The sequence below is a fragment of the Brachypodium distachyon genome, chromosome 5 (genome assembly GCF_000005505.3).
Source record: "Brachypodium distachyon strain Bd21 chromosome 5, Brachypodium_distachyon_v3.0, whole genome shotgun sequence".
Classification (NCBI taxonomy): domain Eukaryota; kingdom Viridiplantae; phylum Streptophyta; class Magnoliopsida; order Poales; family Poaceae; genus Brachypodium; species Brachypodium distachyon.
Window position 1 is genome coordinate 6,522,621 of NC_016135.3, and position 71,898 is coordinate 6,594,518.

Consider the following 71,898-nt stretch of genomic DNA (forward strand, 5'->3'; position numbering starts at 1 on the left):
GTACCAGATGGAGCCCCGATGGCATAGGGATGATGGTTCCCAACGGCAAAACAATCGCATGACTCCTCCACGACGGGGACTGGAAGAACAGGCTAATCGCCGCCGCAACACCCTCGTGCTAGGAGATGCTCGTGATATTATTACTCAGCAGAGAATCGATCGCGAGCGGTCAGCCCGTGCTGACCGCATCACAGAAGAAGAGGATGAACCTTGCGGCGCGGCCTGCTTTAGTCGTCGCGTTCGCAATTCGCAGATGCCCCATAATTTTTCAGTTTCGTCGAGCGCAATCAAGTTTGACATATCTCAGGAGCCACGAGCTTGGTTAGAAGATTACCTCACAATCGTGCAACTGCAGGGAGGAACGAAGAACACGGCCATGCAATGCTTGCAGTTGCAGCTCAAGGGGCACGCTCGCACATGGCTAGCTAGTCTGCCAGAGGGCGAAATCGGCTCGTGGGACAAGCTCTATCAAGTCTTCACCCGCACATTTCGGGCAACATATAAAAGGCCAGTTTCGTTGGAGGAACTCCGAGCGAAGGTCGAGTGAGTCCATTCGTTCATACATACAACGATGGACATTCCTAAAAAATGCAGCAGAAGAAATATCGGACGAAAGTGCAGTCGACGCCTTCGAACGTGGGTTGAAACGCTTCACTTTTAAGGAAGAACTGGGACGGAGCAGGCCAAAAACAGTGGCATATCTGATGGAGATAGCAAATAAATGGGCGGATGGAGAAAATTCAATTCGAAATGAGCACAATGCACTACCCGATGATGAAGAAGCCGAGAGAGGACACGGCCGTAGCACCGAGCAACGAAAGAAGTGAAAGGAGCGGGAGCCTAACGCTCCCGAATTCGTAGCGGCAGAGTTCGACCGTAACGGCAGTGGGCGAGGTGAAGGAAATAATGAAGGGCAGCAGGATAGAAACTACCGTGGCAACTACCGGGATAGCAGCAAGAATCAGCAGTGGCAGCCTCGGAGGTTGCGGCGAGATGGGCAACCTGCTTTATCGTTGGCGCAGCAGTTGTCATCTCCCTGCACCTTCCATGGTACCAGGGATGTCGATGGAAATATAAGGTGCGGTCACACACTATTCGAGTGTCTCCATTTTCACGAGTTGCAGGACACATGCAGCCAGTTTCAAAATTCAACGGCAAGCAGGGATTACCCTCGAAGGCCAGGTCAGCAATCAACGAGGAATAATCCCAATCCTTTGGCTCTGCCACACGCCACTCGAGCTGGGATGGTCGCGCACAATGCACCACCTCCCCCTCCATTGCCACCAAATTTCGCTGGATCCGTGCAACATGTGTAGCCTGCGCCACGGCCATCAGAAGCACCAGCAGCAGCTAACGCGTATCCAGCGCCTCTAGGAAATATCTTCATGATACAAAAAGGAAGGCCGTCCAACCGACATCAAAAAGTCATCACTCGACAAGTTCATCTGGCTGTAGCTGCACCACCCGCCACCCCAGAATACCTCGACTGGTCCGAAGTCACCTTTTCATTCTTGCGGGCAGATCACCCACCTCAGATCCCGAGGCCAGGACAGTCAGCACTAGTCCTAGAAGCTCAGGTGGGAGGCTATGAGATGAGCAAGGTCTTCATAGATGGAGGCAGTGGCATTAACATCATATTTGCGGATACACTACGGGCGATGAACAGATCTTTAACAAATCTTCAAGCTACAGACACATATTTTCACGGAATTGTTTCGGGAAAACAGGCAGTACCGTTGGGCCGGGTCAGCCTCGACGTCATCTTTGGCAACCCCGCTAATTTTCGCAAGGAATGGATCGATTTTGAAGTACTCGACTGGAATTCACAATACCATGTGCTTCTAGGCCGGCTGGCACTCGCCAGGTTTATGGCCATCCCCCACTATGCATATCTCATGATGAAAATGCCTGGACCCTACGGCATCATCACCGTCCGAGGAAGCTTTACAAGATCGGACAATTGTGACACAGAATTCATAAACTTGCTGAGTCATTCGGCATGCAGACAGAACTCGCCTCTTTGAAGGAAACGACGGACAACGACGTACTTCCCATGACGAAGAAAGCGCCACAACAAATGGAGTTCAGCACGAAGAGCGACACGACGGAGCATCAGGTACACCCGACGAATCCCAGTAAAACAGTGCTGGTGTCCTCGAGTCTTCCTCCCGCATAGGAAAGCGCGCTCTTCGAGTTCCTGCGCGAGAATTGGAAATTTTTCGCCTGGGTACCATCCGATATGCCGGGTATTCCCAGGGAACTTGCTGAGCACTCTTTGCATGTGGACGAGCATGCCAAACCCATCAGGCAACCGATGAGGCGTTTTTCAGAACCAATGCGAAAGGCCATTGGTGAGGAGGTCAATCGTTTGCTTGAAGCAAAGTTTATCCAGGAAATAAAACAAGCTACCTGGGTGGCGAACCCCGTGCTTGTCCCGAAGAAGAATACGAAAGTTTTACGCATGTGCATGGACTTCACCTCGTTGAACAAGCACTGCCCGAAAGATCATTTTCCTCTGCCTCGAATTGACCAGATTGTCGATTCGACTGCGGGATGTGCCCGGTTGTCATTCCTTGATGCATATTTGGGATACAATCAGATTCGATTGAAGAAGGAGGACGAAGACAAGACAGCATTCATAACGCCTTATGGAGTTTTCTGCTACACAACTATGCCTTTCGGACTGAAAAACACAGGCATTACGTATCAACGCTGCATGCAGGCGTGTCTTGGGGCACAGCTTGGCAGAAATGTTCAAGTCTACATCGATGATATCATTATCCAGACAAAGACTGAAGATACCTTATTAGAGGATATTCAGGAGACATTCTAGAATCTTGATAAGTATCGGATCAAGCTTAACCCGACGAAATGCGTCTTCGGAGTACCTGTAGGGCAGCTTTTGGGCTATTTTCTTTCTGCAAGGGGAATTGAAGCCAATCCAGAGAAGATCAGAGCAATAGTAACAATGAAGGAACCAGCAAACATCCATACAGTACAACAGCTTACAGGACGAGTGGCAGCCCTCAGCCGTTTCATTAGTAGATTGGGAGAAAAAGCCCTACCATTCTACCAGCTACTCAAGAAGGGGGACAAATTCACGTGGACACCCGAAGCCAACAGTGCATTCGCCGATCTAAAACGCATGCTATCAACTCCACCGGTCCTTGTAGCCCCACTAGAGAATGAGCCTCTCTTGCTATACCTTGCCGCCACAAATCAAGTGGTCAGCACGGCTTTGGTAGTAGAAAGAGCAGAAGAAGGGAAAGCGCAGCCAGTCCAAAGGCCGGTATACTATGTTAGTGAGGTACTGTCTCTCACAAAGCAGCGTTATCCACATTATCAGAAGCTGGCATACGGATTATTCATGACGACTCGGAAGTTGGAACATTATTTTCAGCAACACCCGATGATCGTAGTAAGTGAAGCTCCACTCGCCAACATTCTCAACAACCCGGAGGCAACAGGACGGGTCACCCAATGGGGAATCGAGCTTTCGCCCAGGAATATCACATACGAGCGCCGGAAAGCAATCAAGTCGCAGGTGCTGCCAGATTTCATCGCCGAGTGGACTGAGATGCAGACTCCAAGCCCCCCCGATTTGTCGAGTGCTTGGACCATGTATTTTGATGGGTCCAAACGGGCAGAAGGTGCCGGGGCAGGAGTAATATTGATCTCACCAAAAGGAGACACGATGCGCTATGTTTTTCAGATGCACTTCCGCAATGCCTCCAACAATGAAGCCGAGTGCGAAGCTGTGTTGCAGGGCATGCGGATGGCAAAAGCGTGCGGTGCCACTCGCCTAATGATCTATGGTGACTCTAACTTGGTTGTGCAGCAAACAATGAAGACCTGCGACGCAGTATCAGACACCATGATTGCCTACCGTGATATGTACAACACACTGGAGGGTAATTTTGACGGTTGTGAGCTCGCGCATGTCAGCCAAGCCAGTAATAAAGAGGCTGATCATTTGGCCAACCTGAGATCCACGCGGACAGCAGTTTCGCCCGGCATTTTTCTGGAGATCATCCATCAGCGAAGCATCAAAGAGAAGAGCGCGACAATTTCAGTCAACAAGTCGCCCCATAGCCGATTCAGCAGTTTCACCTGACAACCCCGCAAATGAGCAAGCAGCAGCCGGCGCAGTCGAAGTCCTGGCAATTGAACCAACATGGATGAAGCCTTTACTCGCATACATGCTCCGGCAGGAGTTGCCAGAGGATACAACCGAAGCTAGAAGGGTTATGCGGCGATCGAAAGCTTTCACAATAATCAATGGCGAATTGTACAAACGCAGCGCCTCCGGTATTTTTCAGAGATGTATCTCACTAGAAGAGGGACATGATATCCTCCTAGATATCCATCAGCGCACGTGCGGGCACCACGCGAGAAGCAAAACAATCGCCGCCAAAGCCTTCAAAGCTGGATTCTACTGGCCCACGGCCCTACTCGACGCCCAGGCTATCGTCAGCAAATGTGAGGCATGTCAGATGTTCGCCACGAAGCCGCATGCCCCAGCATCCGAACTCAAGACAATTCCCATCGCCTGGCCTTTTGCGCAACAGGGACTCGACATGGTAGGCCCGTTGAGGAAGTCGCGTCATGGAGGACACCGCTTTCTGCTAGTCGCGGTAGACAAATTTTCGAAGTGGATCGAAGCCATGCCAATTGCAAGTGCCACACCTGCAACGGCTATTCAATTTTCAGGTCTATCGTTTTCCGTTTTGGCGTTCCTCACAGTATCATCACGGACAATGGAAGCAACTTCAAAGCAGCCGACTTTCAAGACTTCTGCGCGCAGATGGGGATCCAAATCAACTATGCTACAGTCGCGCACCCGCAGACAAATGGCCAAGTCGAAAAGGCCAACAGTCTGCTCACCGAAGGCATGCGGAAAAGGTTGATGATACCCTTGCGGAGAGCAGCTGGCGCATGGGTCGAAGAACTCCCTTCGGTACTCTGGAGCCTGAGGACTACACCCAATTCTTCAACGCAGTTCACCCCTTTCTTCATGGTGTACGAAGCAGAAGCAATGCTGCCATCCGAAGTAAGGTACAACGCACCTCGGGTCACAGCATACGCTGGACCAGATTGCACAGAAGGTATGGAAGATGCACTCGACGCAGCAGATAAGGCACGCGACATCTCCCTTGCTCGGTCAGCAGTCTACCAACAGAGTCCCCGCAATTATCACGACCGTCGGTTCATTCGTTGAAGGCGACCTAGTCCTTCGGCTGAAACAGAAGGGTCATTACAAATTGGCATCACCTTGGGAAGGACCCTACATCATATCCAAAGTGATCCCCGGCGGGGCCTACATCCTGAACGATCTAGCCACCAGCGTCAATTTCGGCACGCCGTGGAACGCCCGCACAGCTAAGGCGTTTCTACGCTAGTTTTTTTCTACAAACAGACTCAGTTTATCTTTTTATCGTCTTCAGTTTCTATTCAGTCATATTATTTTCATCAGTACGTCATTGAATAAAGATTAGTTTTTCCCTCGCACATGAGTTGAATTACTACACTAAACACCTCCGTCTTTTCAAAGACCTGAGGGATGTATCTATATGATATCGCTCGAGTATGGCAACTCCAGCGTCGCAGTTAAAACTCCGCGGGTGGCACTCACCCAACAGTCAATCAGGAGTCGGGGGCTGCACGAAACACCCGCGAAAACAAGCATCGTACAAATCATAATTACACCAGTCCCGGAGGGAACTCCAAACCACAGGCTCGACACCTTCATCAACGGACGGCACTCAGGCGCAAGTCTATCACACTTCGTCACGTATTCAAAATATTTAACTAACAAAGTTTTGGTTGCAGAACACGACAAAAGAAGAGGAAACACAAGCTGTTCAACACCTAATGACAAGAAAAGACTCGGGGGCTATTTCCCCCAAAAAACAAGTGCTAAAACTCAGCAAGGCAGTAGAAGTCTATATCATCTCGACAAGGCTGACCAGTTCTCGAGCATGCCACTCGACGGTGTCATAGTAATACTCCATGTTGATCTCGGCATCTTCAAAAAACGGCACCACACGCAGTCCACCCAGATCGAGGCCGGGATATCGAAGCCTAACAAAAGCCAGGCCCACAGTGGCACCAGTTACAAGCTGCTCATGTATATAACTCTTGATGACAGCCGAATCTGTGAACAAATGGACCAAACCCCGAAGACCGTCAAGAACCGGCATATTTGGGAACAGAGCTCGGTGAATGTCAGTCATAATCTGGCGGCACAAGATCAAACAAGCTTTGGCTCGGGCAGCTCGATCCTGCAGAAGTGCCAGTACATACCCCCTATCGGAATCAAACCAGAAGGAAGGAACGGTCGGCCCTGCCCGTTGAAGCGTGTTCAGACGATGGCGAACGCGTCCAGCCTCTTCATGGGACTCGGGGATAATTTCTGCAAACACAAAACAGCTTGTTCAAGATGGAAAGCAATACAGAACATGCAGTCACCACGGACAATGCTTACCGCGCAGATCAGAGCTTATCGAAACAAGCTCCTCCAGGAGAAATTCTTCTCGGGTGGCAGCGGCGCGAGCCTTCAACTTCCACGCAGCAACCTCCCCGCGAAGCGCCAAGAGCTGACGTTTAGCACCCCTCACGCGATCGCAAAGATACACAATCTCATCAGAGCAACTCATCTCGGCGAAACCAATGAAGCCGCTAATCTCGCGGGATATGCCAAATAACGAGTCCAAACCCGACTATAAATAGTTGACCATGGACTCGGGGGCTACTTGTAAGACCTCGGGACCGGAATTATGCAATTTAGCCCCAAATTGCTAACCTTTGCATAATTCAAGTCTTATGTTCTTAACCTACGATAAACACTTCAATACATACATGCATTAATGTGCTCATCGCAGGGTTTTGCAACATGAATATCATTACCAAAACTCTACAGAAGAGAGTAATTACAAAGCTCATACAAGGAGCAGAATAACAAATATTACAAAGAGAGAACACATGTCCCAACATTACATCATTACATCAGGGGAAGTCGAACTATGCCCGAGTATGGACAAGAATACAGCATGGCCTGAAGAGGCTGGAAGCTGGAAGGAAACCGCCACGAGTCTCAGAACCCTGATCTGGATCTCCTGGCTAAACATCGAATCCAACATCGTGCTCCACGAAGAAGCTAGCGGCTCACCTGCTCTGCTGGAACCTCTGAAGAAAACAACGTTGCAAAGCAACTGAGTACAAAGTACTCGCAAGACTTACAGGGAGAACTAAACAAAATATGCAACAAGTCTCAAAAGATGGATAAATATGATGGGGTTATGCAGCAGCAATATATCTGGACAGACACACTAATGACATCGCCTAAGTAGAGGATAAGAAGCGTCTACGAAGTGAGGTGATCTTCTAATAACTAACACCAACCAAACACAACCTCTTATCACCCCCTCAACCCCTTGTGAGGAAATAATCCAAAGGCACTCACACTTAAGCAGTTTTAAGCATATCCATGATTAAGGCTAATTACTACTCAAGTTTTTGAGATTAAGTTGGTTAAGTTCTCTATGATCAAGTAATGACCTCCAAGTCGTCCATAACCGCGGACACGGCTTTCCGAAAGATTTATCCCTGCAGGGTGCACCAATTTACCCATACATGTTCGACCAACCCACGAATACCAAGCGTGCTCACACTCAAATGTGCGCTGGCTGGATTGAGCGACACGACATTTCCAAGTTCCACAACTAATCGGGGGGGACCACCCAACTGAGTCTATCCGAAACGAGAGCCCGGCCGAAGCGTTGTACGGACTCAAGAGTTGCGAGGACAGCTGACAGTGGTTCAGAGCCCGCAGGATGACCACTCCAGACTAGTGCCGCAATCCTATATGAATGCAAAGTCACCAACAAGTCTCCACAAATCTCTGTGTGCATGCAATGCAAATGCCGAATGAAACACCCGAACTATGTGGCCCCTGGAAGAGCTGAGGATCAAGTACTAAGTCGAGGGGGAAGCATATCTTCTCCCACGAGCGGTTAGCGCGAAGTTTCTTGGATCGGCGAAAACGAGAACTCAGTCCTTAGGTCGGCGCAAATGGAACAAATCACCAATGCGTTAGCATGGCCTCCCATCATTGCCTTGTTACAATTTAATATCATATCACAGTTTTAAGAATGTAATTTAAAACATAAAGTAGCATGTGGATGTCGCAATTGTGGAACCCCTAAGTAAGGACACTAGACTAACAGTCTAAGCAAGACTTCTAATGACCAAGTAGGGCAACAAACAAACAGGTGACATGGTATTGGGACAAGTAACAAGACATATGGCAATAAGTAGAGCTGACCAATAAGCTATGCAACCTAGAGGCATTGTGACAAGACTAAGTCGTAACTTAATGCAAGATTGAGGGAGAAGCAATAGGTAGAATCAACATGGTTAAGGAAGGGCTGCTTGCCCGGAGTACTCAATTGCCCGGAACTGAGTAAGAATCCCGAAAGGAACACAAGTGTAGTCGTCGTCGTAGGAATCGAAGACTAGCGAGGAAGAAGCAAATACATCACATAAAAGGAAAGTATAAGCATACAGGATACACAAGTTAATTGATATGCACAATCAAAGAATGATCTGTGGCATATAGGGATGATGCATGTCATATTAAGGATTTCGAAAGTAAATCCGATATATAATTCACCAAGTTAAATGGAGTCCGAAAATACTACACATAACATTTATATAACTCCATATGCAAGGAATAGAGTTTAATGGATTAACTACACTCAACATTATAGTTGTATTATCATGGATGAGAATGACATGGATAGGTGCAACACATGCTTTAACAAGAACAACACACCAAACAAACGAGTCGAACGGGGTTGCACACGCCGGTGGCAACGAAGTACCTGCAACTAACACTATCGATACATACACGACATCTCATACATCACATGCATTTGAAATCTCGCAACCTACGAGTCTACAACAAAGAACGGTTGGCTTCACGGGACGGTCGCACGTTATACCTAGGACACGGGGCAGCGTCACGATGTAGACGAAGTAGTCGACGTAGAGGAAGTAGTTGTACATGTAGGCGAAGTAGGCGGGGGCGGCTTCGGCTCCAAAGCGATGTAGGTCTTCGCGGGCATCGACGAAGTGCAGCAGCAGCACGACATGCAACACCAAGGCGGCTCGACGTGGAGCAGCGGCAGCGGCAACAGCAGCACATCAGCGAGCACACGGAGGCGCTGACCATCAGGGCCCACACGTTAGGATTTAGCAATTTAAATAGGAAAAGACCAAAAGGGGCACGGGCCTGCTTTTTGGGCTTGGAGATGGGCCGAGCGGGGCGGGCGGACGAGGAGCAAGGGCGGGCGCCGGCGAGGCAGCAGATGAGGGGGTGGCTTGGTGGCGTGACCGACAAGGTAGGGGAGCAGGTCGACGACGGCAGAGCTTGGGAGGAGGTAGGCCCGTGAGGTGGTGGCGGTCGACGGCGGCAGAGCTGCGCTGGGAGAGGCGGAGGACGGCAAGGGAAGGCGGCAAGGCGCTAGAGGAGCTTGGCGGTGTGGTGGATGGCGAGCCAGCGAGCTCGGCGGCGCGGCTAGGTGGTGGCGATGAGCAGCACAGGAAGAGGAGCAGCGGCTCATGGGAGAGAAAGAAGGAGCCACGAGGAGAGAGAGCTGCAGGGTGAGAGAGGCCACGGGAGAGAGGAAGGCCATGGGGAGCTACGGCCATGGGAGGAGATCGAGCCGGGGAAGGAAGAAGAGAAGGGAGGAAGAAGAAGGGGATCGGGAGGAGGAAGGTGAGGCGGCGGCCAGGAGGGAGAAGGGATTAGGGGGTAGTTTTATAGGCTAGGAGCTAGGGTTTGGCTAGATGGGCTGGCTTTAGGCCCAACGAACAACTGCACATAAATTTAATTAATTTGTGTTTGAAATAAAATAAGAAGAGAGAGTGTGTAGGTTTAACTAGACCTGGAATTAATTTGTCAAACTCAAATTAGTATTTGTACAAAAATAGTTTTAGGCTTTCGTGAACACACGAAAAGGCAAGCACATGAAACGACAGCTTTTATGCAAATGAATGTAGTTTCATGTGACATGATGCTAATGGCATTGCAAAATAAATATGATGACATGAGCATGACAAGATGATGACAATAACTAAATTACAAAACAGTCCAAAAGGGCTTAAAAGGAAAAAGGGCTTAAAAGGAAAAGGGGTGCTTTCGAGCTGTTACACTACTCCCATCGGGAGCGCTGATCGCGCACCCGACGAAATTTTACCAACTCAAGATCTGTTCGACTCCGTGCCTAACTACAAGCAGTTGGACACGCACACGGAGGCTACTCCCATCGGGAGCGCTGATCGCGCACCCGATATCTTTTCCCCTAGGTACCTACGGTACGACTTGACTTGCGACCCGGTTCGCCTCAAGCTGTGTTTGCTCCGCCTCTTCATGAAGGAAGATGATCCATCGAGCCGGTTGCAGAGTCTGATCCATCTGGGGTCGAATATCAATCGTCTTCCCGGGCATCACAGGCAGCTCATGGATATGATCAAGATCCAAACTGGGATGCTTCACCAGGGCAAACGCCAAAGCATGTTGAGCGCCCCTGATCATCAAACTCCGAGCAAAATCTTGTATTCCCGTGCCGCCACGAAATTTTTGCATCAAAACTTCAAGTCCAGCAGGCGGTCGACGCAGAGGAAACAAGGCTTGGTATACGTGCTCCAGCGTCGATCGACAGGACTCGGCAAAACCCCATATCTGGTCAACACGGTCTGGCATCCATGCCAAAGCTCGTCCCCTATCTCTGTCATACCAAAAGGATGATCTGTTCGACGTGTTCAGCCTGCTCATTTGGGAGTTCACCCGCTCGGCCTCCGATTGGGGGTCAATTTGAAGACCTGGAGCATCAGAATCAGTAGCGACCACAGTTGCAAATGCGATAGTCAATCGAAGGAAAGAAATTCAGTTACCCGCCAATTTCTCGCACATCGTCGACAACTCCTTCATCAGAAATTCCTCGCGGTCAGTGGCGGCTTTGGCTTTGGTTCGCTGCACGGCCACCTCCCCCGTAACAGCCCGAAGCTTTTGCTCGAGACCCTTTAGTTGGTCCCTCAATATCGTCAGGTCCAGAAGAGAGGCGGGGGAAGGCGTCGGAGTCGCCATGGTAGCAGGCACTGGCTGCGACTGCACGGGAATGGCTTGGGCAACTGGTGTTTCGCGCGTTTCGTCGTCATCACTCTACAGCGCCAAGAAAGATAGAAAAGAAAATACATCTTCAAAAGACGGCCAAGAGACATACATATTGCATCAAAAGAAGACATTTCAGGCACCATAGTACGGATTCATCTTAAGGGAAATCATGGCGGAGTCAATACTACAAACTATTATAGTAAAGAAAGAACGAAGTTCACGACGAAGGACAAGCTCCCACCTCATCCGTAGCCTCCTGCGCAGAATAGACAGTCGCCGCATTCAGTTGCTCGATCACCGTGGTGAACTTCTTCGCCAGCTTGCGTCCCCGCTTAACAAAGCACTTCAACTCGACGACTTGCTCGTCAGAAGTTGTGGGAGCGCCATCAGCAACCTTCTGCAGCAGCGCTTGGTTGAGTCCATGCGCGAGCGAGAGGATGAAGGCAGCCTCAGCACCTGTCTGGGTCTGCGCCCGAGTGAAGTCTTCGAGTGGATCTTCACCTTCGAAGAAGCTCAGCAAGCCGTCGAGTGAGTTTGGCACCTCGACGTCTGGATACATGCTCGTAAATAATGACCTCAGCGAGGAAGTCACCTTCGCGAGCATGTCACCCGCATGATTGCACAACTCCCCAACGGAGCCCACCACACCACTCAATTCAGTGAGTTGGTGTTTGCCACGAAGAGAAGACAATGAGCCGAGGGAATCTGCGGCAAAATCATATCAGTCGAAGAAATCAAAGGGGAAAGGAAACAACATCAGTTATGATTAAACTCACCAGAGAGCGCGTCGATGGCAGCCGACAATCGCGTCTTCAACTCGTCATCTCGAGAGGCAATCTCCTTCCTCTCAAGTGCCAAGCTCTCCTGCGCTTCCAGCTTGGCCTGCTTGACAGCCGCGTCCACCTCGGTGCGCGCAGCAGCCAATTCCTTGGCAGAATCAGCAACCAGCTGCTTGTACTTCAACCGCCACTCTTGACTATTACCAAGCGCCACGTCACGTAGTCGGTTGGCCTGTTCAGTCAACCCTGCAAAAACAGGCAAGGTTAACAGCCACCAAGTCCGTGCAGACATTATGGACAGGGATTAAGTACAGTCCAAGCTCATACCATGGGCGTTAGCAGCGGCCTCTTTCGCTTGGGTCAGTTCAGGCATAGCTGCTGGTTTTCCTCCTCCAGTACTAGGTAGCGGTCGGCAAGATCCACCAACTTTTCAACGAAAGGCTGCAATTGACAGGAACACGAGTAAAAGATATTAGCATGAAAAATTGTTTCACTCAACACTCCCATCGGGAGAACACTCACATGGTTTTCCAGGGCCAAAGCCCCAATACAAAGCTGGGATGCCGAAGTCGACGGTTGCGCAATAGTCGGAGTCGGTGCCGTCTCGGGAAGCCTGGCGGGTGAGTTCCTCGCCGGCGAAGAATCTCGCACCTCGCACCGAGCCAAAGAGGCACTCGGTTTTGAAGGACTTTGGGCTGGAGAAACGGCGCGAGAGTTCTTGGCCACGGCGTCCCCATCACTGTGGATTTCGGCTACTCGTTAACTCGGAAAGAAGAATTCTGAACCGACAAAGGAACTGGTTTTAAATGAAACATACCTGGAGGAGCCACTCGATGACACATCGAATATGCGAAGACGTCCCTTCGGCTTGACAGTGACCTTGGCTTTCTTGGTCAGGGGAGCCGACGGGGACGGCGACTGGGGCCTTGGTTCATCTGATGCGGCTGTGGCACTCGACGGAATTGTCTCCTCAGGCACCTCGTGCTGATGAGAGTCTCCAGTCGATTGCGCCGCTTCACTCGACCGACCACGCTTGCGTGATTGATGGTCATCTTCCTCCTCATCCACGTCATCCTCGTAAAGGGCGTCGGAGTTGGAGCAGTCGACTGGTTCGTCATCATCGACTGGCACCCCTACGTCCAAGGGAGGCTGGCTCATAAGCTCCTGGTGGCCCTACAACAACACTTCTCAATAAAACCTAACTTGGAAGTTGCAGAATAGTAAATGGCGAGTGCGTAAGGAAAAGTCACCTCTTCACGCGATCGGTCGGGTCCGTAAGGCGGTAGAGGAGATTTCAGATCTTCCAAGGTGATCTCTTTTCGAGTGACCACTCTTACTCGAGTAAGAAGGTCCTCGTCCGATAGATCCTGCGCACAGACTCGAGTGGAGTCTGATGGCCCCGAGTACTCCCACATTTGGATCGGCTGAATCCGCCTCTTCATGAAAAGGGCGATGAGCTGCAGACCACTCACTTCTTTTTCTGGAGTTTGTTGAAGCTCGACCACTTGCTTCAACAGAACAGTAGCCTCTGCATCCTGTTCAGCTGTTAGCTTGTGATTCCAAGATTTCAACTTTCTCACTTGAGCGGAGGCGAAGAACTCGGGCAGGCTGAAGTCCTTGCCGTCAACTGGCTTATCTTGGAGGTAAAACCATCGACTCCTCCACTGCTGCACCGACTCGATTTGATGAAGGGAGAAGTATTGGACATCTCCGCGGAATTGGATGTTGGTGCCGCCGGTCTTGTAGATCCAGTCGCCCTTGCCCTGCCGCTTGATGATGAACAACTTCTTCCACAAACCCCAGTGCGGTTTCACGCTCAAATAGCACTCACAGAGCGTGATGAAGTACGCAATGTGAAGGTAGCTATTGGGCGTCAGATCGTGCATCTGAAGCCCGTATGCCAGCAGCAGCGCAAGGAAGAAGAAATGGGCGGGAAGAGAAAGGCCGCGAATAACAAAGTCATAGAAAACAACTCGCTCCCCAGGCCTGGGACGGGGAGTTACCTCGTTGCCCGGGACGCGGACCTTGCCGGAATCCTCGCCGGGAATGAGCCCGTGCTTCCGCATCATCGAGAAATGACGCGCCATGATCCCAGAACGGTTCCATTCCCCGGTCTTCTTGTCACCGCCGGGCACGGCGTCAGCAGCCTTCTTGGATTTCTTGTCCAAGGCGCGGGGAGCATCGCGAGATGCCCTCTTGCTGTCAGCAGCGGCGCTAGCACCGGCGGTGGTGGAGATTTTCTTCCTGCCCATGGTGGGGATTGCGCGATGGCAGTGGTGGAGGAAGTGGGGAGCAAGTGCGACGGAGAGGAGGCTTGGTTTTGGGCAAGGGAGCTGAGCACAGAAGGAAGATAGAGTGAAATGTGGGAGACAAGGGGGTGAAATGAGGAAGGAAGAAGACGATTGGTAACGGGAAGGAGCGGAATCACCGCCGCATGATTTAGGCTGGTGCCACGTGTATCGCATCCATGTATGACGCGTGGCCCCAGCGGAAACGAACCGGTTCTCCTTCCGTCGGTTCAGGAACCCACGACAGCTATTATTGCGCCTAAAATCTTGCACGCGTCGTATGGTCAAATCAAACTTACCACATCCACAATACTCAATTCAGTCCGTGCATAAAGCGTAAGGTATGTCCCATCGACTGCCCATACCATTTCTTTAATCAAAACATCAGCTGAGATGTCACGTCAAGCCCTAGAAAACTCTGGGTTGCCACCTGACGATACAGGAACTCGAAGTGTACCTCACTCGAGGGCACTCGACAGTAATATCTGGGTCGCACAGACTGCGAAACAAGCCCGAAGCCACATTCATAACGTGAAGGTAAGACCCGATGGTTTTCATTGGGCTTGGAAATCAACATCATCAGGCGATTCCAGATTATCCATGTGTTTGCATGAAGAAAAGATCCCAACGAACGCGTTGGTTGATCGCCTTACAGTACTGGATTTCGAGTCTGTAAAACCCCCGACAGGTTTGACTCGAATACCGCCAGTTATCCAGGCTCGAGCCTGAGGACTCGAGTGCGGATGTATGCTAACAGAGTTTTTGCCCCGGTGCAATTAACTGGACTCAACCGATCGAGTATTCCAGGCACGTTAAGCAACCATCCCACACAATATCAGTACAAATCACAGAAACGCTCTGTGGCTTCCGAGTCACAGATCAGGAATTCTCTTAATTCAGGTCTGATAAACATTCGAGTCAATCGAATGGTGAATAGTTAAGACAAGAAGACTATCTGCGTCTTGACATACAATTGAGTAACTGAGATAAGAAAACTCTTGAGTCCCTACCCGAGGTTGCACCTCGAACAGGGACTCGGGGGCTAACTGACGAGGGAATAACCCTTCGAGTCCTCAACCTTCATATACCCGATACAGCCCAGCAGGGGGTCCACTCGAAGGCCCATCAAGTATATGCAGGTCGAGTTCCTCGAAGTGTGGCTCAAGCCGAGGAATATGATCTTTGCGTACCAGAATAAACTGATTTGATTGTAACCTTCCCGATTATCACGCCCGAGACCTAACCGCCAGTATATAAGGCTAGGAGGGGGAGTCAGGAAGGGGTAACTCTACACATACACGCCAGATCCATCTATGCATCACAGCTTCTTTGTAATCTCGATCAATACAATACACCAAAAGCAGGGCGTAGGGGTTTTACCTTCCGAGGGCCCTGAACCTGGATAAACCTTGCGACTCCCCTAGTCTTTGTTAGTCGACAAGATCGCTGGTGCACCCCCTGCTCTCCTTCAGTCAAAAACCCTTGAGTCAGGGTATTGCCGAGGTAGCCCCTCGTCACGGTGTGTTTCAGCAAATGACCTGCAAATTGTAATGGTACTGAGCAAATCCACAATCTGGCAGTGTGTTCGGGCAAAGACCGCAGAATAACGATGTACCCTAGCCAATTTCCCCTTGTTATAACGTATAGTTATTATTAGTTTAGTTTGTTGTTGTTGTTGTTGTTGTTGTTGGTGGTGGTGGTGGTGGTGTTGCCGCCGCCGCCGCCTTACGTTATTGTGATTGACAACCACTGTGTGGTGTTTGTTGGGGCACAAAGCAAATACTTGTGTTTTACAGGTTGCCTGAAAGGAACTTAGAACTTAAAAAAAAATTTGTATACATCTTCCTGGGAGTTTGATATAAACCCTCGAATCATCTTTATGGGAAAAATTAGCTTGCTACATCACTCTGCGCTTGTAGTTCCAACAAATTGTTACACACATGTGTGCCATCAGCAACCACCAAATGAAGAATGTTGTCATAGTGCGGTCTTTCAACATAGTCACATATCCTCCATGCATCTAATGTGTGATATAGCTTGTAGTAGTGGCTACTTCTTGGATGACGCTCCAGAATGTGTAAGAGTGCTAAATGCAGTGTAAACAATATTTCCTTTTTATTGAAAGATCACGGCAATGTTGAAACGCTAAAGTAACCACATACTGTTGAAGTCAACAATTTTAGGAAGAAGTGACCCCCAGCCGGTGATCCATATCCATAGGCCTGAGAGAAAATAATAAACGTGATGGGCAAAAGATGCTTGTGGTGGCACTCGATCAAACGAGAGGAAAATAGGACAATTCCGTAATTAATACTATTGGAAAAATAATACTATCCGGTACATAATAAATGTCAGGAATTTATTATAAAATTGTATCAACTCTATAATAAATTTTAGACAATTATTATGAATCGGTGGGAGTAATTCTTACTCGTTGGCAATGCGTAAGATAAGATTATCAAATGAAGTTGAATAACTAGGTTTCCGTGGTTTAAATACAATCTTCGATTGAATAGAACGACGGCGGTACACAAATTTATCCAACGAACAAACTAATCACTAGCTTCAAGTCAACCACAAAACCATACGAGATCCGTGAACTGCTAGAATGCTGTCAAAAAAAAAATTGAGCTGCTAGAAATTGTGTACCACTCGCGTGCTCCCTTCCCTCAATCTGATCAGATCAACTCTGTCAGATCGCCAAGAAACACAAAAGTCAGAAAGTAGGAACCAGGGAAAAAAAATACCGTCATAAAAAAGCTGCAAAATAGAAACGAGGGATGAGAATTGAGAGAGCATGATAGGCTCTGCAGCGAGGGAGAGTCAAGAGGAACAAGAACACCTAGACCGAGACGGAACGGAGAACCTTGCACCAACACAGACAGAGCCCGACCAAACACAGCACAGCAGCCAGCAAAGCCTCAAACCTTGCACCATCACTTCCAGCTCCACCGGGGCAGCAGCAAGCCACCAGCCGCCGCCGCCGCACCAGCAGCAGCACGGCACTCGAATCTCCTTGCTGCGGCAAGCGAAGCAGCATCCCACGGCAGCTCGCGCAGCAGCGACGCGGTGGAGTCTGGCTGGAGATCGATTTCCTGCAACCCCTGACCCGTTTCCTCCCTCCGCGTCCGAGGAAGTGCGCGCTAGCGAAGGTGAGAGTTCCCTGCCCCCGCCCCAACCCCCCCGTATTGATCCGCCCCCCACGCGCGCCGCGGTCGGCAATGGCAGGTCGTGTCGCCTGGCGTCCAATGGCGGCGCTTGGCACGCCGGCGAGGCTCCCGGTTGGTGATTTGGGCGTCGATGAGTTAGGGGCAAAAACCTAGCTTTCGGTCGAAATTGTGGTGGCTCCGAATTGGATCAAAGCGGCCAGCTGGGGATTCAGTTTGAGCGGTGCGCTGTGGCGGTGGCGCAAGTTCGCTCGTCCACTGGAGGTTTTATGCCAGTTTGTTGCTTGGTAGATACTATTTCTTTGCTTCGTGCGTGGAGATGAGCCTGAAAGTTTGAATTTGAGGCGAAACCCTAGTCTCCTTCGCCATTTTGATTGAGGTGCCGCGGATTGAATGAGGGGAGCTCGAGTTCGTCTGAGTTGGAGAAATAGCTTGAATAGTGTTATGTCACTCGGTCGGTACTTGTGATTTGGGTTCTCTTGTTGGTGGAGTTTGAATTGATTACTTAACTGCAAATCCCCCCATTTTTCTTGTTCTTTTGAATTAGGAGAAACTGGGTTGTAGTCTAGAAGATCTTGCGTCTGGTTTGAAGATTCTCCTTTGTCCTTTCTCGTTTTGTTGGGGGCAATTTCAAGATGTCCTTTCTTATGTCTGTAGGCTTGATGTTGCTCAGGCAAGAGATGCCCCTGGTTTGAGTTTCTTGAATGGGAAGGTTCATGCTTACTCTACAAGTGCACTGCATAAAATCTGTGTTCATGTTATTCTGTTTTAGGTCTTGTTTGGAAGAAGTTACTCTCCTTTTGTGTTAGTAGACTTTGTGAGACCAATAACATGATTTTGTTTCTTTTCAGTTCATTCTTTAGCAGTGCTGAGCTCATGCTTCCCAAAACTGGTGTGAACTGTGAAGTGCCTTTGTCCTGTAATTTTCATAAAGTACCTTTTTTGTCGATGTTTGTAAATTGTACATGGCTAATGTTTTGGCTGTTTCAGCTCTTCTTTTGGAATGTTTTAACCTGCAATGTAGCTAGTACATTTTGTATTGTATCATTTGTTTTTAATGTCTACATTCAGAAATTTATATCATAATACCATACAATTTTTTTTCCTTTTTTTATATGTGTGTGTGCATCCTTATGTGGAGATGGGGCCTTAGGTAATTTGTTAATATGCTAGTTTCTTTCGGTCTGTGTTTGTGTAAGTTCAGCAGCTTGTATTAGAATGGAGGAGTTCTCTATATTTACCACATTATCAATTGAGATAAAGTTCTACACTGACTCATTATACTTGGTTAATCCCATGGCCTGCTGCTATTTTTACTGCTTTTATTGTTACTTACCCTACTTATTATACCTAAATCAGATATCTGTTCATTGCAGTATTTTGTGACTGAGCTGTATACAAAGAGAGGTTGGATTGGAGGAAGAATATAGTGGATATTTACTTGTGGATATATTTTCTGGTAATTGGATTCACGTGGAATCGCTTTCCTGAGAGATGCCGTCCACTAAGCCGCCATCAGTGCCACCAGCACCAAGCCTGCAACTTTCACCATCATCTGCAGCACGACAGAGCACTCGTATTGACCTTCGTGAGATCAAGTCCAAGATTGTTAAGAGGATTGGGCCAGACAGAGCAAAGAAGTATTTTCAACATCTGGAGAGGTTCTTATCTTCAAAATTGAGCAAGAATGAGTTTGATAAGCTCTGCCTTGCAGCACTTGACCGTGAGAACCTCTCATTGCACAACCATCTCGTCCGTTCTATCCTTCATAATGCCTGTGCAGCAAGTGGCCCTCCTGCAAGTTGTGCTTCTAAGTTGATTGGGGATGTCACCAGTTCAGAATATACAGTGGTTCCTCCTGTCTGGAATGGTGACACTTTGAACCAGCATGTCAAAGACAAACAACCATTGAGCAAAAGTGTAAACACATTAACGCAGCATTCACCAATGAATCATCATGGTGATAATGTTACTAGGGAGAATGGTGCTCCATATTTGCTTGATCCGAAGAGACATACACAGGTTCAGCAAAGTGAGCATGTGGAGCCACTTACCAAGCACTCACGCGTGGAAAAGACACCACTATTTTTCTATGGGTCTCCACATAGCAATGGCCCTTCTTCTGTAGATGCTAGAGAAACCATGGAAGAAGAAATTATACACCATGCCCAAGGTTTGGTGCAAGCTCCAATTGGGATTCAGTTTGGTGCTGCTACTTCTGGTCGGACTCTCATACCTTCCTCCCTTGGTTCTGTCACTTCAGATGATAGCTCTATTAATTGTTATGAACTTGGTGAATTATGTGATACTTTATCACTCAGAATGAAAATGGAAAAAACAGCAGAAGTAGAAGGTTTGGAAGGGGTTTCAATAGAGTGCGCTAATTTGTTGAATAATGGAGTTGATGTTTTCTTGAAGCAGTTGATTGGATCTTGTGTTGAGCTTGCGGGAACAGGATGTCAACATGGCAAACTTAGCCATGCAGCATTGAAGCAGAAGCTATTCCGGAAGCTAATAAACGGTGTATCACTGCAAAATCAAGCCCATATGCAGGGTGGGATTACACCTCCAGGGACTAGATCGATCTCAATGCAAGACTTAAAGACAGTGTCAGAACTAAACCCTCATCTCCTTGGGCGTAACGCATCAGTGCTACTTGAAAAGATTAATTCACATGACTAATTGGGTGGACCAAGATGGAATTTTCTCGCTACAAGATTGTACAACTTGATGGTGCCTCTTGCTTTATGGCCGTCGATTCAGGTCATAACTTATTGATGTGTGATAGAGACTGGAGAAGGAACACAAACTTTGTACATTCTGCTGGTGATGCGAAATCTCATCTTCATGGATAGATTCCGAAATAAGCAAAGTTCTGCTTATCTTCTAGAGGTCTGGAGGCTGCAGAGTAGACCCTTCAATTTTCTGCATCTAAGCACCAGTAAAAAGGCACAAGTGCTTCACACTGAACTATGGTGCATGGCTCCAGATGAACTGAAGCAGTATTCTCTGTAAGTTTTCTGCACTAATATGTGCTTTTCAATCATTACATTTCTCGCATAGATAGAAAATTATCTGATCATTCATCTGCAACAGTTTTCTCTTCAGTATTGTTTAGAAACTATTTATCAGTAATATGCAGAAAACAGTCATAATGCTGTCTGATAATATTTGTTTTAGTTTGGAACTGGTGTGAACTATTCAAGTATCGAGGCACTGAAATCTAAAACAGACAGTGGAAATACCCTTTTGTTAGATGATTAGATCGCCTTATGTCTTGGGTTCTCAGCCTCCATTTTGTTAGATCTGTGTATTGTTCTTCTATTTAATAGAGTTTATTTAGTTTTGAGTGCTATACATTGCAGTTTTGCTTGTATGATTTTGCAGTTGGCACTTGGCCATTTTGATTTTCTGATTAGGCCGAATTGGCTTAAGTAAAAAAGAAGAATGCTCTTTGAGACATTTTGAAATTAGAGACAAGGGAGCATCAAATGTGGAGCAAAATGTTTTTTCTACAGGATCAAAATCAGCAAAATTGTACAAAACCTACATAAAATTGATAGCACAAAATTAAAATTGGAAACTATTGTAGTAGTGGGAACGTAAAACTTGATATTTGCAACTCATTAGGTTGAAAGTGCATATGTCTGTATGCATATGATTTACTAAATGTGTAACAGATATGTGTGTATCCATCTGCTCTTCCTGGTTTGCTAAAGATCAAAGTCAAAATTGCGAATCTTAATATTATGTAACTTACCACATACCAAATATTCAACCGATAGGTCATCTTACAAGTTACAGTATCTACACAATCATCTAACAAAAAATTTCAATCATTCGAGATTTCACAGATGCTTAGGTTTCTTAACTAAAGGAACTACCTAGTAAAGAATTGAAGAGTACTGAAAAATTAGAACTAAATTATCTGATGAAAAAACTAGGGGGAAAAGAAGACTACACACTTTGATTTCAGGTTGAAATATGAGATACTTAAACTTCTGCAAATATGAACATCGAAATGGAACCTTTTTTTCATGCCTAAATTCTACTATTCCAATCAATTATCAAAAGAGTAATTGTATACCACATGCATATCATAACAATATTGAAATAGTGAAAGGTAAATTGTAGTTTAGGCGAGCACCCTGCTGTGTTAACATGTCATGATATGGGTCGAGTGCTCGATGTTCTGAACTGGATGATAACTAGCGAAGCAAATTCGTGATAGCAAGTCCAACAACAAAATCAAATGAGAAGGCTTTTGGAATTGAACTCAAATCAACTTATGCTCTTGATGAAACCGTAGCCAGTCCAATGGTCGATGGAATTCCCCAATCCTCACAAAGGAAGAAAGTAGCATCAAAGATGTACTTAGGGTTCATCAGCATGAATGGTGGCCTTGGGTCTTGGAGGAGGAGCAAAGCCGAACTAAACATCATAATAGTTATAACCGTAACTAGAGCAGGGATGGGGTATGTATAGTCCTAAAGTTAGATAAACAAGATGTGGCCTAGCTTAACCGTCCGTGGATGGGGCTTTTGACCGAATGTGAGATGGCTAAGGCATGCATGGCGGGTCGGAGGCAATTTGGTTGGCAGTATCGACCATTCCAGCTTCCTACTCAGTGTAGCTTTGGTAGTACTAACCATCATCATGCTGGAGGTACTGAAGGGGAACGGAGGCTTCGGTCTTCTCGGGCTCCAGTCAGTACTCAGTAGTACCGACCATCATCGTGTCGGAGGTATGGGTACCGATTGGAGCTGTTGAGCTTTCTTGGCGATGAGTGCTGCTCCAGTGGTCCTGACATAGATTTGGTCTGTCGGTCAGTGTTTTCAACTGGGATCTGCAACTTGTGCCCCTTGTTCTTCCTTGTATCTATGCACACATATCGTCCATGAATTAGGTAGCACACTATCCTTGGTTGTAAAGAGAGAACAACGATTAGATTGACCTCTTGTTGTATTGCCTTTGCTTTGCGAGTACCCTTAGGCCTAATCATGGTGTCCCTTGAGCCAAGTGGCGTGACAGTGCCTTGCCGTAGCCTCACTGCAGTGATAGATTCTTGCTTTAGGATTATCAGCATCTTCTCTTATATGGGGTGCTAGAATGCGAAATATCAAACTTCATAAAAGGAAATATGTATGATAACAATGAACCGAAAGGAAATATGTAATATGAAACCAATTATCATAATATCTAAATTGTGAATTAATGTTGCCACCATATACTCTGGTGTGCTACCACTGTGGCCTAATCGGGTCTCCGTGTGCGTGCAATAGCTTCTCCGTACCCGTAGACAACCTGTCCTCAGACTACAACGGTTGTTAAGACTTATTTGGTAAATCAAAGATGTCGAGTTCAGGTTGCGTTAGAGATCAACAGACATTAGTATTCCTTTGGCTCTTGGGGGCAACTCTGTACATACTTCAGCATGGCTCTTGTCGAGGAGTGCTTTGACGGCACCTAAAGAGAAGTGATTATATTGCAAGCCTTTGTTGACAGTTGTTTGTTCCATGTTGTCATTGTCACAATATCGGCTAGAAGATCGATAGAACATTCAAGTTATTTGTCTTGATAAAGCGAGTCTGTAGAGCAATTGAGCGCTGATAGCCAGACGAGGAGGCGACAAGATGAGCACATGCGCAGGGAACGATCTGCTTATGTTGATCTGCAGGCTGCAGCTATCCTTGTGGCGTTGTTTTTGTGATGTGGGCTGTGGCCAACGGGCTACTGTCCCAATCCCCAGGCTGCAGCTAGGATTGTTGTTTATTCGACCAATTTTAGTTGCAAGTTTGAGGCTTAAGTTGGGCTTCAGCTGGGCCTGGGAGGGCGAAATTACTTGGCCTAGTTGTGTCTAACGACCTACTTACTAGTTACTAACCACTATGGATTAACGACAAACTGTTTGGATCTCAAGCACGGCTAGCACAAAGGATGTGCGATGGTGTTGGAACCACCATTACATGAAGGGTATTGCCTACTACTGCTAGAGGTGGTCCCTCGTATAGCTTGATCAAGTCAACATTGAAAACATTTGTAAATACGAGCATCAGTGGTATTTCCAGGTTGTAAGCCACCTTATTAATTTCAGTGCTGATGCGAGAGGGTCGCCCTGGAAGGCAACTTCTTGATGGTGGAAATATGAAGGGGAAGCCACACCTAGTCATCCACTTTAACCTTCATGTCGCATCATGACGCTTGTCATCTTAGTACTGCTTCATGTGTAGATGTGCATGAACGTTGGAGATAAACGACTGTGTGATGTACCGTGCTTCTGGGGCAGACCACCTAAGCCATGCACGACCCATAGCAGCATATGACCTGCGGGTGCTGTCCATAGATGATCTTCAGTGTGGCGTCTTCTTTAATGCCGAGTGGAGGAATATATCGTAGCAAAACTCAAGGCAGCCAACACATCTATGTCAAGGACGATCACGAGTCATACTGTGCAAGTACGTGGCAGTGGTTTTGTTAACCACCTTAGAGTGGTCATCTAATGAGGGATGAAAAGGACATCTAATTGGGATACAAAGTTGAGCTCATATCGAGCTAAGTGTTGCACATCGAACATGTCCTTTCGGAAGTTTGATGTGAATATGGGATTATGGTGAATGCAGAGATTTCCTGAAGGCGCACAATATCAACAAAGAAAGCGTGTACCACGGTAATTGCCGGATATGTATGTGCCAAGCGATGGTGCCCGTACTTGGAGAAGCAATCCACTTCTTCAAGATGATGGGACTTGCCACCAACCATGGGGAGGCCCTCGACGAAGTGTATGGAGATGCCTGCCCACGTGCTCAAGGGAGCCTCCAAGAAGCGTCGCAGGCTGGCAATATTCATTTTGTAGGTCTCGTTGCGTTACGAAATTGTGCATGCCCGCACAAATTCCTCGACAACAATGTGGTCCTCGAGGATCTGGAAGTCATGATGTAGGCTGTGGATGATCTTTTGGATACATTTGTGGCCGTGCCGTGAGTCGTGGTGAGCAACATGGGCAAGAAGTGGAGTCTACATGCATGTATGTGCGCATGGCCATCAATGAATGCCCATGGCATTGTTAGCTCGCCCACCATGATGCGTGCAATCTACGTGGCCAGGTCGATGCCCCTGTCTATGCTCCTCAAGGGTGTTTACTCAAGGGGTAGATATAATGAATAGAACCCTCCGCTCGACATCACAATCACAGGGGATCGGCCACGACGTTCGAGTGCCCCAGATTTTTATTCACTTAAAAAAATTGAACATAAAAGACTTGCTTGCCTATTGATCATGGGAAATTGTTTATGGTGGAGACGCTGATCAAGTTGGAACTTGGAAGCATAGTGATTGGCGAGGAATAATAGGTGCGACCGAATTAGCCAAAATAGAACTCGTGCATGGCTTAGGTGGTCTGCCCAAGAAGCATACATCAAACTGTCATTTCGCCGTTGCTTGAAAGGTAGCAGGTGTATTTGTCAGGCTGAACGACATAACCAAGAACTCTAAGCAGCCCTTGGTGTAACGATGTCTTCTCGACACAGGTGGATTCAGGCAGACTTGGTCAAGCCTAGATTGCTGAAGAATTTGGCAGTCTTTCAGCTCATCAAGCAGTTCCTCAACCACATGAACCGGGAACTTTCTTTGACTATCTTCTCGTCAAGTGCGCGGTAATCCATGCCTATTGACTCTTACACATCTTGCTTTTTAACAAGCAATACGGGGGTGGAGAATGTTGACTTCTTGCACGTATCAACTTGTGGCCAACAAATGGAGCATCGTGAGAATCTTGTGGCAGCAGTTTGTTGACTCATCCAACAGGCTACCGTACGTTAGCTCAATTTAGGTCCTGTACTTAAGCCATGTGAAGGTGGGCGAGCGGAAGCGAGGAGTCATACCATGCCACACCAACTGGTGGTCGCTGCATTGTAATGATTTGGTGAGCTAGTGTTTTTTTTTTTTTTTTTGAAACTATGTAGTGCGCTAGTTGAACTCCCATATGATGGGACTCAACGTACCCAACTATTTGGATCCACTAAGCGGGATGTTGTAGAAGTCGACGACGGGTTCTTCGTCCCTGTTGTTGTGGACTGCTGGCTCTGATACCAAACTTGTATGTGGCGTGGATAGTGCGTTAGAAGATCGTAGTGTTCTCTGATGGGAGATTATGGCTTATAGCCATGGAGCCCTAGACCTTGGGTCCATGCAAGGAGAGACATGCAGATGGTTGGTTTTCTTTCTTTCTTTGTTGAGATATACTGCAAAGGATTACATAGCAGGCTTACACATTATATTGGGAAATAACCAACTTAAGGATCAACAGATCAAGCAATTAATCTTATCTCTAAGAGATCAATCAAATCCAAACATACTAAATAAGTCAATTTACTCTAGTAAGTCATTGTGTTAGAGCCATAGCCCCTCTTGGTTTGTGCGCTTCCTCGGGCCATACGTGCAACTCCATATATATGGTATAAGCCACCTATTGTGTGACTAAAGGTAGCATTGCTGGGCAATCATTGAAGGTGGGCCGATAGTACTGAAACGTAAAAGAAAGACATTGTTTCAAATGAATTATGAAAGATAGTGGTCAAAATGGAATTTCTGAGAATAATTATATACTAAAACCTGGTTAATGCTGCTCCCATATGCACTGTTTTACTGTTGTCGGGGCATGGTTGGCGCCGTATGTGCACAGCACATGGTATCGCAGTTGGCAATACCTAAAAAGAGGCAATGTCTGGGCTGGGCCTCAGAATTCTAATTTTTATCTGCCCTTTTCCCTGTTAATAGTAGGTGTAGGTTTTGAATTGTACTCTTTTCTGTTCATTGAGGTTAGTCATTATCGTAATGTGCTGTTTTCTTATAGTAATGTCCTAAACTTGGGTGTATTTTTACCATCTTTATTATGGAGATGCAGTAATGTGCTGTTTTCTTATAGTAGTCCTAAACTTGGGTGTATTTTTACCATCTTTATTATGGTGATGCAGTTCATATTTCATTTTTAGTTTTACATGATGATGATGATTGATTGTGTTAGTATCTATTTTAGTGTTTTGGGGTTGCTACAACTGAAGATTGCAATGTTGTCTGTTCAATTTTGAAGTTGCATACTTGGGATGACATTATTATCCTTTTAGGCATGTAGTCTTATGTTGTTATTAAAAACAAGTGTCAGTATGATATTTGGAAAAGAAAAGAATCAATTATTGAGACAAGTTATTTATTATGCATTTTCTTGAGATTCGTGAAATTGACTGAATAAAGGGCTGCTGAAGGATTAAATCGTTGTTTGCATGCCCTTGCTCTGCTTTATGTGATGTACAATATATGTAAGGTTATGTTTTCTGATCTTTTGGGTCTGAATTGGTAAAGAACTTAGCTTGCGAAGCCTAATTAGTTGCCGACATTCTTTGAATCTGTCAGGAGCCCGTGCTTGCGAGCCAGGATCTGCAAAATATGTTTTTTCCTATCTACAGCAGATGTATCCAACACATGACACGAAGCCAGTCGCCTCAGTTTGCAAGGATTTGGTGGGCCTCTTATCCCCTGGATTCAGATTGCCGGTTTTGGTCGATTTATTTTCCTGAGTTAACAGGTGCTACAAAATTGTATCTTTCAGCTCCAAGTCGCAAGATTGTACATGTCTCGGAGCTTTCACATATAGAGGAAATGCAATAAGACACTCTGCTCTCTACTGACTGCTGTGTAAGCATTCTCAGCTCTGTATAATCAATGTAACACGTGTAGCATCACTAAAAATGTAGCTTCTGGTGCTTGAACACTGAACCTTCTTTTTTGGGATCTTCTGCAAGATAAAAAATTTAGAACAGTATGTCAACCCTGATAATACGTACCTTGCTAATTTTACTTCTCTCTATCTTTGATGTCCTAATGTGATAAAGCAAACTGGTTAACACTGGTTAATTTGACATAGCATTAGTTGGGAATATATTTATCATTTCCCAAGAGTTTCTCTTCCTTCTGTAAACGAGTTTACCTTGTACAAGTAATCGGGAACCAATGCATATCGTGCCTTCAGACGACTTTCAGTACTCCATGTGTTGTTGGAAATTTTTTTCCTTATGGGGGATTTGCTGGAAATCCGGTCTTGCTTTTCACGTGGAATTGTTCAGCACAAGACGAAGTGTTCCCGGTTATGTCTGGTTGTGTTGCTCTGGATTTAAGCTTTTTCTGCCTCAGAATCCTATTCTTTGGTGAAATTTTTGCTTGGATGATAGATGGATCCGCAGATTAGCCAGGTATGGTCGTAGAGTTGCAATTATTGAGGCTCGAGCTGGATCCGCAGATTGTGCCACCAGTTTAGATGCTGATACCGAAAGGGACCTGCTGTCTGTTTTGCTATTACATTGAGCTAAACTGACCTGCTCATTAGTTCTTTATTCGTTTATCTTTTCGTGTCACAATGGAATAAAACTGGGATTGGCCAAGTAGTTGATTTTTCGTCTTAAGCATTCAGTACTCCGAGCCAGTTATGATTGTCTAATTTTCTGTTCTCTTGTTGGCTATGTCTTCATCACCTGTTGATGCATTGCGAGTAACGTTGTCGCGTTTCTATAGAAGAGAGGACCATGTAAACTTATGTTTGCACGATATATGAAAATTGTCCTTTTTGAATTTTGATGATCATGCACATGTGTAAACAATTTCAGCACCCATGCCTTGCCTCCTGCTGGCGATGAATAATACCAGAATCAAGCTCTTCCTGTGAGCACCCACACAAGCAAACAGCAGCAACGAACAGTGTTAAATGCTATGATAACCAGTCAGAAACAAAGATCCAACACATCGAATACAATCAACCAAAGAAACCATCGTATTAACACTCAATGTACTACTCATCTTGAGATGGAAATAAAAGGATTGATCCAAGAATTTAGGCTGAGCCACTGCTACTCCTTGAAGGACATGACCGTCTCGAAGGCGCCTACCAAGGCTTTCACCCTGCTCTTCCTCTCCTCCAGGAGCTTGCTTTTGGTTTCCTCAATCACATCGTTGCTCGTTGGATCATCCTTCCTCCAGGACTGGGTAACCTCAGCCATTGCTTTAGCTTCTTCCTTTTCTGCTCCCTCCAATTCATCAGCACCGTGCTTTCCATTGCGCAGCTCACAACCTCCTCCTTTCTCTTCTTTATGTGAGTGCTCTTTGACTTCCTCCCCGCTCTTGCCTTGTTGCTCAGAGTATGGCTCCTGCTGATGACCATGTCGAACTGAACCAGAAGCAGCCGAGCCCATGGATTTCAGATCGACAGGGTCAGGAAGTCGCTTCTGCAGGTGATCTTCGATGGACGTGGTTAGGCTCTCAGATGCCTCAAACTGCATTGATGGCTCCTCTTCTTTCTCCTTCCTTGTTGCCCTTTGAGAGGCACTTGCTGCCCTTGAGCTTGCACTAGCACCACCATTTGCAGCTTTTTCTACTCTCTTCTTCGCAGCGGCAACTGGTGCCCGTGCCGATGGCACCGGCGGAGTGATCTTCCCACCTCTCGAAGCTCCCGGCGATGGCGCCCTCTGGATGCCCACACCTTTCTCAGTGCAAGGCCTTGGTGACACCTTGCTCTTCGGCAAGGTGGACGGCGACTTGGCTGCTGCCGCTGTCCTGGCCATGTCCTTGAACGAATTGCTCGGCGGCACAGCGAGCACAGGAGGCCGCTGTGAGGTGGCAGTAGTACGAACCTTGTCGGATTTCGCTCTCGCCAGACTCGGCTTCGATGCCGCAGCACCGGTGGATGGCTTGCCCACATGGATGTATGAGCCTGAGCTCGACATTGTCCGCGACGAGACGGACCGGCCGGCAGCCGACAAGGATGGACGAGGGCACATGTCCGGAGAGGCAGAGGGAGCCGCCGCTGCCGCTGCCGCTGTTGCCGTTGTTGCCCCAGCTGAAGGACCGAATTTGCGGTCCGGGGAGCTCGGGACTGACCTTGCCTGCCGCGCGCTGTAGCCGGAGGACGATTCGCTGCTGGAGGAGGGCCTGATGTTCGGGGACATCCTGATGGTCGTCGTCCTCTCCTTTCTCGGGTAGAGAGGCTCCTTCTTGGATGTCGCCATTGGTTCTGTATTAGCTAGCTAGATGCGGCTGCACAAGAAGCGGCACGGATCAGTTGGGCTGCCAATTTTGCATAAAACTGACTCGGGAACATGAATCACAGGCGCGGATTAGGTAGATCTTGTCCAGCTATTGCACAAAACACCAAATGCGGAAAGCGGATGCACTCAAAAATCAAATCATCTTCTTGGTGACACATCCTACTCGTCGGCTCCAGCCAAAAGGGTAAAGAAACAAAAGAGACGACAAAAATGAGCTTATCGCAACGAATTCCTAGTTAATTAAATTAGGCGTTGATTGATGGCGGCAGGAAGACGAAGAATGCCCATCCGTCACTTTTCCCCAGATGCATCACCCAACAGAATGAACCCAACAAGCACGCAGCAGCCAAAGGCCAACGAATCGGCCGCCATTACTGCCAGGAACCAGCAGGGGACGAGGGCGGGCAACGAGGCGTACCTGGGGGTCACCGGCCGGTGGGTCGATCTGGGGATCCGCCGGCTATTCTGGCCCAGATGCGGGGGCGAGGGCGACGAGGACGGGGAGGAGAGGAAAGTTAACACCATGGCCGGGCCACATTATATGCCGCGATTTGGACGGTAGCCGCGTAGGTGGGAGAAGGACCCCCCATGCATTGCCGCGTCTCCTTAAAACTAGAGGCTGGGGCGCCCAAAAGCGCGCATCTTGATCCTTATCATTTTGCTTTGCTTTGCCGAGTGATCGCAGCCTGTCAGTCTGTCAGATGGATCAATCATACAAACACATGGCCTTTGGGTTCACATATTATTAGGTTTTCTGGAAATATTTGCTATTGACTTTTCACGTAGAACGGTGAAACAACATGTACTACAATGAATTATGTTTTTAGACTAACTCTAAATAATTTGTTAACATTAAATTTGATGTAGACTCGATCGATTCTTCACGAAGAGATAGTTTTTTCCTTCCAAATCAGCGGACTGTTAGTGGTTAATTACTAGTAATTGTGGTTATTAGTGCTCAAGCGTTGTGTCCGTGCAGGTGCATTTTCCCTCGTTGGCTCATTTCGGTACCTTTTGTTGGGGGCTACCTTCAACTTCTATATATATATACCCAGATTCAAATGTAAAAAAAGTTATTATTCCTAATCAATTCTTAGTAGTTACCCTCTCAAAAATATTACCAGTACTTATGCTGAGTTCTAAATTTCTAATGAGTTATCATCACGGTCTGAAGAGAAATACTTCCTCCATTTAGAAATAAGTGACGTGGATTTGTATAAGAATCTATGTAAATCCACGTCACTTATTTCGGAACTGAGGGAGTAGTTGAGAAGGTGTTGAATAATTACTGTTTGCCGCCCTAGCACCTGAGTGCAAGGGCCGAAGGTGTTGAATAATTAGGTATTTTTGATAAATCTTGAATCCAAAGAATCATGGCATAAAAAAAACCTCGTAAAGAAAACTCAAACTAATAAGACTAGCAGGTGTGCCCGTGCGTTGCTACGGAACTCGGTGGCTGGAATCAGCTGCAAGGGGGTGCGCAGGTGGTTGGCAAAGGCTGGGAAGGTCGGGACGCTTAGGGCGCTGGGGGATGTGGTCATGCGGCTGCACCGGGTTGCGAGGTTTAGTGAAGAGTTGACGCGGCGGACAGAATGGAGCAAGCAGCTCATGGCGCCATCAAGGTCGGCCGTCTCCCACGAGTCCGGCGGCTGGCGGCGGCGGTGGAGGTGGTGGGAGAACAGGTGAAGCAGGCAGTGACGCGACGGCTTTGCTCGGAGTGCTGTGGCGTCGGTTGGCATCGGTTGTAAGACGGAGGAGGAGAAATCAGGCTGGGGGTGGAGGGGGAGGCTCGGGCATGGGCTCACGCGGGCGCAGTGGCGTCGGTCGTAAGGTGGAGGAGGAGGAATCGTGAATAAGACAGGAATGAGAGAAAATAACGGGAAGTGGCACATTTGTTAGTTTTAACAAAATTGACCTACCGTGTCCGTGTCAATGAACACCAACTCCAATTTAATAGATAGTAATAGATATGATCCAAGTTGTGGAATAAGTTGCTGAGGCGACTAGAAACATAAGCTGCAAGCAATAACATTCTGTTTAAAAGCGCTTCAGTACTATTCCAAAAGGTGAAAAGCGTTCAGTCAAAAGAAACAGTTTGAAATACACTTTCTAAACCAAACGGCGGGCCTGGTTTGCAACTGTCCAAACTCCACCTCCAAATTGCCTTTGATGTTTGTGTGTTTCTGTGGGAGCACAGAAGCACTACTCATTTAGAGCAAGGAAACAACTGGCAGTCAAAATGCTGAAACCAACCAAACCTAACTGAAGTTTTACACTGCGACCAGCATACACCATTTCGTATCATTAGGGATTCAACTCAACTACTTCCTCCGACACTTTTTATGGATCAGGGAAGAGTACAATATAAAATCTGTCACTGAATTCAGTCCTATTCACAGAGTATACATACAATCCTGCATGGAGAACAGAACAAGCCACGAAAGCAGTTTCAAAACGAAAAAAGAGAACAAGCCACAAAAGCACAGGTCATTATCTTAGGAATTAGGATGCACATATCTATAAACATTAATTCAGTACACAGCTCAAAGTTTGTTTAGCAGCCCCATTGCGTCAAGAAATCACCTGAAATAATGAACTAGATGCCACTTATTTATTTTTGTACCAGTCGATGCACACGTCCATAATATTATTGAAATTGCCAATAGTGATTAGATCTCAATTATAGTTGGATTTGATTCTACTTTAGAGTTTGATGGGTAAAGAAGACTTCTTATCTACGTACGGAGTATTTATCATTTTTACAGGTTTTAATGTTCCTTTGGAAGATCTACAACCAAGGGCAACAGGAGCCTCCAGGTTGACAGCAGCAGCAACAGAAGCCTCCAGTTGACAGAGCAGCAACGGAAGCTGGAGAGGTGAGGGCGAGGCGGCGAGCCGTCGAGCTTTACCTGCTGGAGGCCAGAGAGGATTCGGCGGCGCGGCGACAGGGTAGAGGAGGCGACGAACTGCGTATGCGGCCGGCGGCACCCGTCGAGTCCAGCGGCAGCGGCGGCCGGCGGCGACGATGCCGGCACGGTCGCAGGAGCTTGGAGAGGACGACAGGTCTACGCGTGCGTCGGCATCGTTGCGGCGGCGGCGGACCTCGTCGAGCACATGCGCCGCCTATCCGTCGAGCAGCCTCGGCCGGATCTGAGGGATGGTTTTGCGGGTGCGAATGTTCCGGCGAGGTGGGTGTCGTCAGAACCTGATTTTCTGAAACGCAAGTGTCATATTCTTCAGAGTTTCAGTGTTTTTTTTTTTTTTTTTTGCGAGATCAGAGTTTCAGTTAAAGATCGCTAACAGCCAACATGTCTTTCCACCAACTAGTAATTTAGTTGTTTCATAGATATTCATATTATTTGTTTCAAATATGGGGTCTATAGCTACCACAAATGTAATGCTAAATACAATGTTGTGAAGCCATTTTTTATTTGTGTGGGGATGTTTATTATGCTACTTTAGAAAAACACGTACTAATGATTATTTGTGTCATTTGTAGGTATTGTGGTTTTTAAATCAATACGTATAATTTTTTTCGGATTTAATCTGCATAATCATGTAATATCTTACATATTGTAAATTGAGGTTGCTATCCAGGCTAAATACCCCTAAAGCGTTTAGTTTATATGTTCTAATTAGCATCATTGAGAAACAAAAGGGGAAGAGGCTTCTGCCAATGTAAAGCAGATCACTTACATGGTATGCCATGAAGCATGCATAAAAGATTTACCATTAACCTTAGAAGCAAAGCTATTGATTGGTCCCCTGACCCAGTTTAATTTGAACCTGTAAAACATGCACTGTATACACTGTAATCAAGCTGCAAAAACCAAATGGAATAGCCACTTGGCTCAATTTTTACCTGAAATATCAAATAATATGGAATAATTAGACATGCTTGCTTATATTTTACTAAAAAAATTTAAGAGGACAGAAATATGTTGACAACGGTTAGATCATAGGCAAGTCTAGGCTATAACAGTTAAGTTGGTATGTCTAGTTGTTACCATGGAAATTAACTTGATGCAACGACATGGCTGGAATCGCCATAAAAGTATTACATCTAGAACCTTAATGTGTCATCTATATGTGAAGTCCATCAGGCCAAGAGGTAGAGCTTTCCTCTAGGGGCATAAGATTGCAAAAGTGATGAACCATATAACAGGAAGACATGCTTGAAATAGAACTATAGACATATAATTAAAGACATGCTTCAAACTACTCCACGTCACAAACTTTATGGAATTTGCATAATGACGTACACGACATGTCCTCTGTAAAACCTAAGTACTATCTTAATTTGTTTCTTTTTATTAAACTTAGGTTTTGGGGAACTTGCTCAACCCTCTAGGGGTGGCATATCTCTCATATATATAGTGGGGGTACACAAAGTACCAATACATGACAATGACTGCATACGGTCTGTACAAATACACAATACCATGCTATACAAATCTAACACCCTTCCTCAATCTCAACTCACGCCTAAAGCATCAAGAAGATTGAGATTGCGCCTACAGACCTCAAATATGGGCAAAGGTAGAGGCTTGGTGAAGATGTCTGCAAGTTGATCCTTCGACGGGATGAACTTGATTTGCAGTAACTTTTGTGCAACGCGTTCCCTTACAAAGTGATAGTCAATCTCAATGTGTTTGGTCTGTGCATGGAACACCGGGTTTGCCGATAGAAACGTAGCACCAATGTTGTCACACCAAAGGACCGAAGGATGAGGTTGAGACACTCCCAATTCCTGAAGGAGGGACTCAATCCATATAAGCTCAGCGGTTGCATTAGCAACAGCCTTATACTCGGCTTTTGTACTGCTGCAGGAGACAGTGGCTTGCTTGCGTGCACTCCAGGCGATCAAATTAGGACCCAGGAACACAACACATCCCCCCGTAGAGCGCCTGTCATCTGGACAACCAGCCCAGTCAGCATCAGAGAAGGCTCCGGATGAACTGGCACGCTGGTGTAGACCAAAGGACATCGTGAGACGCACATAGCGCAGGATGCGTTTCACAGTAGACCAGTGCACATCGGTAGGAGCATGAAGATACTGGCACACCCTGTTGAGTGCAAAGGACAGATCCGAACGCGTGATCGTCAAATACTGCAAGCCACCAACAATACTGCGGTACTCGGTCGCATCCTCAGGAGACAAAGGAGCACCATCAGCGACTGAGAGCTTGTCAGTGGAGGACATGGGAAGGGGCAACGTCTTGCACTTGAGCATACTAGCACGGCGCAAGAGATCAAGGGAGTACTTCTTCTGTGTGAGAGCCAAGCCACGAGACTGATGAGCAACCTCAATACCCATGAAGAAGTGAAGCTGGCCCAGATCCTTGATTGCAAAATCAGCTCCAAGGGCAGAAATAAGAGCATCGGCAGCCGGCGAGGAAGAGCTGACCAGGATGATGTTGTCCACATACACAAGCAGGTACATGGTCATACGCTACCGTTGAAACAAGAACAGGGAAGTGTCTGCCGTGGAGGGGACGAAGCCATGAGCACGAAGAGCTGAAGCCAAGCGAGCGTGCCAGGCACGAGGCGCTTGCTTCAGACCATAAAGAGCCTTCGTCAGACGACACGGGTGATGGGGCTGAGTGTGATCAACAAACCCAGGTGGTTGCCGCATGTAGATCTCCTCTTCAAGCAAACCATGAAGGAAGGCATTCTGCACATCAAGCTGTCAAAGAGACCAACCTCGAGAAACTGCTAGAGACGGAAGGAGCCAGATAGGCTTGACGACGGGGCTGAAGGTGTCCTCATAATCAAGTCCATGTCGCTGTTTGAAGCCCTTAGCCACAAGACACGCTTTGTAGCGCTCAATGGAACCATCAGCGCTTTTCTTCACCTTGAAGACCCACTTCGAGTCAATGATGTTGACATGAGGTGGAGGGGAAACAAGTGTCCAGGTATCATTCTTGAGAAGAGCCTGATACTCTTGTTCCATAGCAGCCCTCCAGTGTGGAATACTCATAGCGGCTTTATAACTGCGTGGTTCAGAGGTCGGATCTGCCACAGCATGGGTCATGCAGGCAGCCAACCAAGCGACGGTGCCATCGGTGCGCTGCCAAGGGCAAACAATGCCACTGCGGCGGCGCGTGTGAGGCCGGAGCACAGCAGCGGGGCAGCAGGCGGCAGAGGCGCACGCGGGGGCGAGGTCAGACCAGGCGACGACGAGGCAGGCGAGGCCGGCCTAGGCGATGATGAGGCAGGCAAGGCTGGCCCAGGCGGGGGCGAAGCAAGCCTGGCGGGCATAGCCGTCGCTGGCGGATTGTGCGAGTCCAAATCCGGATCGGACTCCCCGGCAGGACTGCTGCATGTAGCCAGGGCAATGTGATCAACGTCGAGGCCAGCCACTGAGGGGCTGGTGGAGACTAAGGCTGCATCAGGGAGCAACTCCAAGCGAGCACCACGACCAATTCCTGCACCATGATTAGGCAGCAATAGAGGAGAATATGCAACATCTTCAAATTGGCCAGGCAAGATAGGAGATGAAAGCATCGATGTATCTGGTGGGACAGGTGGCTGTGGCATGGCGGAAAAAGGGAAGACGTGCTCATCAAAGACAACGTCACGCGATATGTAGACACGGTTGGTGGGCACATGTAGGCACTTGTAACCTTTATGGAGAGAACTATACCCAAGAAACACACATTTTTTCGACCGAAACTCAAGTTTGCGACTATTATACGGACGAAGATGAGGCCAACACGCAGAACCAAACACCTTAAAAAAAGTATAGTCAGGGATCTCATGCAAGAAGTTCAATAGGAGTTTTCATATGAAGGACATGCGTAGGTAGTCTGTTAATAAGAAAACATGCGGTGGCAAAAGCATCACTCCAGAAACGAAAACGAAAAGGTACAGAGGCATGCGCAAGGAGTGTGAGGCCGGTCTCAACTATATGACGATGCTTGCGCTCAACAGCGCCATTCTGCTGATGTGTATGTGGACATGACAAACGATGGGAGATGCCAAGCTTATTAAAGAAGGTGTTGAGGTTGCGATATTCGCCCCCCCCCCCCCCCCAATCTGACTGAACATGAATAATCTTATGCTTGAGAAGACGTTCAACATGCAATTGAAACTGAAGGAATATATCAAACACATCAGACTTACGCTTAATAGGATAAAGCCAAGTAAATCGGCTATAAGCATCAATGGAACTGACATAATAGTTGTGACCACTAATAGAGGTTTGTGCTGGACCCCACACATCGGAAACACAAGTTCAAGAGGACTCTTAACTTCTCTAGTAGACGAAACAAATGGGAGTTGATGACTTTAGTGCTAGACTCTAATGGCAGCTCATGACGGTGGAGAATATGACGAACTATAGGAGTGGCAGGGTGACGAAGGCGAGAGTGCCACTGCGACGGCGACACACAAACACCGCTGAAGACTCGGGAGACGGACGGATCCTCCAGACGATACAAGCCTTGGCTCAAGTGACCACTAAGCAGGACGTCCCTCGTGACTCGGTCCTTAATAAAGAGATCAAAAGGGTGAAATTCACATAGGACATTATTATCAAGATTGAGTTTAGGAACAGATAAAAGATTACGGGTCACCGAGGGGACCCGTAGAACATTACGAAGATGAAGCTTCCTAGACGGATGGCTAGTGAAAACGGATGCTTGGCCAATATGAGAAATGGGCATACCTGCACCATTGGCAGTGTGGACCTTGTCGTGCCCATGATAGGGCTGGTGCGTGGTCAGCTTGTTGAGCTCGCTCGTCAGGTGATTCGTGGCACCAGTATCCATGTACCACACGGGATCAACAGGGTAGGATGGAGTAGACCCCTGCTCCTTGGCCTTCGCAATGACATGGGCAGCAAGGGCGGCGAGGGGACTGAAGTCCGCCACAGCGACTTGGCGTTCGTTGTTCTTGCCATCGTTGCCGAGTCCCAGGAAGCGGCGCTAGAATCGGCGGTGGCACTTGGAGGTGAGGTGGCCCTCACGGCCACACAGCTGGCACACTCGCGTGGGCCGACCACCCGAGCCAGCGCCGCCCGAGGTCGGGGCAGGGGGCGGCTGCTTGGCAGAAGGGGGCGGGGTCGGGCGCGCGGCACCAGGTGGTTTAGCACCATGAGTGGACCAATAGGCCGCGGCGGCAGGATCGGCGAGGATGGCCTGCGAGTGACGTGCCTCGACCCATTGCTCAGAGCTCAGGAGGCAGGAGTACAACTCGTGGGGGGTCATCGGTGGTTTAGCACCATTGACAGCCTCATCCAACATGTCGTACTCCTGGTCGAGCCCCTGAAGGATGAAGCCGACGAACTCCTCATCGCTTAGCGGCTTACCCATGGAGGTGAGGGTGTCCGCGAGCACCTTGATCTTGTTGAAGAAGGTTGTAGCAGAGGAGTCCAGCTTCTTGATCTTGCCAAGCTTGCGACGGATGGCCATCGAGCGGGACATAGAGACCAAGGCGAACACGTTCTCCAGTATAGTCCATACCTCCATGGAAGTGGAGGCAAACAACACGAGACTAGCAACCCCCTCTCCCAAAGAAGACTGGAAGGCAGAGAGGATCGCCTGATCCTACTGAATCCACGCACGGTGCTCGGGATTAATCGCCGGGCCGTGCACCGTCACGATCACCTGAGGAGGACACGGAAGAGAACCGTCAACGTACCCTAGCAGGTAATGGCTGCGGAGGGCATCACCTTGGCACGCCGAAGTAGGTAATTATCCGGAGTCAAGCGGATGGTGATGAGGTGGCCGAAGTGGAACGGGCCCGAGGGCGTGGCGACGATGGGAGCCGCGGGCAGGGCCTCGGGGAGTGCGGCGCTGGTGTGGGCTGGGCAGCGAAGGAGGTGGCTACAGCAGGAGCCGTGGCCGCGGGGACCACCGCGGATGGCGATGGCGAGGCACCCGGCAAAGGCACGCCGAGGGGAGCCATCGAGGAGGCCGACATCGAGGCGACGGGCACTACAGCGGCGGCAGGGGCAGAGCTAGTCTGCGGGATCGGGGCCGAGAACATGGACCCGCAGCTGGTGGTGCCAAAGAACCGGGGCACCGAGGGAGCAAGCGTGGCGGAAGGTGCATTGAGGAGGGCAGCCAGCGAGGCCGGGAGAAGGCCGGAGGCGGCGGCGCCCGAGGCGGAAGAGGAGGTCATGGAGGCGGTGGCGGCGGCTGACAGGTGGATCGGTTAGGCTGATACCATATTGGATTGATGCAGTAGCCAACTGAACCAAAAGTCCGAACTAATGGAAATAGGCTAGGCAATATAGTTATATTCTCAACACTCCCCCTCACGTCTAGGCTATTTTAATCCTTAGCGTGGGTTCGGTGTAGGCCGCAGAATTTTTTTTTTTAATACTGCGTGAGCAGGGTCTTGAACTTGAGACATGTTAGCTCTGATACCATATTAAACTTAGGTTTTGGGGAACTTGCTCAACCCTCTAAGGGTGGCATATCTCTCATATATATAGTGGGGGGTACACAAGTACCAATACATGGCAACGAACGCATACGGTCTGTACAAATACATAATACCATGTTATACAAATAACACTTTTTATGTGTACATTTAGCATATATATTTTCCTCAAAATATCTATAGATCTGAACACCCAAAGTCTAATTAATCATCATGTAATTGGTCATATTTACTCTCGCTACGCAAACAATTTTAATGTTGTCATCGTACTGGGCGAGACAAGGTGAAGATGATGACATATTGCAGGAGGATTGAATGAATCCTGAATTAATTGCACAAAGAATGTGAGAGGAAGGCCAAACAACAATTACTCCACTGCACAAAGAATGTGAGAGGAAGGCCAAACAACAATTACTCCACTGATTTATTTGGTCCAGAAAAGACCGCATGTACGGATATTTAGAAACGGAGGGATCAATAATTATTGATCCTTAGACATTGGCACCAAATAAAATGGTACACCAGGTAGCTGCAACATATAGTTCAGCTTGAATCATCAAACCCATAGTTTCATCCACTCGTCGTACTGATTTAACAGCATATTTATTCCCAACGGCTAGATCTGCAAAATAGTTGTCTAGATGAGCACTGATATCCCCCCCTAACACATTGTGTTCAGTTGCAACGTGAACATGTCCACCGTTACAGTTCTTGCTCGATATGCTATATGGTGAGGTGCAATAATCAAATTCAAGTAGGCGTATCAGCAGTAAGTAATCTTTTTCGATCAGGAAACATTGAGGCCTCGAATTCTAAAACACGTACGTATGGTAAGTCCTCAAGCAAAACAGCACCTATGGATTGATGTCCCTTACCAGGTATTAGTTAGACGTGGCTTCTGCCTGCATCCAGCATGAGAGGTCATTGAAGATCGTGGTACAAGCGCTACCACCAGCAGCACAACAAATTGGATGTTCATGGATCGAGGACGGCGAACAGAGTGCGCCCTGGCCGCCGCTTAGGGCTGGAATCGATAGATCGAAAGAGCAAGCAGCATCCTTTCAAAAAAAAGAAAGAGCAAGCAGCATGGGAAACCGTGGATCGGGAGCAAAACTTGGTGGGCCGGTTTTTAGCTGGGCAACCACAGGAGCGTTTTGTTTTCTACTGGGGAAGATACCGGAGATCCATTGGCTGTAGACAAATTGTTAATATGGCTCCACCAAATCGATGGCCAGATTTTTTGCTTTTTATTGGGATTTTTCTAGCGTATTACTTCCTCCGTCCCAAAATAAGTGTCGGAACGGAGAAATTATTTTTTTGTAGTTGCTCCATCACGTACTTTTAGTATATAATAGATAGATTTAACCGTTGTCCCTGTTTACCGTTTACTAATCGTCTTGTCGTTGTAGGCTAGTACGATCGATTATTTACTGTTATCTTGTAATTGGCTGTGAAAACCTAATTGGAAGGAATGAAAGCTAAGCTTTAAACCATAAGTTTAACCTTTTATTAACTCCGTAGCTATGGTTAGATCCCGTAGAACAATTCCTACTCCCTTCATTTCATAATTCTTGTCGAAGTATTACATGTATCTAGACACTTTTTAAAAGTAGATACATACTCCCTCCGTTTCTAAATACTTGTCGTGGTTTTAGTGCAAAATTGCGCTAAAACGGAGGGAGTACATTTTTGGCAAATTTGACACAATAATTATGTAACGGAGATAGTATTTACCACGGATGCTCCACCTCGGGAGAGTTTCCTTCCGGGTCCTAGTAGGATCTGACAAAGTGGTAGAGCACCGATCCTGGTGCCAGTTCTATTTCGAAGAGATAATTGATTGGGATTCTTATATCCCACCGTACTTGACCCAAACGAAGTTGGAGGTGGCGGCGGTGGAAGCGGGTCGTGACTCGTGAGAAAAAAGGGTCGGGAACTACAATAGTTTTCTAGTAAAATTAAAAAAAAATCTTCACGTTCTGACATGCCTAGATCCAAGGTGACCTTAGAGCATCTCCAGCCGCGCCCCCCATTTGGCGTTCGACGCAGCCATTTTTTAGGCCATTTGGGGGGCGCCGGCGGATTTTGTTTTTAGGGTTCCGCCGTGACCCAGCCACGCCCCCAATAAGAACTCCCCCAAAATTTGAAAATAGACAAAATTTAACTAAATTCGGAGGAATTTAAATGAAGTAGGCGAAATTTAACTAAACTCGACGAAATTTAATTAAACATAAAGTTTTTTCATTACATAATTCTAAAATAAAAAGGCCGCCTAGTCATCGAGGTAGGCCTCGTCGGAGTCAATTTCGATCGGCTCCACCTTCATCTCCGGCGCCGGCCTCTTCCCCGCCTTCTTCTTCTCGGCTGCCTCCCTCGCCGCCTCCTTGGCGTTCCACGCCAATGCCACGGCGTTCGTCATGGCGAGGCCGAGGCGTTTTGCCTCCTCGGCCTCGCGCTCGCTGGGGCGCTCCGCCGTCCGCTATCCCGGTAAATCCTCGGGATCGTCGTCCTGGCGCCATTCGAGCACCAGGCGCTGGTACTTCGGCGCCGGCGCCCACTGCGGCTCCGGCTTTGGTCGGACTAGGCAGAGGTGGCCACGAGGCGGCTCCGGCCCCCGTCGGCGGGAAGACGTCCCCCTGCTCCTCCTTGATGCGCAGCGCCGGTGAGGAGGCGCTGCGGGAAGAGCTGGAGCCCGGGGAGCGGGATGCATCGAAGCCGCCGTGCCGGTGCCTGCCCGCCGGTGCTGGTGGGGGTGGTGGGGGCGTTTCCAGGCAGGGGTGATCACCGGCGGCGATTCACGCGAGTACCGCCGCCACGAAGCGCCCGCTCAAGAACCGCCGCCGGCCGTCGATGTTGAATCGACCCGGCGGCGAGCGCTCGCCTTGGCCGTCGTAGCGGGAGATGTCGATGGCACGGAGGTCGGCGAAGAAGGGCACCCCGTTGGCCTCGGTGGCGCGGTTCCACCCGGGGTCCTCGCGCTCCTCCGCCGTCAGCCCGTGCCACCAATGGGCATTGACGGCGGCTGTCCGGGCATGGCCCGTTGGCACCGGCGGCGTCGAGATGCCGCCGATGCTGAGGGTACAGTGCGCCGGCAGCCGGCAATAGGCGGCGTCGGGTACTCGTGCTCGTGGAGGGCCTCGGGCCCCTCAAGCGTGAGCGTCGCCCGACGCCACGTCTCGTCGCTGGCAGCCATGTTTTCATCGGCGGGAGGGTTTAAGGGCGAGAGAGAGGGAGGGTTTGGGCGAGAGGGAGGAGAGGAGGCACCGAGAGGAGACTGCCGAGTACCGTTGGTGGTCGCCCCTTTTTATATCGACGGAATGCGAACCAGCGGGCATGTGAACACGGCGATAAACGCTGCCTCATGGCAACCGGCGGGATACTGCCATTAAAATCCACTCGGGAGCCGAGGAGGGGCCGGTGATTAACTGGTGGGGCGTTTAATTGGTCGCTGACAAGGCGGGCCCGCCGCATTAACGCGTTGTGCTGGCACCCCCACTCGCCCCCCGTGTGTTCGGCCTGGGGGCGCAGGATAACTTTTTGGGCCGTGCCGGATGAACAAACAAATTGGGGAGGCCGGCTGGGTGGGTTTTTAGGCATCGGCTAGAGTTGCTCTTAGTACTAGAAGGCCGATGCACATGAGGTAGTTGTTCTGAAACTGGATCTTCAACACGGCAGTTTGTGCGCACAGTAGAGGGCTGGCGATTGTGTAGCTGTGGATCGAAGATAGTTTTGGCTATTTTGCTCGCTGGTTGTGGTTTGCTTTGGAATGGCTCAATATTGTGCTTCAAAGTTCGTTTCTTGCTACCTTCAGGCTTTTGTGCGGCCATCGGCAGCCCCTTTCTCTACTCATCAGCCGGTTTCGTTGGCCACACAATGACATGTGCTGCAATCAGATCCTCCTGGTGGCAGTTGTGCCTATGTTTAGGAGTTTTTCCTTCTTTGTGTTGTGTTGTAATCATGTACTAAAAGTCAGAATCAAAACAACTGATTACAAGAATTTAAACGAAGAGGAGAGAGAGCGGGGTGGCTATGGCGGTCTGATCGCCCCCGGTGGCACCTTGCTGCCTGCCTACATGGCAGCGTTCCTTGACCTTTCCACCATGGAACGGCGTCCTCCGGTGCCTCACACGCCAGGGGCACCGGATGGATCGGATAGGACGCGCCCCATGGAGTCACTGGACCTCTCCACCATGGAACGCCTGCCAAGCTCGCCGGCCGTTTTGGGTCATCATAGGTCTGATGACCCTCACCTTGCTCAAGGTATGGATCCTCACCATCTTGGTCGGTCCTCGGGTATTCAACTGTGCCAAAAACTTTGGCGCCGGTGGCGCATGCCCATTACTGTTCCGGCCACCTCGCGACCTGACTTCTTCATGGTTGCATCCTTTGGCTGGTGCAAGTATCGGCTTACCGACATCTCTGTGGCCAACCTCCTTAATGCCGGCTTAGGTGGCATTCCCGAGGAGTTTAGAGTGATCCATCTTCGTGATCGCACCTTCCGATTCTCGGTCACCAGTAGATTCATTGGCTTCCATATCGCCAAGCTTCTCTCCATCACCTGCTCGGCTTTTGTGGTCTTCTTTCATCTTTGGGGCTTCAGTGGACCCAATTATGTGAAGGAATTCGAGGACTGGTGCTTGGAAGAGAGGAACTCTTGGACCGTGATAGCCTCGAGGGTGTCCCGATCTTTCGATGAGATACCTAATTATCGATTTGGTAGGAGGTGACGTTGACGATCCGACTACAACCTAGGAGGCAGCGCCTTAGCGATCGATACACCAACTCCAGAAGGTTATTGATCCCGCGGGGGCACGATCAACCTGACCACGAAGGTCTTTGTTCCTGCAAGCAATCGAAGAACAAGCAAGAACAAGATGAAAAGCAATCTGAAATTGCGAATAGGAGATATGAAGGTTCACGAATCTGAATACTCAATATAGTTGGAGTCTTGATGACGGTAAAACAGGTGGTCTAACCGACACACGCGATTACACGAAAGTAGCAAAGGCTAAACTTTATCTAATCAAAACCCAAGGCTCCATGGGGGGGCTCATGGGGTATAAATAGGAGGGGAACTAGGTGGTTTTCGGACAGGTCCTTGAGGGACTCCGAAACGGCCTAGGAATCCTCCTAAAACACAACGAAAACATCTAAAAATTGGCTGGACCCTATTACATGGCCTTAGGCCCAATAAAGCAAGGTTATAACCCTCATCTTTGGCCCATAGATACCCATTGGAGGGAGAATCCTCCACTTGGCCGAAATCCCATTGATGAAGAGGATGCGGCCTTCTTCTCATCTCTCGTTATGGCGGTTTCAATGTTCTGAAATCATCACTTGAGCTAGCTCCCGCCACCTTGCTGCCACCTCCATGGTTTGCTGTCCAACGCTGATCCTTGAGGTGCAAGCTAGGTCCTTCATTCCTAAAACACATAAAAGAACCCATCTTAGGCAGCAGCATGTTCTCATTAATATTAAATGAAGTACCGAGGAACGAAAGTACCTGATAATTTAGTTGTCGTGCACGAGCTCTAGTAATTGGTCCATGTATCTCCGGTACTTGAGGTGTATGTGCTGTAGGGGCTGTGGTTGTATCATTAGTTGGGATGTCCTCATCATCCTCCCCTTCTTGAATCGAAGTCGTCCTCGACGGTAGTTCATCTTCTTCTCCCAAATAAGGCTTCAAATCTGCAATATTAAACGTGGGACTAACCCCAAAATCTGCAGGTAGCTCAAGTTTATATGCATTATCATTAATTTTTGCTAACACCTTAAAGGGACCATCAGCTCGTGGCATTAACTTAGACTTGCGCAAATCAGGGAAACGATCTTTGCGCAAATGCAACCAAACAAGATCTCCAGGTTCAAACACAATTTGTTTTCTGCCCCTATCTCCCGCAAGTTTATACTTAGAATTCATGCGCTCAATGTTCTCTTTAGTCGTCTCATGCATTTTTATTATAAGTTCAGCACGTTCCTTAGCATCAAAGTTAACTTTTTCAGAAGTTGGCAAAGGTAACAAATCAATTGGTGCACGAGGCATAAAACCATAAACAATTTCAAAAGGGCACAATTTTGTGGTTGAATGCAGTGAACGATTATAAGCAAATTCAATATGAGGTAAACATTCTTCCCACATTTTCAAGTTCTTCTTTAAAACAGCCCTAAGCATAGTAGATAATGTTCTATTAACAACTTCAGTTTGTCCATCTGTTTGGGGATGACATGTAGTACTAAAAAGCAGTTTGGTCCCCAACTTAGCCCATAAACATCTCCAAAAGTGGCTAAGAAATTTTGTGTCACGATCTGAAACTATAGTATTGGGCACACCATGCAAGCGAACAATTTCACGAAAGAATAAATCAGCAACATTTGTAGCATCATCGCTCTTATGACAAGGTATAAAATGTGCCATCTTAGAAAATCTATCAACAACAACAAATATGCTATCCCTCCCCTTCTTAGTTCGAGGCAATCCCAAAACAAAATCCATTGATATATCTTCCCAAGGAACATTAGGAACAGGGAGAGGCATATATAAACCATGAGGATTGAGTCGTGACTTAGCTTTTTGACATGTAGTGCAACGAGCGATAAATCTCTCAACATCCCGTCTCATCCGAGGCCAAAAGAAATGATCAGCGAGCACATCTTCGGTCTTTTTCACGCCGAAGTGACCCATCAACCCTCCTCCATGTGCCTCCTGTAACAACAAAAGACGAACGGAGCTATCTGGGATGCATAGCTTGTTAGCACGGAACACAAATCCATCATTAATGACGAACTTGTTCCATGTTCTGCCCTCTTTACAATGCTGCAAAACATCCTTAAAATCTGCATCATGTTCGTATTGTTCTTTTATAGTCTCCAATCCAAATATCTGAAAATCAAGCTGAGATAACAAGGTATAACGACGTGATAACGCATCAGCAATAACATTATCTTTACCCTTCTTATGTTTAATAACATACGGAAAAGACTCAATAAATTCAACCCATTTAGCATGACGACGGTTCAGCTTTGCTTGACTACGAATATGCTTCAAAGATTCATGATCAGAATGTATAACAAATTCTTTGGGCCATAAATAATGTTGCCATGTTTCTAAAGTCCGAACGAGAGCATATAATTCCTTATCATAAGTAGAATAATTCAGACTAGGCCCACTCAATTTTTCACTAAAGTATGCAACAGGTTTTCCGCCTTGTAACAACACACCTCCTAAACCGATTCCACTAGCATCACACTCCAACTCAAAAGTCTTATTAAAATCAGGAAGTTGGAGTAAAGGAGCATGTGTCAACTTATCTTTCAATATGAGAAAAGCTTCTTCTTGTGCAGCGCCCCATACATATGGAACGTCCTTCTTTGTGAGCTCATTAAGCGGTGCAGCAAGGGTGCTGAAATCCTTTACAAAGCGGCGATAAAACCCAGCGAGTCCAAGAAAGCTCCTCACTTGGGTGACCGTTGTTGGAGTTGGCCAGCTTTGAATTGCGTCGATCTTGGCCTTATCAACTTCTATGCCCTGTGGAGTGACAACATAGCCAAGAAACGAAACTCGATCGGTGCAAAAGGTGCACTTCTCAAGGTTACCAAACAAACGTGCATCTCTCAAAGCATCAAAAACAGCACGTAAATGATTCAAGTGGTCTTCTAAAGAGCTGCTGTAAATCAATATATCATCAAAATAAACCACCACAAATCGTCCTATGAAAGCACGTAAAACTTCGTTCATTAACCGCATGAAAGTGCTAGGTGCGTTAGTAAGACCGAAAGGCATGACTAACCACTCATATAGTCCAAACTTAGTTTTAAATGCTGTTTTCCATTCATCGCCTAATTTCATTCGAATTTGGTGGTAACCACTACGTAAATCAACTTTAGAGAACACGGTAGAGCCACTTAATTCATCTAACATATCATCAAGTCTAGGAATTGGGTGACGATAGCGAATAGTAATGTTATTAATAGCTCTACAATCTACACACATACGCCAAGAACCATCTTTCTTTGGTACCAAAATAACAGGAACAGCACAAGGACTAAGGGATTCACGAATATAACCTTTGTCGAGCAATTCTTGAACTTGTCGTTGAATCTCCTTCGTCTCCTCTGGATTGGTACGGTAGGGCGCACGGTTGGGCAGCGAAGCACCAGGAATTAAATCAATTTGATGTTCAATCCCTCGAATAGGTGGTAATCCTGGTGGTACGTCTTGTGGAAAGATGTCGGAATACTCCTGCAAAACGTGAGTAACAGCAGGGGGCAAAGAGGGAGGCATATCCTCAAATGAAAACAAAGCCTCTTTGCAAATGAATGCATAGCAAACAGAATTATTCGTATCTAACTCAGAAATATCGGATTTACTTGCAAGCAAGCATGCACCTTTCAATTTAATTTCATTAACATGTTTCGGTTCAGATTTGCTAGTAGACGCTTGGTGCTTAAATTCTTTAGCGACATTATGGTTCTCACTCTTATCCTTCTCTTTGCTCTTTGCTCTACTAGCTCTAGCAAGATCATCTTTCACAATTTGTTCAGGAGTCATAGGTTTCAAACCAATTTTCTTACCAGCATGCATAAAAGAATAATGATTAGTTCTACCATGATGAACAGAATCTGTATCATATTGCCATGGACGACCGAGTAACATAGAACATGCTTGCATAGGTACCACATCACAATCCACAAAATCAGAATATGTACCAATAGTAAAGTGTGCACGGACTGTTCTAGTTACCTTGAGCTTACCGCTGTTGTTAAACCATTGAATGTAGTAAGGGTGGGGGTGCGGCCTGGTGGTAAGAACAAGTTTTTCCACCATCTCCGTGCTGGCCAAATTATTGCAACTTCCCCCATCTATGATGATACGAACAGCGCGTTCCTTGATGACCCCTTTTGTTTGGAACAAGTTATGCCGCTGATTTTGTTCGGCGTGGCTCATTTGGACGCTCAAGGTGCGTTGTGCAATCAAACTCAAGTACTGATCAGCGGCTTCAGCTCCCATTAACTCCTCGTCATGGTGCGCAGCGGGGTCTTCTTGCTCTTCCTCGACAATGAGAGCATAGGTAGCTTCGTCAAAATCACTGGCTGAATCATATACTCCGTCTTCACGTATGATCATAACGCGTTTGGTTGGACAGTCCCGCTGAAAATGCCCGTATCCTTTGCACCTACGACATTGGTTATCTCCGGTCCGTCCGGTGGAAGCAACGGACGCTGCTGAACTTTGTGCAGAGGCAGCGGGTGTATTTCTTGTTGCTGCTGGTCCAACCTTTGCGGATGTAGGTGTAGAGGTACTTTGCTTGTTGGTGGAAGTAGTCGGAACAGCCGGACGTGTAGGGGGTGCAGCTAGGCGTGTGGAAGGGGCAGCGGGGCTGCGTGCTGCCCATGAGGAAGTACGACCTGCAGAAAAGTTAGTCCGCGCGTTCGCGTGTCGTCCCTGCACTTCCCTTTCAGCTTTGCAAGCAATGTGAAACAATCGATTGATAGAATTATACTCCTTATAATCAACAATGTCAGCAATTTCACGATTTAAACCACCAAAGAATCTAGCCATAGCAGCTTCCTCATTCTCAACTAAACCACAACGTAACATGTTCTTTTGCATTTCTTGATAATAATCTTGGACAGAATTACTACCTTGCCTTAATTGTTGTAGTTTCTTTAACAAGTCACGCGAATAGTATGAAGGAACATATCTAGCGCGCATAATTCTTTTCAAATCATCCCATGTTGGTGGTATAGCGTTAGGATGTGCAATACAATACTCATGCCACCAAACAGAAGCAAAATCAGTAAACTCACTAGTAGCAGCCCTAACCCTCTTATTAGCAGGAAAATCATGGCAAGTAAATTTTTGACTCAATTCTAATTCCCATGTAAGGTAAGCATCAGGGTCATATTTTCCATCAAAAGGAGGAACCTTAAGTTTAATAGAATGCAGCGAGTCATGTTCCTCTCTGTGAGGTCGTGTCGGTCCCATACCTCGGCGGTTGAAATGAGTTCGGCGATGATCACGGTCGTTGTGATGGTTTACGGCCCCGTCGTGTTCCGTATCCGCGGAGTAGTCGTCGTCGTTCTCCTCAACCTCGCTTGCGAAGGTACCCTTATTAGCGGTCCGCTGGTTGTGTGTATTGTTTCCTCCCGGTGTAGCGATGGTCGTTGCAGCAATTGCCGCCAGTTGCGTCGTGATTTCTGCCAGAGAAGTACTAATGGTAGCAACAGAATTCTGTAAAGATGTTAGCTTGGTATTTGTTTCAATGTGCGCGCTCTCCAAGGTTCCAAGTCTCTCATTCGCAACCCGAACGTCCTCATCCAGCTCCTCGTTACGGAGCCTAAGCTTGCGATCAAAATGTGAAATAATGCCCTTTGTGCGTGGAGAGTGGCCTTGTAAATCATCGTCAGAACCTGCCATCGTTAGGAGAAAACAAGAAACAAATCACAAGGAAAAGTCCCTATGCACTACTAGGATGTGGGGTTCCAAAGATCACTCCACTCAACTTTTAATCAAGTTCTTACTCGTTCTTACCCCGCAAACAGGAAGGTGATGGCCAGCGGCGAGAACAAGCCCTCCGAAGATTAGTGTATCGATGCCTCGAGGCAAACCAACCTAGGTGTAGAATCTGTGGAGCTTGGAGGCTTATGTGAGTAGCAAGGAAAAGCGAATAATCAAATCAGCAATGCAAAGTTGAAAATATGCTCAAAAATGCTAGTCCTAGTTGCTGGAGTCGACAAGAACGAATTACAGAAATTAACTAAGCCTAGATACTGAAAAAGGTAGAAAGGAAAGATCAAATGAAAGGTAAAACAAGTAAATCTCTGGGGAATATTTTTTCTCTCTTTTTTTTTTCTTTTTGTGGCCTTCTGTTTGGCTTCTTATTCTTTTCTATTTTTTTTTTATCCCCAGAAACTCACGCAAAAGAAGTTAAGACCGGAAAGCTGCACGTCGGTCTGTAGGAGAATAGCAAAGGCTGTAGTAAGGAAAACTCAGAAAAATATGAGAAAATATGGGTTAGAAGCGTATCAAAACAAGCTTTCCAACAAGTGCAAGATCACTCGAAACGGAGGTCGGACGGTGGAGAAAACTGAGATATACTGCGCTGCCCCGGTGCCGTAAAACGGGTGCAGAAACTTTGGAGCTCGAAAAGTCCACCTTAGAGGCCGAATTTGAGGGTCAAAGTGCAGGGCGTTGCCCTGGATATTTCCTGATGCGCCTCGTCGTGAGCTTTCCAAAAAGTCCAAAAACGTCCAAATCCGAGTTGGTATGCAAAAGATACGTCCGTTTTACTGAACACGGGTCAAACCCACCCGAAACTAAAATTCTACTCGGACTCGGGTCCGAAACTGACTCGAACTCTTTCTCTCTTTTTTTTTTTCCGTTTTTTTTTTTTCTTTCTTTCTTCCTTTTTTTTTTCTTTCCCTTCTTTTTTTTTCACAACTTTCCGAACAACTTGATCTCTAAACAAAAATCGATCTATTATGAAACACTTTCCAAAAGCACTCTTGATTGGACTCGGACTCGAACTCGCGGCTGAAAACTATAACTTGCCGACTCGATGTAGGACTCGGTGTAGGACTCGAAGAGGGACTCGGTGTAGGACTCGAAGAGGGACTCGGTGTAGGACTCGAAGAAGGACTCGGTGTAGGACTCGAAGAGGGACTCGGTGGAAGATATGGTGGCGGCGGAAGATTATGGCGGTGGTGTGGCAGGAAGTTTGGCGGCGGAAGATTGATGAAGGAAACCTGCGTCACACGAAGAACAAGAAAACCAAAAGCAAGTTCGATCTAGTAGAAAAAATCTGAAAAACGATCCAATCTAATCCAGCAACTCGACACGATTAATGCAGCAAAGATTGAACAATGCAAATACTAATGTGAAAATTGCAAGGCTCAGATTGGTTCTAGGACAAGGTAACTAATTCTAATTTTTGTTTGGCTTTTTCTGGACGATAGGTAAAAACAGATCTAAACTACGGATAAACTGGAAAAATCTCACCGAGCAACCTTAAGCTCTGATACCACGTGATAGCCTCGAGGGTGTCCCGATCTTTCGATGAGATACCTAATTATCGATTTGGTAGGAGGTGACGTTGACGATCCGACTACAACCTAGGAGGCAGCGCCTTAGCGATCGATACACCAACTCCAGAAGGTTATTGATCCCGCGGGGGCACGATCAACCTGACCACGAAGGTCTTTGTTCCTGCAAGCAATCGAAGAACAAGCAAGAACAAGATGAAAAGCAATCTGAAATTGCGAATAGGAGATATGAAGGTTCACGAATCTGAATACTCAATATAGTTGGAGTCTTGATGACGGTAAAACAGGTGGTCTAACCGACACACGCGATTACACGAAAGTAGCAAAGGCTAAACTTTATCTAATCAAAACCCAAGGCTCCATGGGGGGGCTCATGGGGTATAAATAGGAGGGGAACTAGGTGGTTTTCGGACAGGTCCTTGAGGGACTCCGAAACGGCCTAGGAATCCTCCTAAAACACAACGAAAACATCTAAAAATTGGCTGGACCCTATTACATGGCCTTAGGCCCAATAAAGCAAGGTTATAACCCTCATCTTTGGCCCATAGATACTCATTGGAGGGAGAATCCTCCACTTGGCCGAAATCCCATTGATGAAGAGGATGCGGCCTTCTTCTCATCTCTCGTTATGGCGGTTTCAATGTTCTGAAATCATCACTTGAGCTAGCTCCCGCCACCTTGCTGCCACCTCCATGGTTTGCTGTCCAACGCTGATCCTTGAGGTGCAAGCTAGGTCCTTCATTCCTAAAACACATAAAAGAACCCATCTTAGGCAGCAGCATGTTCTCATTAATATTAAATGAAGTACCGAGGAACGAAAGTACCTGATAATTTAGTTGTCGTGCACGAGCTCTAGTAATTGGTCCATGTATCTCCGGTACTTGAGGTGTATGTGCTGTAGGGGCTGTGGTTGTATCATTAGTTGGGATGTCCTCATCACTACTACTAAGCCTGCCGCCAAGATCATTGGTACAAATGTGCTCACGGGAGCGAATCAGGTGCCGATTGGAAGAAAATCTGTTTTTCAGAGACTTGAATCACCTCCGATGTCACCTTGGTCTGCCACCAAGGAGCAGGATTCGACAGATTGTGGTTATTCTCCTGCTGCCATCGAGGCCACTAAGCTTGACTACCTGAGAAGATGGCAGGCTAAGCAGGGGATTCAAGACACTATCCCATGCTCCACGGTTTTTGGAAGGCTCTGTTTCCCGTGCTCCACATCCTCACAGGGTCAGAATTCAGTTTTCAGGCGGATCACTTTCCCGCCAGCGCCGGAGACAAACGCTGACATCTCCAACGGTCAGCAGAGTACTGGCGTGGTCAGTAATGAGCCGAATATTACTGCACCTAACTTACGGCCCAATACTGCACACATTGATGAGCCGGATTACTCCCTGGGGGCGGAATAACCGCTACAGGCCACTGATGGGCCGAGGCCCAGTTGTACGAGATGCTTGCTACCTGGTCACACTTTCAAGGAGTGCAGGCGTGCCATTCACTGCCGGTATTGTCTCCGACCTGGGCACATTTATAGGTATTGCCGTCGACGTGTCCAAGACGAGAGTTGCAATTGCACTGATAGCGCACGTGTTACTGGGTTTTCCATTCGGCCTAAATTCCCGGCACCTGCTATTTCTGACTGGCCGGATGGATCTGTTGCCACGTGGTTCAGATCGACGACTCGAGAGCACCGAGTGAATGCTGCCCCATTTTTTACCACCTTTGCAGCATACTCTGATTTTATTAATGGGAATAAACCCAGGTCCCCTCCTTTCATATCACCAAAACCCCCTCCCTTCGCGACCACCAGCGACTCCGGCGAAGCTCGTGCTTCATCGGCCATGGCGAACTTCCCCGTCAACCCCGCGCACTTCATTCCCGGGTCTATGATGTTATCGATGTCGCGGGCTGTCCTCAGCAGAGCAGGTTTCACCTATCCAGTCGCACGGTGGCCAAGAATGAAGACCTCGCCATTGCGACCATCGAGCCACCCCTTCCTCCGGACGAGCCATTCCTTAACATCGAAGGTATCATCAATGCTCTTCTCGATTACCTGGGTGTTCATGCAGATGCTATTGAAAAATGCCCACTCGGTGATGCCTATGTCAGGCTGATGTCTGCTAGGATTAGGGATTTGTTAATCCTTCATAGTCCACATCAGCATAATAATCAATTGATTAGCTTCTGTGAGCATAACAAAGGAATCAACTAGAGAGCATTTAACTTTAATCAGGAAGCTTGGCTCATGCTGCTTGCTTTTTCTTTTGATAATTTGACATATGAGAACATCAATTATGCTGTTGCTGATTGGGGGAGATTAGTTCACTGGGACAAGGTTGCTAGCACTTTAGCTAGAGTGATTATTAAAGTTAAGGTTGCTGACCTCAGTCACATCCCATTTAGCATTGTGGTCACTGATGGGGATGACATGCAAGGGGAATCTTGGACTGTTCCTGTCTTTATACTTAGTTAGAGACTACTTGGTGGGCACACAGGATGAGGATTTGCCACCTCCTAAGGGTGCTACCCCACACCCTTTACCTGCATTAGAGTGGCATGAACAGCCTCAACGGCCTAATTTACCTGAGTTCAATGCTGACTGGCACCTCCAGCTCCCCCCAAATTTGCATAACATGCTTATGCAGGGGCAGAACATTGATATGTTTGCTGATGATAATGACCCTATGCAAGCTGATAATGCTCAAATGGTGGAACATGCTGTTGCACTAGCTCCTCAGATCCATATCTTTGATGTTGCTGCTGTTGATAATCATATGCAAGCTGATAATGCATAGATGTTGGCTGACTTGGATGACCTGAATGATGACAGTGAAGTCACAATTTCTCTGAGTCCTAATGCCCCTGCTATCAGCTCTGAAGGCTCCACTAGTGTTAACCTGCATAATCACCAGGTTAATCAAAACATGATAGTGGGAAGGGTGGAAATTCCTGAATTCTCCCACTCATCTGATGTGTTCACATGCCTCCAGGGCCCCCACCTGACCTATCGACAAATGGAAAATCTCCATATTTCAGGTGAAGGTACTGAGATCTGGAAGAAGCACTTTTACAAAGAGCAGCCTGATGATTACTCTGTCACCATTCTAGGGACATGGATTAACTTCTTTACTGCCATGTTGATGTCACCTGAGGAATTTGAGTGGGCCAGGAAAGTTCTTAGATCTAATATGTGGCAGGCATTTTCATCTGGACAAGAATGCTTTAGAGCTTTTTCTATTCCTGAGAGATGCCCAGCTGACACTCCTATTTCCTGCAAGCTCCGGGACAGAGTGATTGCTAATTGCCAGGGTTTCACCACTCCACAGGCATACAAGCACTTGGCTCTCTCTGATAAACCACATGCATCTACTTCTGCTCTTAGGGTAGGAAAGCCAGAATGCCACCCACTGTGGTCACAGAAGTGAGAAGGAGCCCTAGGCTCAGCAAAAAGCATGCTGGATTTAAGCACAAAAGCTGCATTGATAGAGATTGCTTAGCATGCTCTGCTATCCCACCCAAAGTGTCCAAGAAATTTTTTAGAAACCTCAGTGAGAGATTTGTTCTGGTGACTGAAGAGGATTCACACACTGATGAATCCATCCCAAATAACTCAGCATTGCCCAATGATAAAGCTGCCCCCAAGAAGAAGAAGCAGAGGAAGTGAATCATGTCAGAGAGAAGGGAGATGCTGGAACCTGTGTTTATGTTTCCTTTTTGTTAAGAATAGCTTTTGTTTGCATTATGCTTTTACCTGTAAGCATTCCTGCTATGCTACTTGGTACATTAGTAGACCTTTGTGGTGGTGTTTATCCACTAAAGCAGCTGAACCTCAGTCTGCTATTTTTTGGGTGCAATATGCACCATCCCCATCTGTTTCTTTATGAGTACACATGATTGGAAAATTCTCACTTGGAACATTAGGGGACTAAATGGGCAGGACAAATGGGTGCAGGTCCAGAAGAAGATTGAGGAAAGTGGATGTTCCATCATTTGTTTGCAGGAAACTAAGAGAACTGTTGTGGATAATCACTTTATCCATAACTTCTGTCCTAAAAGGTTTAACAAATTTGCCTACTTACCATCCAATGGTAGATCTGGTGGTCTCCTTACCATTTGGAATGGTAATAGATTCTCTGGGACGCCTGTAGATGTTACAGATTTCTCTTTATCTGTGGAATTTAAATGTACCACTTCCAATAAAACTTGGACCCTCACTAATATATATGGCTCTTGCTCTGATGATAGAAAGGTGCAGTTTGCCCACTGGCTCCAGAATAATACTATTCCTGATCATGCTGAGGGACTCATTGTTGGGAATTTTAACTATATTAGATCACCAGATGATAGGAATAAGCCTGAGGGAGACATTAATGATATGCTGCTGTTTAATGAATGTATAAGTTGGCTTGGATGGGTGGAAATTCCCATAAAAGGGAGAAAATTCACCTGGAGCAACATGCAGGATAATCCTCTGCTTGAGAAACTTGATTGGTGTTTTACCGCCATGAGCTGGACAGTTAGATTCCCTTGTTGGCTTGTGATCCAAATCCTAGTGGCCGGAAGTTCCGGCCCAACTTCTGGCCATTCCAGGCACCGGAACTTCCGGTCCAACTTCCGGCCGAACCTCCGCCGCTCTCTGTTACTTTTCGGGAAATTGCGGAATTTGCTGCGGAACTTCCGGATATTCAAGAATATGCGGAACTTCATGTGTCCGTTACGGATCTGACTTGCTCTAATGCTCCTGCTATATATACCCCTTGTATGACGCCGTTTTGGGAGGAGTTGAGTTCGTGTAATCTCCCAGGCATTGTAAACACTCCCATATAGTGAAGTTTCGTTGGCTGGCGCCCGTGGATTTTTTTCCCTCTCGTTGTTTGAGAGGGTTTTCCACGTTAAATCCGTGTGTCCTTGTGCTGTGATTTCTTCTTCGTTCTTCGTTCTTGCTTGTCGCGTTCATAACAAATGGTATCAGAGCCCCAGGTTCCACCTAGGGTTTGCGACATGTCTACCTTGAAGATCAATCTGCTGCAGCTGGACTACACCACACGAATCTCGTTGTGGCAAGTGAAGATGCGGGCGATTCTCGCCCAAACTTCAGATCTGGATGAAGCGCTTGATTCCTTCGGCAAGAAGGATGAAAAGGAGTGGACTGCCGAAGAGAAACGCAAAGATCGTAAGGCTTTGTCTTTGATTCAACTTCATCTATCCAATAATATTTTGTAGGAAGTGTTGGAGGAGAAATCCGCAGCAGCCCTGTGGCTGAAACTGGAATCGATCTGCATGTCTAAAGATCTAACCAGTAAGATGCATGTAAAGATGAAGTTGTTCACCCATAAGCTGCAAGAAGGTGGATCGGTAATATCTCATATAACTGTTTTTCGAGAGATAGTTTCTGACTTTCAAGCTTTGGAGGTTAAGTATGATGATGAGGATTTAGCCATCTTACTCTTATGCTCGTTGCCTAGTTCTTATACAAATTTCTGCGATTCAATTCTTTATACCCATGACTCTCTAACCCTTAATGAGGTTTTAGAAGCACTTAGACAGAAAGAAAAGATGAAGTCTATGGTGCAGACCGATGGGTCGTCGTCAAAGGCAGAAGCTCTGCAGGTCGTGGCAGGACCGAGCAGAGGAACAATAACTATGGCAACCGAGATAAGAGCCAGGACGGAAAAGCTCGTTCAAAGTCCCATGGAAAAGATAAGTTCTGTAGGTATTGTAAGAAAAATAATCATGTCATTGAAGATTGTTATAAACTGCAGAACAAGGAGAAAAGAAACGGTACCTACAAATCGAAAGATAAGTCCAATGGTACTGGTAAGGCCGCTGTCGTTTCCACCCGACAGCTCTGAGGGGGAATGCCTTGCTGTTCTTGCTGCTTGTATTTCCCGTGATGATGAATGGATTCTTGATACATCATGTTCTTTTCATATTTGTTGTAACAAGGATTGGTTCAGTTCTTATGAGTCTGTGCAGACTGGAGATTTTGTGCGTGTGGGCAATGACAATCCTTGTCATATTGTTGGCGTTGGGTCAGTTCAGATCAAGACCCATGATGGCATGACACGCACGTTGAAAGAGGTGAAGCACATACCAAGTATGGCAAGAAATTTGATCTCGCTGAGTACCATGGACTGTGACGGGTACAAGTGAAGCGATCCACCCCTTTACAGGGTTCGATTTCTGTGCTTACTGTGCTAGTCCCTCGATCGACTCACTAGCACACACAGTTTCATGATGAAATATACAGAAACAAAGGTCAAAAGTACTTTATTACATAGCAACATCCAGAATTTAAATAGTACTTACAACCTCGCATGACCTCTTGGGCCAGCATAAACAAATATTGTTTCAACATCATAAAACATTGTTTTCAAAACTGCTGCGGAAAAGGGTAGAACATAAGGGCCACAACTACTCCAAGGTGAGAGCATGTTGGAATGTAAGCACATGACGCACAACATAACAACGAACCTCACTCATCGTCGGATCCACCTGCATTGTTAATTGCAGCCACTACGTGGTCAATACATTTGAATGTATTGGCAAATTCACCTGGAAGTTATAACAAATCCTACCAAGTATATGCAATTGAGATATAGTGGGGTTTGGCTATTTGCATGAACGCATCATTGTTCAATCCTATCATTTTCTAAACAAATAGTTTTAATTCTATTGGACATGGGGTAGAAACACCCATGCTTCTATTAACCTAGGCACATTGAGTAGATACATCAATGCTCCTACCCGGTTCAATCCATTCATTTTATTATGAAATTGGAATGAGTGAGACTTTCCTTACAGCCCCAATATCTAGTTGCTCATAATTGTCTGTAACCGGGGACATGGCTAAGTACTTAGTTTGACACTCTCGAGAGGTTGTACACATTCCCCACAAGAAATCGACGTGTTAATCCCTTGCTGTCCTCAGGGTAGAGTAGCAACGGCATCGACTACAGGAATTTTCAGAACATATTTCCCCAAACCACCTGAGGGACGCGTTCCAACCTACACTGCTACATACCGATGTCACCTCGGATCCGGGTTCATATTTCTTACATCCATCCTGGCAGAGCCCATAATACCATGTGGTTGTACTGGAAGCTACTAAACAGGAAACTAGTCCAGTCTCTGGTTACCCCGGGTGGCATTCCTCAGTTGCAACGCAGACGCTCCCATAGAAATGGCGAGACGACTCATAGAAATGGACCCATAGAAATGGACCTGACATCGCATACATCTCCAATTCCTCAAAGCAGCCCACCCAGGACGGTTCATTGAATTACTTGTTTTGCCAAACAGTAGGAAAACCATATTGTAATTCAATAGTATCACATTGTAATAATACCACCCTCGTATATTATCATAGCATAGCGTTTTACTACTACGATGGCAATTGGTGGTGAGGACATGGCAAGGGTATCCTATACTACTAGAAGAGATCATAGCTAGCATAGATACAATAATAATCCTAACAATGCAACTAATAAAATCTAGTGCATAATAAAATAACGGGATGATGGTCAAAGTGAACTTGCCTTGATAACAGTTGGAGTTCAAACACTCGTCACAATCACAAGGTTCGCTCTCCGAGAAAACTATACGAAACAAACAATATACACACACATAAACACACAATTCACATCACGACAAAAAAAGGATATGCTATGATGCGATGCAAGCATGTGACATGATTGGGTTTATTTTATTTGGATGATCAACTGATCCTAAGTATTGGTAATTAAAAATAATGCATTAGGGTTTTAAACAAAAAACAAAAATAATTGATTAAAACCCTAAATTATGGTTTTATTGGCGTCAGCCAAATAATTTAATTCAAAATATTTATTTCTTTGTCCCAATGGACAGAGGATAATAAAACAATTTTTTGGGCACTAGTTTCAATTAAAAAGGACTTCTAAATAATTAGGTATGAATTAAATGGCATAAAAGGCATTTCTGTAATTTGGCTGAGATTGAAATATTCAAATTTAAATGTAAACAGTGCCAAAAGATTCTACAGGTTGAGAGCTTTCCAAAAAGGTAAAGTTTGTCAAATTTGGACAAAGGGTTTAAAAGTTATAAGCATTTGAAGTTAGATGGGCTTTTCTGCAAAAGTGCCATTTAAATAAACCGGGGGATTAAAATTACATTTTTATTTTTCTATTAATGTGCCACGTGTCAGCTCCTGATTGGTTGATACCATTTCGTTTAAATGAATTAAACTAGATCTAATCTCAGCCGTTGATTTAGATCGGACGGACGAGGGGAGGTCTAGGGTTTCCCGGCGGCGGCGGCGCTCGTCGGAGACGGAGAAGACGGCGGCGCGGCACGGGAGGCGGCGGCGCGGGGTGTTCCGGCGACGCGGGCGGCTCAGGGAGGTGCGCGGGGGGTGCGGCGCGTCGAGGCGGAGTCGGGGACGGCGTCGGTGCTCCTCGGGGTCGACGGCGCGCTTGCCTAGGACGACGCGAAGACGGCGGCGGGCGGCGGAGTTCTGGCGAGCGACGGGCGACGGCTGCGGTGCTCCTAAAAGCAAACGGCGCGCGTCAAAAGAACCGCGAGGAGGAGAGAAGAGAGATAAGCGTTGTCTCGTCGTCCATGGCGTACCAGGTGTTCGGCGGCGAGCTCGAGAGGGGAAAGACAGAGGGAGGCACGGGCTTTATAAGGACGCGGGCGGCATGTTTCGGGAAGGCCGAAATCGGCGGGGAGCGGCGATGGCGGCCGCGACGGCGCGCGCGGGTCGGGTTGCGTGACGTGCGGGGCTTTCCTCGCGAGGAAGATGACCCCGACAGGTGGACCCCACCTGTCGGTGGCTCCTCGCGGTCGGGCGCGCGCCGGGCCGGTTCGGCCCATTTGGCCGGGCCGGTCCGGTTCCTTCTTTTTTTTAGCCTTTTCTTTTTCCCTTTTTCTTAATTCTTTGATATCTTTTGATTTTGAACTCCAAATTGGCCCAAATAAATTCCAGAAAATTTGTAAAATCATGTTTTATCATGATTCACCTTTTGGGAGTCATTTCCCCTCAAAATAAAATATATAAAAATACACTTGCCCTATAAATGCCTTTAGGGCTATATAACTATTTAAATAAAATAGTTTTTCAACTCCAAATAATTATCCAAAAATTATGGGATAACTTATTTAGGCAATAAACCCCTTTTATAAATAAAACCTGTTGGTTTGAAGATCCAAAGCTCAAATGGGTGAAAACCCTAGGGTTAAAATTGAAATAAAACCTTTTCAAAGCCTTTTGAGATTCAAATTTGAATTCAAATATGCAATTGTGGCATGATGCTTATGGATGCAATGCACATATAAAAGTTTGAATTTTTTTTGGGACGTTACAACAAGTACGCCGGTGGGCGTAGACTTCTGAAGGTATCTAGAGGTTCTCTCATTCACATGATAGGTGATATGAATTCTGCCAAATTATATGTTCTTAGAGGTAGCACTTTGCCTAGTTGTGATGCTGCCGTTACACCTAATGATTCTGATGATTCTGCAAAAACGAATCTGTGGCATATGCATCTTGGGCATATGAGTGAACATGAGATGGCAGAGTTGGTGAAGAGAGAGCTCATCGATGGCTGCAACCTGAGTAAGCTTGAGTTTTGTGAGCACTGCGTTTATGGTAAGCACAAAAGGGTTAAGGTCATTTCTGCCGTTCATACCACCAAAGGCATATTAGATTATATGCATGCTGATGTTTGGGAACCCTCCCGTAAGACTTTTATTGGTGGGGTCCTAATTACATGTTGTCCAATGTAGATTTGGGCAGGCGTTTTTGGGCTGAGGCAGCTTCCACCGCATGCTACCTCATAAACAGGTCACCTTCTATTCCACTTGACAAGAAAACTCCCATTGAGGTATGGTCTGGTAAACCTGCTGATTAATCACAGTTGAGAGTTTTCGGTTGCACCGCTTATGCTCACGTTGATAATGGAAAGCTAGAGCCTAGAGCTATTAAGTGCATTTTTCTTGGCTATGGTTCTGGACTTAAAGCTTTCAGGTTGTGGATCCTGAAACTAAAAAGATTTTGCTGAGCAGGAATGTTGTCCTTAATGAAAAAGTTATGTATCATGATACTTTGTCCACTGATGCCTCTCGCATTGAAGAGGAGAGACTTAAAGTGCAGGTGGAGCACGTTGATGAAATTGTTGACAACGATGATGCTCAGGTTGATCATGGTAGTGATGATGGGAACAATGATGATAATAATGATGATATTGTTCCACCCTCACCACCTGTTTTGCAGCAACCCACACGGTCTATTGCAGATGACCGTCCGAAGAGAAATAAAGGTCCTCGCCCACGTTTAATTGAAGAGTGTGATCTTGTTTATTATGCTTTGAGTGGTGCAGAACAGGTGGAGCATGATAGTGAACCGGCCACATATAGTGAAGCTTTTGTTTCCAGCGACCGTGTGAAGTGGTTGTCTGCCATGCAAGAGGAGATGCAATCTCTTGAAAAGAATGGCACATGGGATGTTGTGCCCTTGCCTAAACAAAAGAAGGCCGTTCGCTGTGAATGGATTTTCAAGAGAAAGGGGGGTCTGTCTCCTAATGAGCCTATGAGGTTTAAGGCAAGGTTAGTGGCAAACGGTTTCAGTCAAATACCAGGTATTGATTACAATGATGTGTTCTCTCCAGTGGTAAAGCATAGTTCCATCTGTACTTTCTTTGGTATTGTTGTTGTTGTTGTTCTCGACAACAATTAGAGTAAGGGGTGCCAATGCTCGATGGCACAAGTGCGGGTATAAAGGCAGGGCATATACACCGGCCTTATAAAGAAGGTCGCCGTACACTTGGACAAGTTCACACGTTGATATTTTTTTAATAGGTTCGGTCGACCCTGCGGGTGCGACTTAATCCAATGTTAGGAAAGGCTTCGAGGGGGTTGTTAGCCAAGAGCTTGGGACGAGCGGATCTTCCCAAGACACCTTTTAGCGAGAGATTCATCGGGGCCGCCTCGTACTTGGACCGAACGCGTCTTTCCAAGTATCGAGGTTAGGATACCCTCGGAACTCTAACCCAGCCCCTTCTCCTTCGAGCCCGTGCCAACCAAGGTTAGCTTGGAGCCTCGAAACTAGAGTCCCCTAGAAGGCTACCTCGAGGCCGATCGACTTTCAGTCGAGAGTGGCGCGCGAGAGCGAACCTTAGAGGGAGCCCTCTCCCCTTGAGTTTATTCAAGTTAGAGTGAATGATACATGCCCCCATGGGGGGGTATTTATAGCCTAGGGGTCCATGACAAAAGAACATGGCTAACCTTGAGGGAGAGAGAAAAGTGGGGGCAAAATGGTAAAAGTAGCTCCTTGGTCCATAACATTTGTGTGCACCATGTGGGAGAAAGTGAGGGTTTGTCCATGGGCCACCATGGACCAAAAGCCTCATCCCAACACCTTTCTTGGCCCATACTCCACCTCTTTCCACACTTTTGACCATGGCATGAGAGGCTTGACTTGTTGAGTTCCTTTGACCGCGCCTAGTTGGCTTGACCGTGCCATGTTGGCATCTTGACCAATCTTGAGAAATATTGACTAAGTTGCTGCCACGTAGGATTTGCGGCCCGGCCCATATAAGGGTTTTATTTTACTACAACAGTAGCCCCCTTGAGTTGGAGGCATTGATAATTCCTTTGGGTCAACCTTGAGCGAGAGACTTGAAGTCCTTTTCTTGTCCTTGTATTCATGTGATATTTCCGGCAAAATCACTTCATAGGTTTCTCGTGAGAAACTAAGACTCTCGATAGTTTTCCTGTGGAAAACTGGAGCCTTAGAGGTTTTTCAAGGAAAAACCATTTCTTGAGTGGTTTATCTACGAGAAACTGAGACTCTCGATCGTTTTCCTACGAAAAACTGGAGCCTTAGAGGTTTTTCAAGGAAAAACAATTTCTTGACAGGTTTCTCTACGAGAAACTGAGACTCTTGATCGTTCTCCTGCGGAAAACTGGAGCCTTAGAGGCTTTTCGAGGAAAAACCATTGTCTTGACAGGTTTCTCTACGAGAAACTGAGACTCTCGATCGTTTTCCTGCAGAAAACTGGAGCCTTAGAGGTTTTTCCAGGAAAAACCATTTCTTGACAGGTTTCTCTACGAGAAACTGAGAGTCTCGATCGTTCTCCTGCGGAAAACTGGAGCCTTAGAGGTTTTTCGAGGAAAAACCATTGTCTTGACAGGTTTCTCTACGAGAAATTGAGACTCTCAATCGTTTTGCTGCGGAAAACTGGAGCCTTAGAGGTTTTTCGGGGCAATTCCATGCCCATGGTGATTTCCTTTGCGAGAAATCAAGTTTCAAGGGGTATTTTAGCAAAAACCGGGGCCCTAGGGGCCTCTCCGCGAGAAATCCGATGCCCCGAAGGGCTTTTTTTCATAAATCAGGGGCCCTACGGGCCTCCCTGAAATTCCCAGGGACTTATAGGTGATTTTCTCGAAATTCTTGGACCTCCCCGTGGTTTTTTCCGATCGAGTCGGCCGTGCGGGCTAGCTGAGCTGGTTCCCGTGCGCGCGGACGCGAAACGGGCCGAAGCCTTGGGCCGCCTTCGGGCGGGCGCGTCCGATTTGCTTTCTTTTAGAAGGCTGCGCTTATGGGCCATTCCCGGACCGAGGCCCAGCTGAGCGCGAAAACAGTTCAGTTTTTAAGTGGGGCAATCGGACGGCGGAAAGAGGCCTGACGCCCTAGATCCGACGGGGGATGTTCATCTTCTTCCTTGGTACGGGAAAAGGAGCCTGGGGGTCATCCCTGTGCTTTTGCGGGCAGCAGACGTCACTCGAGGTGACACCAGCGAGGACAGCACGCGGGGTCTTGCGGTAGGGATCCTTTGACCGGTTCGGCCCAACTTGGGGCAAAGGGGATGCCTCGTTTGCTCTGTGTCTTGTCCTTCCCAAGGGCGATGTGTTGGACTTGGGTTGGTCCGGCCTGGATGCCAAGGGCGCTCCTTGGGCCTATAAAATGGGATCCCAAGCCATTGAGGATGTTCACACCATGCTTGTTTGATTTGCCCGGTGCCGAAGATGCGTTCGGCGGTGCCCGGCACTTCTTCGAGAGGTTGGCGTAGTAGGGAGCCCCGTAGGGGCATTAGACATCTCCTCAGGCACGACGGCGGCTAGGCCAGCCGGCACGGGGCAGCAGCCAAAGCTTTGCATTGTCGAGGTTTCGTTGGGATTCTGCGCACGCGAGGCCGCTCGGACCGAGGCGCCGATTTTGTTTGCAATGTTCCCATGAAATCTTTGTCGGCCCCATGGCTCTCCTTGCTCGCGCCGAGGTGAAAGGAGCTTCACTGTGGTGCTTCCCATGCCTTTAGGCGTCCACCGGTTCCCTTGGGCATTTCATCGAGCATCTCGGACGCGTGTTGGGGGTGCCGAGACTTCGATGTCCGAGGCGGCGGCAACGGGAAGCGCAAGCACGGGAGCGGGCGCGGTGAACCCTCCGCGGGCGCGTGCGACGCAGCGCACACGGCAACGGGCTCGGTGGGCGCGACGAGGCGATTGATTGGCATGGTGCGGCGGGCGGCGCATGGGCGCGACATGGTGCAGTGGGGCCCGACGCACGGCGGGCGCGCAGCGCGGCGAGCTCGAGCAAGAGCGGTATGCCGGGCGTGGGCATGGAGCATGCACGAGGACGTGCGACAAGGCGTTGGCGGGCGTGGGCGCGTGCGGTATGGCGCAGGCACACGCGGCTTCGCGCGCCCGTGACACGGCGAGGACACAGCGGGGCACACACGTGCGTGGTGCGACGCGAATGGGAGCGGCACGACGCCGACAGGGGCACGACGACACGGCACGGACACGGGTGAGCGTGCATGGCAAGGCGCCGGTGCGCAAGGTGTGCCCCCGTCAAGAGATTCATCGAGCACCCTGCGGGTGGTGGCGTCTCTCCTTCTTTCTTCTTCGCGTGGGCAGGCCAAACGAGAGATGGGCTTGTGGCCCGGGGGTGAGCCTCCCACTCCCCTTTTTTTTGATGGGCTTGCCTGAGGTGGGCCTTCAGCCTGAGGAGCTTGGCTCCCCTCTTCTTTTGCTGTGTGCGAGTGGGCCAAAGGCTTGCGGCCCAGGAGCTTGGCTCCCACTTTTTATTCCTTTGCCGCGCGCGAAGGCAGGCTGAGGGCTTTTCGGCCCAAGAGCTTGGCTCCCTTTTTTTACTAGACCGGTGGTTGTGCATGCCTTGGCGACGTCTTTCGCCGTAGACTTTCCGTAGTCGCTCCCTTGGGAATCTTCGCAACTCGTACTAATCTCTTTGTGTCATCTTTTCTAGCCGAGTTTCATGTTCGCATGGCGAGGTGGGTCTTTAGCAATCGCCTTTGAACCTTGGGCTCGTTATTGTCACGACCTTAGCTTTTGGAGCCATGGTACCTTGCGATGGCCCCGAACCCTGGGTTCTCCACGCTAGCTCTTGGAGCTAGACTTTTAGTGGTACCTTCGTACCTTAGGCTCTTTGCCGCGACCATGGCTCTTGGAGCGATGGTGCTTTGTGGCGGCCCCGAACCTTGGGTTCGCAATGCTAGCTCTTGGAGCTATAGACTTTATGTGGTACCTTCGTACCTTAGACTCTTTACCACGACCATGGCTCTTGGAGCTATGGTACTTTGCGACGGCCCCGAACCTTGGGTTCGCCGTGCTAGCTCTTGGAGCTAGACTTTACGTGGTACTTTCATACCTTAGGCTCTTTGTCGCGACCATGGCTCTTGGAGCTGTGGTACTTTGCAACTGCCGCGAACCTTGGGTTTGTCGTGCTAGCTCTTGGAGCTAGACCTTAAGTGGTACTTTCGTACCTTAGGCTCTCTGTCGCGACCATTGCTCTTGGAGCTATGGTACTTTGCGACGGCCTTTGAGCCTTGGGCCCACAAACCTAACTCTTGGAGTTAAGATTTTTGCTGCAGCAACAAAGCTTGGACCTTGGGTTCTTTAGTGTTGCTCACACGCCTCATTACCCATGTTGCAGGTACGATAGAAGGTGTAGATTTTTTATCACCGAGATGATGGCACCCTGACTTGGTGGAGCTTAGGGTTTCCTTGTGCTCAAGGACCATCTTGATATAGTCCAATCCTCTTGGGATGCAGACTTTTGTTTGACCATAGTCTTGGTGGTATTTTGCCCCAAAGGAATCGAGGTCTTGTTCGCCGAGGTATTTGTCCAGCGGAGTCCAATCGCATTGAAGCAAGGACCTTGATTGTCTGGCAATCTTGGAGGTGAGCCCCCTAGCGAATCTTGACGAGATTTCCTTGTTTTGTATGTTGCCATCACAACTTGGTTACGCACCATGTGACGGGTTTTGTTTGCGCTTGGCAATCCAGTCAAAGATGGTGTTTCAACCATGTCACCGAAGCTTTTGTAAGGAGGGGACATCCTTCATGGCGTTCGATTTATTGACGCTCTTGGGCACAAAACTCGAGCTCATTTGCCTATCTTCGGTGAGCATTTCTTCCTTTATTTGCTTTGTCCACCTTTGGTGAATGTTTTGACACCATTCTTGCCTTCTTTTCCAGGTACCGTGATACTTGTATCCGGTGTTTCTAGAGTTGACATTGGTGCCGACGATAAAAGGAGGAGGCATTGGGCTCTCTCCAAGCCATGTAGGGTGCCGTAGGCTACCCACTCCAAGATCGAGACTTGGTGATCGGCTTTCTTGCTTCAAACTCTTGTTGTTGAGCCATGAAGTCTTAGCATGCGCCTTTAACCTTTGGAAGGTTCGAGGCTTGCTGGAGGTTGTTAACCTCGTCGCACTTTCAAGCCCTAAGGTTGTGATGACCTTGTTGGGCGAGGAAGTTCCTCGGGAGCACGGTGGTACTCATTGGTCCAAAATTCCTCAATTTGTGATGAGTTTCCGACCTCACCCTTCCGGAGGGTATTTGGGAGGTATGAGCTTATGTCGTCCTTGGAGTCGACAAGTCACCTCTGATGCTTGCGTATGTGCTTTGCACATTATCCTTTTGACATAGCCTTATGACTTGCGTGTAGCTAGCCATATGCCTGGAATGCATCCATTTGTTTCATTCCATGTATCGCTATGTTGTTAACATTAACAAAAATGTCAACTTTAGCTCAACATGTGTTTGTGAGTACTACATTTCTTCCTTTGCGGAATATTATGTTTCCTTGGTTTTATACAGCTCGCGATCGATCGCTATTGCTCGCACATTGTGCTTTCAATTGCTGTCGCCGTTGGGATACGACTCGGCTTCGGTGCCTTAGGTCATGGTTACGAGCCATGGATCCTGGTACCCTTGCGAGGGTCGCTATCGATATGCCGGTAGTGATCCGGACATTTCGACCTGCCGTTCGGGAAATTTCATGCGGAATTCTCCCTCTTCGGACTTCAGGAAGCTATGCTTTCCCGCGATTATTATGGAGCCATAACTCGGTTACTATCACACAGGCCCGTGCGTGACGTCTCGCGCATGGGTAACATGGTTCTCCGAGGTAAGTTAACTCATGCATAACTCGCTTATTTACGGTTCTCCTTAAATGCGTTTTACGGAGCTTCCGGCCCTCGAGGGACTTGGTTCTGCTTGGTGGATGGACTCAGGGCACACTAGGATCCACCAAGGAACGGGTTGCCAATGAGGCAATTATGTCCGGAGACATTTTGGGAGATGCTTTGAGCCAACGTAGGCCTCCTAGCATTCCTTGGCAAGCGGCACAGGGGCAGCAACTCTTTCTTGAGGAGGAGTTTCCTTTCGCGGGGGTGCCACTTGATAAGGTTCTCCTTTGCGGTGATGCCGCGTGGGAAATACCTAGGTTGGTGTAGGCTTCCCATCATAAGTTTTGAGAGCGGCACTTGGGCAGTGACTCTTCACGAGGAGGATTAACCTTTCGCGGCGATGCCACGTGACAAGGTTTTCCCTTTCGGCGACGGTGAGCCTCTTTTGAGTGCCCACACATGCCAAGGTTACACATATGATAATGTGCTACCTTATTTTTTCCAAGGATGATTGTGCTCACATCCCTTTCCCTTCTTTTTGAGGAGATGGCCTCGAGGGCGCTTATAATCCCTTGGCGAAGAGGCTGGCTTGGCACTTATACTCGCTCGAAGGGTCGGAGGCGCATCCTTGGTTACTTCGGCCTTTTTAGGCATAGAAGTGGCAGCTCATTGCCGGCTCCAGGCATTGATGAGGAGTTATCCCTTTATGCTTTCAGGATGGCACGCGTGCTCTCATTATGTCCCTCTTGGCCGCGATGCGGCAAGGTACTTCCCACTTAGGGCCGAGCTCGTGCTAGAGCTTCGGGTCGAGGTCTTCTCGGAGGAGAATCGTTCTCGTCGTTCTCGTACCCTTGTTTTGTATAAGCGAGTTGCACTCTGCTTATAAGTGGCATGCTTCATGAGGTCTCTGTCGGCAGTTTCCTCAATTTGATGCTCTTCATTTTTCGCGAAGGCGAGGGCGGTGGTTTCTTGGAGCCCTTTCCTCTTGAAGTGAGCGCATGGCACTCGACTTCGACCGAGAGCATTGCTTTTGCTCCTATGCACCAAAAATGATGGGTGCTCGGCCCTGTGGACTGGCTTGCAGAGGTGCGTATTCCTCAAACCACACCCTTGACGAGCCTATTGGCTCGCATTCCTCCTTGCTTATCATTCTTTTGACTGCTTGGCGAAGCCCCCTACAGGGCGAGTGTGTTGGCTCTTTTGACTACGCCGTTTGTCTTTAGATAAGCCATGGAGGAAGTTCAGTATTATCTTCCAGATGGTCGCCGAGTTTTGTGGATTCCGTGGAGTCTAATTCTTGCGGGACATCATTTTGGCGAAATGACGTTTTTCCTGGAACTTTTGGATGACTTGCGACACAAATCCTTCAGGGAAGTGTTTATGCCTTGAGACACAAATCCTTCAGGGAAGTGTTTATGCCTTGATCTTCTCGGATAAGTGGCAATTGATTATCCTGTCACCATAACATGTCCCCAGCCCCCGTTGCATGCGAGGGGAGGGCCCGAGAAGGTCTGTTCCCTTGCGGGCAAATAGCCATTTCGTCGGGCTATATTTTTTGAATAGGTTCGGTCGACCCTGCGGGCACGACTTAGTCCTATGTTAGGAGAGGCTTCGAGGGGGTCGTTAGCCAAGTGCTTGGGCCGAGCTCGTCTTCCCAGGTCACTTATAGTGAGAGATCTTTCGGGGCCACCTTGGACTTGGGCCGAACTCGTCTTCCCAAGTAGCGAGGTTAGGATACCGTCAAGACTCTAACCTGATCCCTCTACTTTGAGTCGAGGCCGTACTAGACGACCCGGAACCTCGAAACTAGGCTTCCTAAGGTGCGTCCCCGAGGTCGTGTCGAGACTAGGCTCGACCCGAGCACTCAGGAGCAGGCCCATTAGGTTGCTCTAGCCCTCTCCCCTGGTTTGGGCTTTGCATCATCGTTGGCGATAGAAGCTCTAGTGCAAGGCTTTTTTCAAGGTCGTGCTTGGCGCAAGATGGTCGCCGCATATTCCGGAGTAGACCTTGGGTAGGAGTTTGGCTCCTTGGTCGAGGGCATGCATTTAAGCAAAGCGGCGACGCCCTTCTTGTGTGGGATGCTGTCGAGTAGGATGTACAACCCGGTTTTTGTAAGCAGAGTTTTGGCGTCTTTCCAGGCGTGGATAATTGGAGTCATCCAAGAAGGTTGACTATCGATGACCATGCTGGTCATTGAAGTTTCGTTAACGGTATCGGCTTCTTCCTTTATGGACGGGGCGCGAATTACTTTGAATAATCCACCGGGTGGCAGCGGTTGTTTGGAACCGGCCATTCGGGCTAACCTGTCGGCCAAGTGATTTTTTTCCTCGTGGAATGCGTCGCGCCTCCATGCCTAGGAAATACCGTTTCATCTTGCGAACCTCTTCGATATACTTCTTCATCCTTTCATCAAGGCATTGATATGACTTGTCCATTTGGTTTATCACCAGTTGGGAGTCTCCTTGGATGGGGAGGCGTCGAACCCCATTGCCTTGGCCAATCGAAGTCCGAGAAGGAGCACCTCATATTCTGCCATATTGTTGGTGGCATTAAAGTCAAGATTGGCGGCGTACTCCAAGATCTTGCCTTCGGGGCTGATGAGTATGACCCCAGCCCCCGCACCGTCGAGGCGCTTAGAGCCATCGAACCTCATTATCCAATGTGGTTTGGGGGGCTCAGTCTTGGATGCGATTTCTTCGGGCGGGGCTAGTGTAGCATGCCACTCGGCCACAAAGTCAGCCAGGACTAGGGATTTTATGGCCGTTCTCGCTGTGAGTTCCAGCGAGAAGGAGCCAATTCCGTTGCCCATTTGGCGATTCTTCCGGTGGCCTCCTTATTGCCGAAGACTTCCTTGAGTGGGAAGGTAGTTGGCACCATGATGGTATGGCCCATGAAGTAATGACGGAGTTTTCGAGAGGCCATGAGGAGAGCGTATGCGATCTTCTCGATCTGGGTGTATCGATCCTTTGCTCCTCCCAAAGCTTCGCTCACGTAATATACCGGGCATCGTAACCCGTCTTCTTCCTTCACGAGTGTTGCGCTTACGGCGACCGGAGTCGCGGCAAGGTATAGGAGCAAAGGCTCCCCCTGCTTTGGGCTCGTGAGAAGTGGAGGGGTTGACAAATAGGTCTTGAGATCTTCGAAGGCCCTTTGAGCTTCATCGGTCCACTCAATGTTGTCGAGGCTTCTCAAGGCTTTGAAAAAAGGAAGACCCTTCTCGGCCGACCGGGCGACGAATCGTCCCAAGGCCTCCATTCTTCCCGCTAGGCATTGCACATCTTTGACGGAGTAGGAGGCTCCATCTCTAGGATGGCCCAGATTTTCTCCGGGTAGTCCTCGATCCCTCGTTGTGAGACAAGGAAGCCCAAGAGTTTTCCTCCTCGAACTCCGAATGCGCACTTCTCCGGATGGAGCTTTACGCCATACTTGCGGAGATTGTCGAAGGTTTCTTGCAGGTCCTTGGGATGTGTCTTTGCAATTTGACTTTTGATGACAGCGTCGTCAACGTAGACTTCGGCGTTTCTCCCCAATTGTTCTTTGAGTATGAGGCTGACGAGGTGTTGGAAAGTTGCGCCGGCGTTTCTCAAACCAAAAGGCATTCTGCGATAGCAGAAGGTGCTGATGGGAGTGATGAAGCTGGTCTTTTCCTCGTCTTCCTTGGCCATGTGGACTTGGTGATACCCTGAATAGGCGTCCAAGAAGCTCAACCTTTCACATCCCGCCGTGGAGTCGACCAGTTGGTTGATCCGACGGAGCGGGTAGTCATCCTTGGGGCACGCCTTGTTCAAGTCGGTAAAGTCGATACACATTCGCCACTTGCCGTTGGCTTTCTTTACCAAGACTGGATTGGCTACCACTCGTGGTGCCAAACTTCTCGGATGAGCCCGGCGTGGGAGAGTTTGGCGATTTCTTGCTTGATGACTTCGCTTCGCTCGGTGGAGTGCTTCTGAAGCTTTTGCTTTACGGGAGCCTTGTCGGGTCTCACGGCGAGGCGATGCTCCATGACGTCGCGCGGGACTCCTCCCATGTCGGAAGGTGACCAAGCGAAGAGACCGGAATTCTTTCGAAGTAGGCCGACGAGTTCTTCCTCGAGTTTACTCGGGAGGTCAGCTCCAATCTTCACCGTGCGCATGGCGTCACCTTGGGAGACACGTACTTCCTTGAGTTCTCCTTCGGAGAGGGGCTTAGGGATGTAGCGCTCCAGGTGATTGGTTTCGGATGTTCCCGCGTTCGAAAGCATGTTAATACTCTTGGATGATTCTCCCTTTTCGGCGCACTTGGTCTCGTGGCGGTAGAGTGTCTTCCTATCGGAAGATTGCTCGCCGCGGACCGTTATCATGCCCTTTGGGCCTGGGATCTTCATGCAGAAGAAGTTGTGGTGGATGGCGGCGCAAAGACGGTTTAGTGCCATCCTTCCGAGGATGGCGTTAAAGGAAGCCTCCATATCCCCCACGTCGAAGCGCACGAGCTCGGTCCGATGATTTGTGGCGTCTCCAAAGGTCGTGAGGAGCTCAATTTGTCCGAGCGGCTGAATGGACTTCCCTGGCACGAAGCCGGT

At 47.8% G+C, this 71,898-nt stretch overlaps 2 protein-coding genes and 1 long non-coding RNA gene across 7 annotated transcripts; 1 reads left to right on the forward strand and 2 right to left on the reverse strand.

Moving 5' to 3' along the window:
• Positions 1-16,102: 16,102 nt before the first annotated feature.
• On the reverse strand, positions 16,103-26,812 carry LOC112269321. The gene is made up of 2 exons (XR_002960986.1): positions 22,060-26,812; positions 16,103-16,465 (listed from the first exon to the last, which is right to left on the reverse strand). It is a non-coding gene; the product is annotated as an uncharacterized LOC112269321 (long non-coding RNA).
• On the forward strand, positions 16,917-27,440 carry LOC100835172. Of its 5 annotated transcripts, none has more exons than XM_024455828.1 (5): positions 17,026-17,395; positions 18,262-18,329; positions 18,787-20,421; positions 26,819-26,925; positions 27,015-27,440. In XM_024455828.1, exon 3 carries the CDS (start codon positions 18,905-18,907, stop codon positions 20,090-20,092), a length of 1,188 nt encoding a protein of 395 aa, XP_024311596.1. In that variant the 5' UTR covers positions 17,026-17,395; positions 18,262-18,329; positions 18,787-18,904; the 3' UTR covers positions 20,093-20,421; positions 26,819-26,925; positions 27,015-27,440. The 5 variants fall into 5 exon arrangements, with proteins under 5 accessions (XP_024311598.1, XP_024311596.1, XP_014751487.1 ...); XM_014896001.2 differs by having other exon boundaries at positions 18,262-18,302; XM_010241449.3 differs by lacking the exon at positions 18,262-18,329.
• A 699-nt stretch (positions 27,441-28,139) lies between these two features.
• LOC100837945 (prophage side tail fiber protein homolog StfR) lies at positions 28,140-30,114 on the reverse strand. The gene is made up of 2 exons (XM_003579426.4): positions 29,918-30,114; positions 28,140-29,488 (listed from the first exon to the last, which is right to left on the reverse strand). Exon 2 carries the CDS (start codon positions 29,458-29,460, stop codon positions 28,306-28,308), a length of 1,155 nt encoding a protein of 384 aa, XP_003579474.1. The 5' UTR covers positions 29,461-29,488; positions 29,918-30,114; the 3' UTR covers positions 28,140-28,305.
• Between the last annotated feature and the right edge of the window lie 41,784 nt (positions 30,115-71,898).

Coding starts and splice junctions, on each gene's coding strand:
- LOC100835172 (XM_024455828.1), top strand. CDS start 18,905: ATGCCGTCCACTAAGCCGCCATCAGTGCCACCAGCACCAAGCCTGCAA.
- LOC100837945 (XM_003579426.4), bottom strand. CDS start 29,460: ATGGCGACATCCAAGAAGGAGCCTCTCTACCCGAGAAAGGAGAGGACG.